The sequence below is a fragment of the Cyprinodon tularosa genome, unplaced genomic scaffold (assembly GCF_016077235.1).
Source record: "Cyprinodon tularosa strain WSP-4 unplaced genomic scaffold, ASM1607723v1 ctg229, whole genome shotgun sequence".
Classification (NCBI taxonomy): Eukaryota; Metazoa; Chordata; class Actinopteri; order Cyprinodontiformes; family Cyprinodontidae; genus Cyprinodon; species Cyprinodon tularosa.
Genome location: NW_024038856.1, coordinates 169,292 through 239,238, shown reverse-complemented (window position 1 = coordinate 239,238; position 69,947 = coordinate 169,292). Strand labels below are relative to the sequence as shown.

Genomic DNA, 69,947 nt, shown 5'->3' with positions numbered 1-69,947 from the left:
TTCCTTCCACTGTTAGATAGATCATACTAAATTCAGTTTATTTATATAGCACTACGTTTTTCAGCGTCAATTCAAACAAATCAGACTGGGGTTAAAAGCTTTTTATTAGGAAACCTAGCTGAAAAAACCTATTCGTCTTGGATGAGCATCAGTGGACAGTCGCTTGAATTGTGTCTCTGATATTACAGCACTCCCTCATACTGAGCATCTATGTTGGTATAGTTGGGAGAAAAACTCACTTTTAACAGGAAGAAACTTGTAGCAGAACCTGAACCAGAACCAGGCTCAGGATGACTGTCCTCTGCTGCAGTTGCATCATATTAATACAAGAAGTGATCATTCTGAGGAAAATCATCCTGATTTCTGAGCTGTGTTAGAGCTCTGCGGGACAAATGGTAAAAATCTGCTCTGCTTCTAAAATGTTTAAAGTCCTGAAAAGCAGCCCTAAATGTACAGAAATGTTGGTAGCACAGCCCACAAACAGTTCTAAGATCCGGCATATATGAGTGAAAACCTGTATATATGGATGAAAACCTGTATCTGTCAAGGCTCAGAACAGTGAACCCAGTATTCGAACATAGACGTAAGAAAAGGTTTAACCACATCAAAAGTAGGGTAGATTCTCATAGAGCGAGGAAGCTGGAGGCAGACGTCCACCGCAATCTCCACTTTAGCAATAGAGATTAACCGGGGGTGCCAGCTTCCTGCTCTCCACCCTCACGGGCGGGTCTTTGGTGGAGAGCCAAACCTTCTGTCTGTACTCAGGTGCCGGAACTCTCCGGCGGTTAGCAGCCTTGGCTTGGCAAACTGAAGCACTGCTGATAGCACTCCTTGCCCTTCTCCAGGCTCGCCTGCACCTAAGAGCAGATAACCGGACGACAGAACTTTAGAATCCTTTCCGTGGATGGTGGCTGAAACAAAAAAACAACATAGAAAGGAGAGAGCCCTGTAGTGCTAGAAGGACCAGAGTTAATGGCATGTTCGATCCAGGAAATTGGGCTGGCTCTCCTAGTGGGATCAGATTCACACAAAATGTGTAACCTGGTTTCAGTCTCCTGATTGGCCCTTTCTGTTTTACCGTCCAACTGGGGGTGGAAACCCAACAACAGGCTGACAGAGATCCCAAACAAAGCGCAGAATTCTTTTCAGGACTTGGACACAAACTGGGCACCTCTGTCGGAGACTATGTCCGCCGGGAGAACATGGAGACAGAACATCTCACAAGCGAGGATTTCCTCCATTTCTTTAGCGCATGGGAGTTAGGGCACTGGAAACAAATGGACCATTTTAGAAAACCTGTCAATGACAGTAAGGATGATGGTGTTGAGAAACAGTTCCAGGTTCGGTAAACACGCAGAATCCAGCAGGAGTCTTGTTGGGAGCTGGAGAAGTTCCACCTTTCTCCAGCAGAGTCCGCCGTGGATCCTTCTGAGTGAACCTCCTGCACAGCTGCAGCCCATCAGATCATCAGAGGATCCACTATATAAGCTGTCTTCAGACCTTGCCTCAACGCCGCAGTGTTTATCCAGTTGGTCAGCGCCTAAGCCTAGTCTCTCTGTGAATCTTTGTGACTTTGAATCCAGCCTGGATTCTAACCCTTGTCTCTGTCTTCCAGGAAACCAGTTTCTCCTCAGTGGAGCTCAGGAAGAGCTAACCTGCCGAGCCGACCCTCCGAGCCAAACCTGAAGAACCTCAGTGAACTCTCATGCAGCTCAGGACTAAGAGCTGGAAAACCCAAGGCCAAGGTCTACTCAGAACTAGATGTAAGACGCTGAAGCAGCTAGCGGACTCTGCTGATAAACTCCTCTCCAGATCCAACAGTGACCCTCTCAAAGTTTCCTACAAGAACCCTCAAGGTACAATCAGTAACAATCAAGAAAGCAAGCTCCAGAATGCAACGCTAACTGAACTGTCTCTCACGCAGACTCCGGTGAACCAGTCTCCCGGCCCGAACCAGAACCAGTCAATCAGTGTGCTTGTGCTTAAATAAACCTTTTGAACTTTTACTCCAGTGTCCGTCTAGTGGTGTTCTGCATATTTGGGTCACCTCTAGTGTACCCATCATGACAGAACACTGCGGCCAAACTCAAGGCCCAGCAGAACATCTCCGTCAACTATTGGAGGAGCGGGAAGCCCAAATCCACAGGCAGGTCCAAACTCTCAGTGAGTTAAACACCCGCATTGAATTTCAAGATCATGTTGTCCAAAACTTCACTAGCCGTTTCAACAACGCTAATGCTGCACCGGCACCTCAACCATTTCCGGGTCCTGTTCTCCCTCCGAGGTCACAGGTAGTGACGTCATCCGAGTTCCGCCCAAGACTACCAGAAAGATTTTCTGGTAATATGAAAGATTGCAAAGGATTTTTGTTTCATTGTCGTTTAATTTTTCTGAACTCCCCTGACAGTTTTCCCACGGATTATAAAAAGATAACATTTATTCTTTCTCAGTTAACTGGAAGAGCCTTGGAGTGGGCTCAGGCGAGATTTGCTTCCGATGAAAGCCTAAATTGCCTTTATTCTGACTTCATTTCTGAATTCTCCCAGGTATTCAATCAAGAAACAGATCAAACTATTGACTCTCGAGCTCTTTTCAGCCTAAAGCAGGGAAATTCTTCTGTGGCTGAATTTTCCATCAACTTCCGGGTTAAAGCAGCAGCTTCCGGATGGAACCAAAACGCTCTGAAAGGGGCTTATTTTATGGCATTAAATGAGCATATTAAGGATAAGCTCGCAACTCTCGACGAACCAGCTACCCTCGAAGAATTGATTCGTTTGTCGATCAAATTGGATAATAGAATCCGCGCTAGAAACGGTTCCAAATCAAGAAGTCAGGGGACACTTTCCCCTGCCTCACATAACGTGACTGTTTGTCCTTCCCCCACAGAACAGTTGCCCATTCTGTCCTCTCATTCTGGTGAAAGAGATGTCGAACCCATGCAGGTGGGACACACCAGGCTCACCCCTGAGGAAAGACAAAGACGTTTTCTGAGTAAACTATGCCTCTACTGTGGTGAGAGTGGACACTTCATCGCTGCCTGCCCAGCTAAATCAAAAGCCAGGGCCCGCCAGAGGATCTGAGGAGTCTGGCGGGCCAAATTAACACTAAGAAATCTCCTCGACTGTTGCTCCCAGCCACATTGTTTTGTGCTAACCAAAGTCTCTCTTTTTCTGCATTCATCGATTCAGGCTGTGAATGAAATTTAATTGATTCGAACCTCGTTCAACCACTTCAGATTGAAACTATTCCTCTGACTCAATCTCTCAGTGTTTCTGCCATTGACGGGAAAAAGCTCCACCAAGTTACCCATCAAACTCAACCCCTCCAGCTACTTCTTTCAGGTAACCACCGAGAGACAATAACATTTTTTGTTTTTCCTTCCGCATGGTCTCCCTTGGTGCTTGGTTTCGAATGGTTGGAGAAGCATAACCCACACATAAATTGGACTGATCGTCACCTGGAATCATGGTCTACTACATGCCATGAGACATGCCTCCGTCCGGCTGCCCCCTCGGTGGGGCCTCCTAGTGGTGGGGGGGAGATGGACTCTCCTGACCTTTCTTCCGTTCCTCCCGAGTACCATGACCTGGCTCCTGTCTTCAGTAAGGTCAGTGCTACGTCCCTACCTCCACATAGACCATATGACTGCGCCATTGAGCTACTACCTGGAGCTCCACTACCTAGCAGCAGGTTGTACAACATCTCCAAACCCGAACGAGAGACCATGGAGAAGTACATAAATGAATCCTTAGCTGCTGGAATAATCCGCCCCTCTTCCTCTCCATTGGGCGCCGGGTTCTTCTTTGTTGGTAAGAAAGACGGTTCCCTGAGACCTTGTATTGATTATCGAGGTTTGAACCAAATCACAATAAAGAATAAGTACCCACTTCCTCTTCTCGCCTCAGCATTCGAACCTGTACAAGGGGCTACAGTTTTCACTAAACTGGACTTAAGGAATGCCTATCATCTTCTTAGGATTCGAGATGGAGATGAATGGAAAACAGCCTTCAAAACTCCCTTGGGTCAATTTGAATATCTAGTGATGCCTTTTGGTTTAACTAACGCCCCAGCCTGTTTCCAAGCCCTCGTGAACGATGTCTTCAGAGACTTCTTAAATGTGTTTGTGTTCGTCTATATAGACGACATACTTATTTACTCAAGGAACCTTTCTGAACATAAAAGACATGTCCGCCTTGTGTTACAGAGACTACTGGAGAACAAGCTGTTCGTTAAAGCAGAGAAGTGCGAATTTCACCAGTCTTCAGTCACCTTTTTGGGGTTTGTGCTCGAGGGCGGCCAGGTAAAACCATCTGAGGACAAGATAAAGGCTGTGTTGGAATGGCCAGTTCCAGAGAACCGAAAACAGTTACAGAGATTTCTGGGCTTTGCAAACTTTTATCGTCGGTTCATCAGGAACTGTAGCCAGACTGCCCTTCCCTTAACTTCTCTGACTTCTGTCAAACGCACTTTTCAGTGGACTCCCGAGGCACAATCTGCATTTGAAAAATTGAAATCTCTATTTTCCAGAGCCCCAGTGTTAATACAGCCTGACCCTGCTAAACAGTTTATCCTCGAGGTGGACGCTTCAGATTCAGGTGTTGGAGCGGTCCTATCCCAGAGACTTGATTCGGATCTAAAGATCCATCCATGCACCTTTTTCTCCCGTAGACTTTCATCCGCAGAGCAGAACTACGATGTGGGAGACCGTGAGCTGTTGGCTATCAAATTGGCGCTGGAGGAATGGAGACATTGGCTGGAGGGAGCTGAGCATCCGGTTCTTGTATGGACAGATCACAAGAACCTGGCTTACATCCAGTCAACCAAGCAAGCCAATCCCCGTCAATCCAGGTGGTCCATCTTTTTCTCACGGTTTAACCTCATAATTTCCTACAGACCCGGATCCAAGAATGTGAAACCAGATTCTCTCTCTCGTCTTTACTCCGTCGATCATCCTGAGACACCTGAACCTATCCTCCCGGCTTCCTGCACTGTGGGAGTGTTAAACTGGGAGATCACTGACCTAATCAACTCCGCCCTGGCTACAGAGCCCGATCCAGGTAACGGTCCAGCTAACCGAACCTATGTGCCTTCTTCTGTCAGGTCCCGTCTCATCCAATGGATGCATGCTTCCAAGTTTTCTGCACATCCGGGGGTCAGTAGAACCGTCGCCCTAATCTCAAGACGCTTCTGGTGGCCAACCCTCCATAGAGATGTCAAGGAGTATGTGTTGGCTTGCTCCACATGTGCCCGAAATAAAGCCTCACATCAGCCTCCCTCTGGCCTGCTACAGCCACTTCCGGTTCCCTCGCGCCCGTGGTCTCATATAGCGATTGACTTCGTCACGGCCTCCCCGTTTCTCGAGGTATATCAACTATCCTCACCATTGTTGACCGTTTTTCGAAGGCTTGCCATCTCATCCCCCTTAGGAAACTTCCCACGGCCTTCCAAACAGCCCAGCTCCTTGTTAAGCACGTCTTCCGCTTACATGGCATCCCCCAGTAGATCCTCTCGGATCGAGGCCCTCAGTTCATATCTCAGGTTTGGAAGGCATTTTGCTCTGCACTCGGTTGTAAACCCTCTCTGACATCTGGTTACCATCCTCAATCCAACGGACAAACAGAGAGGATGAACCAGCAGCTAGAATCAACCCTTCGTTGCCTCACATCCAACAACCCAGTCGACTGGAGCCAATATCTTACATGGATCGAATACGCACACAACTCTCTCAAATCAACTTCTACGGGACAATCTCCATTTCAGGTCAGTCTGGGCTATCAACCTCCACTTTTTCCCGCAGACGAAAGTGAAATCTCGGTCCAGTCTGTCAATCAGCACATCAGACGCTGCCAGAAGATTTGGAGAGAGACCACTACTACCCTCAACCGATCTTCTGAAACAACAAACGCTTTGCAGATTCCAGGAGACGTCCCGCCCCCGAGTACTCTGAAGGCCAGGAGGTATGGCTGTCCACTCGAGACATTCCCCTCAAGGGGATGTCTCGAAAACTTTCGCCTAAATTTATAGGTCCCTACAAGATCTCTCGAGTCATCAGTCCATCTGCCGTCCGTCTCCAACTGCCTCAGTCTTTCCGGATTCACCCAACCTTCCATGTTTCTCAAGTTAAACCTGTCATCTCGAGTTCTCTGTGCCCACCGTCCGACTCCCCACCACCCGCCCTGGAGGTCGATGGTCATCCCGCCTTCACCGTTCGACGCATCGTGGACTCCCGTCGACGAGGTCGCGGCTGGCAGTACCTCGTCGACTGGGAGGGCTACGGACCAGAGGATCGCCAGTGGGTTCCGGGCTCGTACATCCTCGACCCTGCCCTTATCGAGGAGTACGAGCGTTCCTGCCCTTCGACCTCTTCCGGACCGCCAAGGGGCGGTCGTTGAGGGGGGGGTACTGTTGGGAGCTGGAGAAGTTCCACCTTTTTCCAGCAGAGTCCGCCGTGGATCCTTCTGAGTGAACCTCCTGCACAGCTGCAGCCCATCAGATCATCAGAGGATCCACTATATAAGCTGTCTTCAGACCTTGCCTCAACGCCGCAGTGTTTATCCAGTTGGTCAGCGCCTAAGCCTAGTCTCTCTGTGAATCTTTGTGACTTTGAATCCAGCCTGGATTCTAACCCTTGTCTCTGTCTTCCAGGAAACCAGTTTCTCCTCAGTGGAGCTCAGGAAGTGCTAACCTGCCGAGCCGACCCTCCGAGCCAAACCTGAAGAACCTCAGTGAACTCTCATGCAGCTCAGGACTAAGAGCTGGAAAACCCAAGGCCCAGGATCTACTCAGAACTAGATGTAAGACGCTGAAGCAGCTAGCCGACTCTGCTGATAAACTCCTCTCCAGATCCAACAGTGACCCTCTCAAAGTTTCCTACAAGAACCCTCAAGGTACAATCAGTAACAATCAAGAAAGCAAGCTCCAGAATGCATCGCTAACTGAACTGTCTCTCACGCAGACTCCGGTGAACCAGTCTCCAGGCCCGAACCAGAACCAGTCAATCAGTGTGCTTGTGCTTAAATAAACTTGTTGAACTTTTACTCCAGTGTCCGTCTAGTGGTGTTCTGCATATTTGGGTCACCTCTAGTGTACCCATCATGACAAGTCTGAAGACAGGTCAGGCAAACAGATCAGAACGGGAACAGGCAGGCTCAGAAGACTCTCACCAAGGGCTTAAATAATCAGGTACCGATGACTGGAAGAAGGCAGGTTAAATAGAGGCTGGAGCAGGAGAAACAGATGAGCAGTAATGTGAAACTGGGCGGAAGTAGGCATTTGAATGAAATGAGTGATCAAGCTTGTCATCAGTGCCAAAATCATGACAGTATTGCTCATATTTTTATAGTAATACATTTTTGCGTTCATTTTTATTTTCCTATTAATATTTTTATTTATTTAGCTTTACATAACAATTATACAAGAAACAAGTGAATGCCAGCGGTATATGAGGACATTAGACAGGAGAACTCAAATGCAGTACATCATTGCAAAAGGGTTGAAAACAAAAACAAATGAATACATTAAAAACTTTTAAATAGCTCAACAATATATTTGGTTTTAACTGCTTTTTGGTTTTCAAGCACCTTTATTGCAATGTTGTTTTGTTTACATTCTTTTTGCACTCCAAATTAAATTGGGTCTTCAATACAAAGGGAATGTCATTGTTTACCTAACAGCTGATTGGCTGCTGGGTTGAGTGTTTTCTAGGATTCAGATCAATCCTGAAAGCTAGCCTGCCTCAGAGCAGGTTTGCGGTTCATAGTATGTTGCTATGGTGACTAGCCTCACTAAGAACTAATCCAGCTTCATGGTACCAGAAGGTCTAGGGTTAAACCAGAAGTCGTCTCACTAACCCGGTGATCTTGCTTCGTGGTACAGGCCTCGGCTTCGTGGTACAGACCTCTGATCTATATGACACCATCCATGGTGCCAATTAGACAACAGGTGTAAGTTACTGAGGCTTTCAGGTGAAATTGGAATTTGAAGATTATGGCAAATGGGCTGTGTCTTTTTGGCACTTGGAGAACGTTCTGTTGGATCTGAGAAGGATCCACAATTTAATTCTCTGACTGTTTTGGGTTCTGTTTAGATTCAGTTAACTGAGGGTCAGTGAGATATTGCTGACATGGAAAACATGTAAATAACAATAAATCTTCCCCAGTATTATTAAACCCCACACCTCAACTGTTAATTTAATACTGACTTCAGGCCATTATTTTAAAAATTGCAGCTCTACCAAGTCTACCTGAATTGCATTTTTAATTAAAGAACAAACTTTTCTGATGGATCTATCAGAAAACACATGGAGCTGCTAGGAGGCTAACCTGACAGCAGGCGACATCTGTGACTCTGATGATGTCATCCAGAATCTTCCCTCCTCTGAGGTTGAGATATGAGACAGAGGGAGGCGGAGCTCTCTTGGCTGCAGCTCAGGTGGTTCAATTTACAAACAGCACCTGAAAGCACCTCATAGATCCTTCTCATGCAAGATGAGTTACTTGGAACCAATATCAGTGACTTTGATTGACCAATTAATTGATTGGTTTTTGCTGTAAACAAGTGAAATCAGAGTAATGGCAGTTCTGTATTATCTAGTTCAAAGAGCTACAGCTCAGTTAGAACCAGGTTTAAATCAGTCCTGATTTAAACCTGTTTACCGAACCTGGAACTGTTTCTCAACACCATCATCCTTACTGTCGTTGACAGTTTTTCTAAGATGGTCCATTTGTTTCCGCTGCCCGAACTCCCATGTGTTTAAAGGTGGATTAGACTACATTTTCCATTTCATTAATCTCTAAAACGACAGATTTTCCTCTCCAGGATCTGCTTCTGAGACCAAACTGGTTATTAAGGGTCTGGTGGTCGAGAGACCTTGTTTAAGATTCTTTGGTACCCGGCGCTTTAGGAAGAGATCTGTTCTATAGCAGAGTGAGAGCTCTAGCTTGTTAGACCTATCTGTGCAGAAGGAGGTGGATAAAAGCTGCAGCATTACCTGCTGCATCCCAGACTCAAACCTGGACCCACTGCTTAGGTTGTTCTATAAGTAGTTCCAAAGTCCAGTTCTCCTCAGATCCCTGCTAGGACCACCTCAGCAAGCTCCTCAGATCTCCTCCTCCGCTCTGGTTCTGCTTGGAGCTCCAGAACCAGGCGGTTTGAATGATCTGAGATGCCGGTACGGATCCCGGACGACTCAGACTTCTCCTCTTTTAAGGACCAGTGTCTGAGTCCAGATGGATGGAACAGCCGGTACAACAAGGGAGGAGTGACAGTTTGGTGTCGGGAGGAGGACCGCAGCTCGGTCCAGAAGATCAAGGTGAGTCACCTGAAGATCTTCACAATAAAATCTTTAGAAACATTTCACTCTAATCTACAAGTTTATCCAGAAGAATATTTACTTGAAAGAACTTTCCTACTGGTTCTGTTGTGTCTGTCTGTGTGGGGTTTTGCGGAGTAGGTGCAGCAGAACTGGACAAAATCAGTTGGTTCTTCTTGAACTTGAATCCATCTGATGATGATGATGATTTGATTGAACTTGCTGCATATGTATGTTCCTATAGAGCTGGGTTCTACTGGGTTTCCTTTTTTTCAAGATCATCTGCTTACCAGGAAACATCAATGTTGGAGCTAAATTGGAAAAGGAAGCTGGGGATAAAATGAGAGGAATGACATCATCGGTAACTGAGTGACGGATGGAAACACCTCGAACCGGACCTGAAACCTGATCTGGAGCTTCTGGTACCAGGGAAAACCCAGTCCAGTTTCCAGTTGGTTGTTTTTTTTCTGAAGCAGTTAGACTTTTTTTTTTTGCCCGTTTCAGTCAAGCAGACTGTTGTTTCTATTTTCAGCTGATCTTCCAGAACCCCAGTTATGAGGATCTGCTGTGTTTGAACTCAAACATTAAAGCAGTGCTGTTTCCATGGTAACAGGACATGTTTGATATATATGCAGGTATCCCTGCTGTCGATACACTGTGGATAGTGTAATCACTGTCTACATCCAGGGGATCGTTCAGGAAGCCTAAGAGCTTCCTGTCTTACTGCTGGTTCTGGGAAAGTTCATCATCTTCACGGATCTAAGTCACAGCTCTGGACCTGCAGATCCGTCTGCTTCTCCTTGAGCATCTATGTAGTGCAGCTCTATGTGGAGAGGTCAGGACTTCCTTTAATCTGTTTTTCCTGACTGAGAAGATGTTCGATTATAGAGGTCTTGCTACAGAGCTCAAGCTGTTAGATTTCCTGATGGAGAAACTGGTTTCGGAAGTTCATGCTAAGGGAGCATTTAAGATATTTTGTGTTCTTTTTTGTTCTACCTTAATTTATCATTTTATGATAAATTTTTAATTTTTATGTTTAATAGTGATTATAAACCACATCCTAACAGATAATACCACAATTCTTAACACAAGAATTCTTCCTAACCCTCTGTATTGTATAGTTAGAAATTACCTGAGACCTGCTGAACCCGGTGTTGTAAACACCTGAGTAATCTGCAGCAGCTGACTGATGAACGAACAAAGATCCGAAGCTCGGGACATCCTGAATGATTGATGCCGCCGCTGAGCTCTGCTGATTGAGTTACACAGATCTGATGACCGCCGCTCAGCCGAGCCTGACGTTCCTGGAAGATTACAGGCTGGAAAAGTTGACGTCCTGCAGATATCAGCCGCCGCCCATGGTGTCCGGTAGCATGTGAGGAAGAGGAGGCTGAAGGCATGGAGGAGACCATGATGCTTTTAAAGGCCCAGTTATCACTCCCATCTTCATCACCGTAGGGGTATTTAGGTTATCAGTATGCCCTCTGAGATGTTACAGTTTTTAGATGGACCTTGAGTTTAGTTTTATCTTCATTTGACGACATCACCTGCATTATGTCCTTTCTTCCCTCCTCTGGATAAGGACCAGTGTTGCAGTCAATGATCTCCAACAGGGGGCGCTCTTACTATAATTTTTCTTCTTTTTTTTCCATTTCACCCCAAAGCTCTGCATTGGAATGCTTTCAGCCTCCGATTAGTTTTTTCTGATCCTTCTCTGGAAGAAATGTTCAAAAGTTGAGCTCAGGTTAGTTCTGCTGTGAGAGAACTTCCTTGAGGATTCATCCATGGATAGAACTCCATTATTCCATCTGAAATCCTGCTTGGCGTCTGTTCGGTGTCCTCCAATGAGATGCATTAACACTTTACAAAGTGAGAATAGGGCAGGAACAGATTTCTGGATTATAAAGAACATCAAAGTGAGAGATTCAGAGAAGGAGCTTCAGGACATCTAATATGTTTCTATAGAAGGGAGCCACATGCTGCCTACAGTGCAGAGCTTGATCAACATTGACAGCAGGTTACTGTGAGTGCATCTGAGCTTTGTAAATGAAAGGTGTTAAAGTTGTTTAGTATCCCTGGTTTTCATATCAGACAAATTGATTCTCCTTCTGATTGAAACATCTGGATGTAAAAAATCTGAGAGCTACTGTGATCTTTATTTTATTTTTTATCTGGTGCTGAAAGTGAAGCGTCATTATTCAATGATTACCTCTGGTTGCGTCCTCTCCAAGGGGTGGGCTTCCTTCCATTCTGCTCTCTAACAGAGATAAAGACTTGGATCAATATTTCCAATATTGAACGACTCTTTCCAGTCATTCAGGAGCAGTTTGGAGATTATCTGTGGGTTCCTAGCTTTACTGAACACTGGCTCCCAGGGCTGAAGTTAGAACAAGCTGAAAGTTTAAAACATTAAGATTTTTGACCCATGTTCAGGAAACCTTATCTGAATCCGACTGAGAACCTGTGGTTGGCTCCTAATAATGTTTTTTATCTGGAGTTACAGGGACTCACTATCTAGTTTTGGGTGTTTCTGTAGATTCCTTTATTTTTGTTGATGTTTAGTTTCTTCTCTCCCTGACCTTATTAATGCTGAGTGATTCCATCTCTGGACTTCCATCTGAGCCAGATCACCTGACACCATCTGATCTGCTGGCCTGCCTCTGAGCAAGGCAGCGTTTCTGTGTCTCTATGGGAAAGTTGATCTTTAGCCTTCACTTTCCTGCAGAACCGAACCACATCACAATGTTTCAGATGACCCAGCTGCTGGTCACATAACTGGAAAGGGGTGGAGGAGCCACCTGGTGGATGGGAGGAGTAGTCTACAAGAAGTTTGTTTTCCATCTAACTGATGATGGTTCTACTTCTGGATCACTCTGAAGAACTGGAGCTGGTGTTATTCCCCAACAGAAGGTTTGGGACTGTAGATTTCCGGATCTTCATTAAAAGTCATTCTTTTCTGTCTGTGTTCCAGATGAGGATTGTGTGCAAAGACGTGACGGCAGAGACGCTGTACGACGTCCTCCATGACACAAGCTACCGTAAAAAGTGGGACACCAACATGATCGACACATACGACATTGGAAGACTCACGGTCAACACAGATGTGGGATATTACTCCTGTCAGTACCAATGCACCCACTCTATGCTCATCCGAGAGGCCTCAGCAGCCTGTAGGAATCTGTTCATCCTTCCTTCAGATCCAGTAGAGCTTTGATTTAAAGCAATAGGGGGTTCAGTCATAGACCAACTCATATTAGAACCAGTCAGACATAATTACAGTGTGACTTGAAACCGAGGCCAGCCCTGACATTCAAGTAATCCAATTAGAGGAAAGTCTCATCCTGGTTGTTTGTTAAATTAACTTAAAAAAAGGAACAACTGGCTTAAGTAGAGATGCCTTTCAAATTGAGCCAAAGTGGAAGTATGTCAGTGTTCTTCTTAATAAATGTTATCTAAATAGTGGTGGCAGTAAGAAATTAGCTAGGAAGAAAAAGCCAGTTGGTTTCTAACGCCAATTCAGTTAGCATAACTCACTAGCTGATCCGTCCCGGAAGCACGATCTGTAGCATCAGCGCATCCGCAACCAGATATACATCCGGGTCTAATCATATTTGACGGACCATTCTGAGCATGTCCGATGATGACGTTACAAAAGCAGTTTAACAGATATGTAAAAAGCAGCAAAATTATAAAACATTATTTAAAGATGTGTATTAGCATTATTTAATGAGTCAAGGGCAGAAATAAATAATTTTAGTACCATAATTACATGAATTTGGGAACTGTGATGTATGCGGAAATTAGCTGATGGTACTGATCATGCTTCCGGGATGGATTGGGTAGTGACAATAGGGACCTTCTGACGTTCTCAGCCACCGTAAGCTGTAACACGGGGCCCACAATTGTTTGCATTATGACCGAAAGGCACAGCTCACCTCACAGAGTTTAGCAAAAACATATTATTTCTTCATATTACTCTTTATGAAACTTGCTAATGAACTCACCTTTGTATGGTTTGGGGTTTATAACGGGGAGCTACAGTAGTTCTCTGTATTTAGACTTAGACAACATTTATTGTAATTTTTTATACACAGTGTATAAGAATTTTAGTTTTGTACAGCTTTCAGACAGTAAATGAGCAGCAGCTTAGCAGTGAAATGAACATTTTCTTTTCATAAAGTGCAGCGATGATCAAATTTAAACAGTGTGGGAGAAAAATCATGGTGAAATAAGGAAGTTCAGAGCATTTCAAGACAAATATATATGGTACAAAATAATATGGAGTATTTTAGTTTGGTGTTATCAGTGTGATGCACTGTGTGATGCAGTCTGTGACCTGATTTAGAGTTTTTTTTTTTTTACAGTTCAGCAGACTGATGGCAGTAGGGAAAAAGCTGTTACATTACCTGCTGTTCCTGCATTGAATGCTGTGAAGCCTCTTTCCCGAGGGCAGCAGGGAAAACAGCCCATGGTGGGGGTGTGAGGGGTCATCGATGATATTACAGACTCAGAACACGCAGCGCTGGGAAACTTTCTGTTTTTGTAGTTCTTTTCCTGAAGGCTGTAGTCCCAACTTGATCAGCATTATTAATCTGAATGCTCATTGCATAATGATGTTTGTGAACCTGAGCTTGTCTAGATTCTGTTGGGAGCTGGAGGAGTTCCACCTTTCTCCAGCAGAGTCCGCCGTGGATCCTTCTGAGGGAGCCTCCTGCACAGCTGCAGCCCATCAAGATCATCAGAGGATCCACTATATAAGCTGTCTTCAGACCTTGCCTCAACGCCGCAGTGTTGATCCAGTTGGTCAGCGCCTAAGCCTAGATTCTCTGAGAAACCTTTGACTTTGAATCCAGCCTGGATTCTAACGGTTGTCTCTGTCTTCCAGGAAACCAGTGTCTCCTTCGTGAAGCTCAGGAAGAGCTAACCTGCCGAGCCGACCCTCTGAGCCAAACCTGAAGAATCATAGAGAACTTCCATGCAGCTCAGGACAAAGAGCTGGAAACCCCTAAGCCAAGGTCTGTTCATTCTAAGACATGAGACGCTGAAGCAGCAAGCGGACTCTGCTGATGAACTCCTCTCCAGATCCAACAGTGACTCTCCCAAAGCTAACCACAAGAACCCTCAAGGTACAATCAGTTATCTTCAAGAAAATCAAGCTGCAGCTTGCAACGCTAACTGAACTGTCTCTCACGCAGACTCCGGTGAACCAGTGTCCAGGCCCAAGCCAGAACCAGTACATTCTGTGTGTTTATACTCAAATAAACCTTTTGAACTTTTATTCTTGTGTCCGTCAGTGGTGTTCTGCATACTTGGGTCGCTCTTAGAGAACCCATCATGACAGAACACTGCGGCCAAACTCAAGGCCCAGCAGATCACCTCACTCGTCGATTGGAGGAGCAGGATGCCCAAATTCAAGGACAAACCCAAACGCTCCGTGAGTTATACCGCCTGGTTGATACTCATAACCATATGCTACAGAGTTATGCTAATTATTTGAACCGCGCTAATGCTGCACCAGCACCTCAACCATTTCCGGGTGCAGTTCCACCTCCGAGGTCACCAGCAGTGACGTCATCAGAGTTCCGCCCAGGTCTTCCAGAAAGATTTTCTGGTAACATGAAAGATTGCAAAGGATTTTTATTTCAGTGTCGTTTGATTTTTCAGAACTCTCCAGGCAGTTTTTCCACAGATTACAAGAAAATAACCTTCATCCTTTCTCAGCTAACAGGAAGAGCCTTGGAATGGGCTCAGGCAAGATTTGCCACCAACGATAGCCCTAACTGCAATTACTCAGACTTCCTCTCTGAATTTACTCAGGTATTCAACCAAGAGACTGATCAAACTATTGACTCTCGAGCTCTTTTCAATCTTAAACAGGGAAATTCTTCCGTGGCTGAATTCTCCATCAACTTCCGGGTTAAAGCGGCAGCTTCCGGATGGAACCAAAGCGCCCTGAAGGGAGCCTTTTTCATGGCTTTAAATGAACACATTAAGGATGAGCTTGCAACCCTCGACGAACCAGCTACCCTCGAAGATTTAATTCGCCTTACCATTAGATTGGACAATAGAATCCGTGCCAGAAACAGTTCTAAAAAGCAGTGGACACTTTCTCCTGCCTCACATAACATGACTGTTTGTTCTTCCTCTACAGAGCAGCTGCCCATTCAGAGACCTAAGTCCCAGTCTCTACCGCTGCCCATTCAGGCCTCTCATTCGGGTGAAAGATATGTCGAACCCATGCAGGTGGGACACACGAGGCTCACCCCAGAGGAGAGACAAAGACGTTTTCTAAGCAAATTATGCATATACTGTGGTGAGAGTGGACACTTCATCGCTTCCTGCCCGGCTAAATCAAAAGCCTGGGCCCGCCAGAGGATCTGAGGAGTCTGGCGGGCCAAATTAACACTAAGAAATCTCCTCGACTGTTACTTCCTGCCACGTTGTTTTGTGCTAACCAAAGCCTTTCTTTTTCTGCATTCATCGACTCAGGCTGTGAACGGAACTTAATCGATTCTAACCTCGTCCAACAACTCCAAATTGAAACCATTCCTCTGACTCAGCCTCTTAGTGTTTCTGCTATTGACGGAAAGAGACTTCACCAAGTTACCCATCAAACTCAGCCCCTCGAGCTACTTCTGTCAGGTAACCACCGAGAAACAATAACATTTTTTGTTTTTCCTTCTGCATGTTCCCCTCTGGTGCTTGGTTTCGAGTGGTTGGAGAAACATAATCCTCACATTAATTGGACAGAGCGTCACCTGGAATCATGGTCCATCTCATGCCACGAAACATGCCTCCGTTCAGCTGCCCCCTTGGTGGGGTCTCCTAGAGGTGGGGGGGAGATGGACTCTCCTGACCTTTCTTCTGTTCCTTCCGAGTACCATGACCTAGCTCCTGTCTTCAGTAAGGTCAGTGCGACGTCCCTACCTCCACACAGGCCATATGACTGCGCCATTGAACTTTTACCTGGCGCACCACTACCTAGCAGCAGGTTGTATAATATCTCCAAGCCTGAAAGAGAAACCATGGAAAAATACATTAATGAATCATTAGCTGCAGGAATAATCCGCCCTTCTTCCTCTCCTTTGGGCGCCGGATTCTTCTTCGTTGGAAAGAAAGACGGCTCTCTGAGACCATGTATTGATAACCGAGGTTTGAACCAGATCACAATAAAGAACAAATACCCACTTCCTCTACTCGCCTCTGCATTCGAGCCTGTTCAAGGAGCCACAGTTTTCTCTAAATTGGATTTAAGGAACGCATATCATCTTCTTAGGATCCGAGAAGGAGATTAATGGAAAACAGCCTTCAAGACTCCATTGGGCCAATTTGAGTATTTGGTAATGCCTTTTGGTCTAACTAACGCTCCAGCATGCTTCCAGGCCCTCGTAAATGATGTTCTCAGAGACTTTTTAAATGTGTTTGTCTTCGTTTACATTGACGAGATACTCATTTACTCCAAGAACCTCGATGAACATAAGAAACATGTCCGCCTTGTGTTACAGAGACTGCTGGAGAACAAGCTGTTCGTAAAGGCCGAGAAGTGCGAATTTCACCAGTCTTCAGTCACCTTTTTGGGGTTTGTGCTCGAGGGCGGCCAGGTAAAACCATCTGAGGACAAGATAAAGGCAGTTTTAGACTGGCCAGTTCCAGAGAACCGCAAGCAGCTGCAGAGATTTCTAGGCTTTGCTAACTTTTATCGTCGTTTCATCAGGAACTATAGCCAGACCGCCCTTCCATTAACTTCTCTGACTTCTGTCAAACGCATTTTTCAGTGGACTCCTGAGGCGCAGGCTGCTTTTGATAAATTAAAATCTTTATTTTCCAGAGCACCAGTACTTATGCAGCCTGACCCTGCTAAACAGTTTATTCTTGAGGTGGATGCTTCAGATTCTAGAGTTGGAGCAGTCCTTTCCCAGAGACTTGATACGGATCAAAAGATCCACCCTTGTGCATTCTTCTCCCGTAGACTTTCTTCCGCCGAGCAGAATTACGATGTGGGAGACCGAGAGTTGTTGGCCATCAAGCTAGCATTGGAGGAATGGAGACATTGGCTGGAGGGAGCTGAGCATCCGGTTCTTGTTTGGACTGACCACAAGAGCCTAGCCTACATCCAGTCAACCAAGCAAGCCAATCCTCGCCAATCCAGGTGGTCCATTTTCTTCTCACGGTTTAACCTCATCATCTCCTACAGACCCGGATCCAAGAATGTCAAACCCGATTCTCTCTCTCGTCTTTACTCCGTCGATCATCCCGAGACACCTGAACCTGTCCTTCCGGCTTCCTGTACAGTGGGTGTTGTTAACTGGGAGATCACTGACCTGATCAACTCCGCCCTGGCTACTGAACCTGATCCAGGTAACGGTCCAACAAATCGAACCTATGTACCATCTTCCATCAGGTCCCGTCTCATCCAATGGATGCATGCCGCCAAGTTTTCTGCTCATCCAGGGGTCAGCAGAACAATTGCTTTAATCTCAAGACGCTTCTGGTGGCCCACCCTCCATAGAGATGTCAAGGAGTATGTGTTGGCCTGCTCCACATGTGCCCGTAATAAGGCCTCACACCAACCTCCTTCTGGTCTGCTTCAGCCGCTTCCAGTGCCCTCGCGCCCTTGGTCCCATATCGCCATTGACTTTGTCACCGGCCTCCCAGTTTCTCGAGGTATGTCCACCATTTTCACCATTATAGACCGTTTTTCGAAGGCCTGCCATCTTATACCCCTTAGGAAACTTCCCACGGCCTTCCAGACAGCCCAGCTCCTCATCAAACATGTATTCCGGTTATACGGCATTCCCCAAGAGATCCTCTCGGACCGAGGTCCTCAGTTCATTTCCCAGGTTTGGAAGGCTTTCTGTTCTGCTCTCGGCTGTAAACCCTCTCTGACCTCTGGTTACCATCCTCAATCAAACGGACAAACAGAGAGGATGAACCAGCAGCTGGAATCAACCCTTCGTTGTCTCACCTCTACCAATCCCGTGGACTGGAGCCAATTTCTCCCCTGGATAGAATACGCGCACAACTCCCTCAGATCTGCTTCCACTGGTCAATCTCCCTTCCAGGTTAGTCTCCGCTATCAACCACCACTTTTCCCCGCAGAGGAGAGAGAGATTTCGGTCCAGTCAGTTAACCAACACATCCGCCGCTGTCAGAAAATCTGGAGAGAAACCATCGCCACCCTCAACAGATCTTCAGAGACCAACAAACGCTTCGCCGACTCCAGGAGACGTCCCGCCCCCGAGTACACTGAGGGCCAAGAGGTATGGCTGTCCACGCGGGACATTCCCCTTAAGGGGATGTCCCGAAAACTCTCGCCCAGATTCATAGGCCCCTACAAGATCTCCCGAGTCATCAGCCCATCTGCCGTCCGTCTCCAACTGCCTCAGTCTCTCCGGATTCATCCAACCTTCCACGTGTCACAAGTCAAACCTGTCGTCTCTAGTTCCCTGTGCCCACCTTCCGACTCCCCACCACCCGCCCTGGAGGTCGATGGTCATCCAGCCTTCACAGTTCGACGCATCGTGGACTCCCGTCGACGAGGTCGTGGATGGCAGTACCTCGTCGACTGGGAGGGCTACGGACCGGAGGATCGCCAGTGGGTTCCGGGCTCGTACATCCTCAATCCTGCCCTTATCGAGGAGTACGAGCGTTCCTGCCCTTCGACCTCTTCCGGACCGCCAAGGGGCGGTCGTTGAGGGGGGGGTACTGTTGGGAGCTGGAGAAGTTCCACCTTTCTCCAGCAGAGTCCGCCGTGGATCCTTCTGAGGGAGCCTCCTGCACAGCTGCAGCCCATCAAGATCATCAGAGGATCCACTATATAAGCTGTCTTCAGACCTTGCCTCAACGCTGCAGTGTTTATCCAGTTGGTCAGCGCCTAAGCCTAGATTCTCTGAGAAACCTTTGACTTTGAATCCAGCCTGGATTCTAACCGTTGTCTCTGTCTTCCAGGAAACCAGTGTCTCCTTCGTGAAGCTCAGGAAGAGCTAACCTGCCGAGCCGACCCTCTGAGCCAAACCTGAAGAATCATAGAGAACTTCCATGCAGCTCAGGACAAAGAGCTGGAAACCCCTAAGCCAAGGTCTGTTCATTCTAAGACGTGAGACGCTGAAGCAGCAAGCGGACTCTGCTGATGAACTCCTCTCCAGATCCAACAGTGATTTTCCCAAAGCTAACCACAAGAACCCTCAAGGTACAATCAGTTATCTTCAAGAAAATCAAGCTGCAGCTTGCAACGCTAACTGAACTGTCTCTCACGCAGACTCCGGTGAACCAGTGTCCAGGCCCAAGCCAGAACCAGTACATTCTGTGTGTTTATACTCAAATAAACCTTTTGAACTTTTATTCTTGTGTCCGTCAGTGGTGTTCTGCATACTTGGGTCGCTCTTAGAGAACCCATCATGACAGATTCATAAAAGCAGTAGCTCCTATTCTACCCTGAATAGAGTTCTCACTGTTGAAGCTGTCAAATGTGAAGGGGAAAAAGGAACAGGAGAGGGCAGCAACTTTGTGAGGTACTTGGACTGAGCCATTATGTCTCTACGTGTACTCTGTGTGATACGTCCTTATAAACACAGCTTGACGTTTTAAGCTGTATAATGGAGACCTACTGCTGGTCACTACATTTGTATAACTTTGTTGTTTATTCTTTTTCTAAAAGCTATAGTAGCCAGCGGCAGAAAAAGTATCCAACAGTAGTACTTTAGTAAAAGCATTGATAATCTTAATCTTACTTAACTACAAGTAAAAGTTACTTGGTCAAACATCTACTCAAGTTAAAGTATTGAAGTATCACTTTTTAAAATACTTGAGTCTTTAAAATTACATACATTTAAAAGTAAAAAGTAAAATACATTTTTCTAATATCAGTACATTTCTGTCTAATTTTCAAAGAAATAAAAAAAAAACTTGTAACTTTCAGAAACTACGTGATGTATTGATCAAGCATAGAAAATGGCTTAAAAAATAAGGAAAAATATTCTGATTATTATTTCTTATTTAAAAACAAACCAAAAGGAAAACAGGAGTGTCTTAATCCTCCCAATACATTCACTGTGAAATAGAGGTTTGAGGTTTTCATCTATGACCACAAAGAAACCACTTCTCTGATTTAAGAACTCATCCTACTGCACAACTTGGTCACATGGAAACAACTAAATCCTTAATAAAATGTATAAACTACAAATAATATCTGCCCCGAGTTTTTACATTTGTGGAATGTTATGCAAATCTCTAAAACAGTGGTGTCATAATTCAGTCCCAAGGACTGCCATCTTCTTTGTTGAAACTGCAACAGTGGATTACAAAACTAAGTTGAGCCTAAAGGAACAAGTAACTAGCAGCTTCCTCGAAATAGATTGGAGTAGAATGTACAATATTCAATTTTGAAATGTAGTGGAGTGAAAGTTAAAAGTACCACCCCCAAAAAAAATATCAAAGTAAAGTCAAGATAATCAAAAAAGTACTTAAGTACAGTAATCAAGCAAATATACTTTCTTACTTTCCACCACTGGGAGTAGCATCATCTGTGTGCTTTACTTACATGTTACAATGTCTGTAAAGTTGTAGGTTGTCTGTATTCAGCACAGCATTCCCTTCCTACCTGCATAGTATTCTTACTGTTAATATCCTGAAGGGTGAATGGATAGTAGCTAGGAACAGGAGCTAGGAAATACAATTAGATATTTGAAAGCAGCCATTCAGGCTTCTTTTAAATAACTGCTATGCTGCTGCTCCCTGCTGGACAATATATCTGTAGATTACTTTATTCAGCTTCAAGATGTCTGTTTATCAATCTAGTATTTGGTTTGTGACATAAAAGCACCTGATTTTTGTAGAGATGATGCTCAAACTTGAAAAGAAAATGGAGAAAAACAGATTCTGTTTTGATTTATTTTTGCACGATGAAGACGTTTTATTTTCAAAGCTGTGAGTCAGTAAACTGGTCTCAGGTCAACAACACATTTGGGAACAATGTGGCCATCAACTCATCCTGGAGTTCCCACAATCTGGGTCTCCCTTGAGTGTGACAGGCAACCTGAGTTGATGTTGAGTGAGGGCTACAAAGAATACCTGAAGAAAGTAAAGGAGTATCTTAAGGATTAACAGAGGAAAAAACATCCCTCCCTGCCTGTGTGTAGTGTTGGAGAGGAGCATCTCACTTGAAGTGAGGATATTCCCAAGTGTTGGAGGGAGCATCATAAGGATCTCCTTAGTCTAGTTGCTATGTCTGCCATGAGAGAGTCTGAGCTCCTGTTAGATGGTGGGGCCACCACCTTGGTAGAAGTTGATAAACAGTTAGGAGCTCCTTGCTGCCAGGGCTGAATGAGTTCTGTTCAAGATGAACGGGAGAATTTTTAGGTTTTTTCCCTCTTGGAGCTACTGATGTGGTAGATTGTTGGTTTGTCCTTTTTAAGTCATTGAGAGCCTATGAGCGCGTCCTTTGGATTTTGGACGGTGGGGGGGCAGAAGATGACTGAATGTTGAAAACATCAATGTGAGCTGAATGAATCATTTCCTTTTATTTATTTCCCCCCCTGGCATCTCTCTGAAGGGAAATGCCCGACTCCTTTGAAGAACAGAGATTTTGTGACGATGAGGTCTTGGCTTCCTCTTGGCAGCGACTACATGATCATCAACTACTCCGTCAAACATTCGGTCAGTGTCTTCTGCTGCTGCTGCTGTTGATGATGGGTCCACTTACAGAGAGATCAGTTCTTTCAGCCCACTTCCTTTTCTCTGTAGAATTCGGAAACATCTTTAAAACCCTTTTAATACTGCAGATAGATTTCATTTTTTTGATGTTTTTTTAAGTCTGACAGCTGCTGCTGTTGTTGTAGAAATAAAGACGGAAAGTCACCCTTTAAAGGTAAAACTCCCTGTCTGTTCATCTCCATAGCAACATCCTCCTAAGAAAGACTACGTCCGAGCCGTGTCTCTGCTGACGGGCTACCTGATCCAATCCAATAGTGCCACCAGCTCCACCCTCTACTATCTCACTCAGGTGGACCCTCGAGGTGAGACAGCAGATCTTTATTCTATTGAAGTTTAGATTCAGAGCTCTGTCCTCTGAGAGTTAATCCTGCCCCCTGGTCCTCTGCAGGCTCTTTACCAAAATGGGTCGTTAACAGAGTTTCTCAGTTCGTGGCGCCGAAGGTAAAAGTCTGAGTTCCTCCCACAGAGTCTTTATCTGTTCCCTGTCAAACATTGTCTGTCCATCTCTGTCCTTCCAGGCCATGAGGAAAATCTACAAGGCGTCCCTGAAGTACCCGGACTGGAAGCGGAAACACAACCCTACCCTGAAGCCGTGGATGTATCCGGAGCAAAACACGCTGCCCTCCATCAGCCCGGCTGATCTAACGCTGCAGCGAGCCGACTCTTTGGAGAACATAGATGAGAGTGGCGTAAGCGAAGAAAAGGCTCAGAACAGCGAGGACGAGGAGACCTAGACTTTCCTCAGACTCTAACCAGGACTGACCTCTTACTTGCTGGAAATGTTTCCCACCGACAGTGAATGGCTCACAATCCTTCAATTTCTGTCACTGTAATCCTCCTGGACTTCATATTGACCCTGAGATCCTGTGTCCACACAATGACCTCTGACTGTCTAAAACCTGTTCTCAGCCTAACCAAAGGCTGTGCAGGCCGTTCTAACATTGTCTCAACCCTTTTCAGAGACTTTCCTTATATTGTTCACAAATGGCTTTCTTGAAATTGTCAAATGAAGGACCTCTGACTACCCAAATGCTCTTCACACTGTCTGTTCACCATATACAGACTGACTAACGGCGTCCACAGCTTATATAAAGATTGTTTACAGATTTTCCTCTATGGTCTTAAAGGTTCAGTATCATGCTTTTTTAAGCCCTCTATAGGGACCTATAGGCAAATAAACCATTAAATGTTCCATTTGGCCGTATTTATTTGGCATAAAATATTAGTGCTGCTGCTTTGTATAACCATTGGCCGGTCTAAACGGGCCAACGGGGATCAGAACCCCTGCAAAACTGGGCCCCTGGCCCATGTACTGATGACCAAATCAATGTGTTATTATGATATGTGCTGGCACAGCAGCTATCTGATTGGTCTCTTGCACAAATTGTATTATTATAAGTCTTATTATTTGAAAATTACAATTAGCACCATTAGCTTTAGCCGTACTGAGAAAAGATCAGGGCCTCCTTTTGGCTCTCACTCTCTTAATATACAATTTCCCTGGATTTTTTTTTTGCTTTATGCAGTCTTGTTAAAAACACTGGCCTCATCCTAGCCCCCCATTAAAATTGGGTTTAGAACTGTCACTGTGGATAAATCAAGCAAAGTACCACATTGAACATTTTATGATGAGGGAATAGCTTTATAAAATTAAAACCTCAAAAACTTGACTTCGCGTGACATGGCGCCTTTAAGGCTGTTTTCAGATTGACTACAGACTTTCCCATTCCTTTCCTCTTCATGGGTCTGTTTCTGATATTTTAATTTATACATTAATCCCCCCCCCCCAAAAAAAAAAAAAAAAACGTTTCTGGTGCTTCTTCCATCTGTTTTCATTAAGCTTTGTTAAGATTTTATCATTTTCTGAAACTGTAGTTTCATTTCAGAAAGATAAAAACATCAGGATTTTATGTTTTGATTGTCTTTTTCACATTAAATCCTGATTAAATAACGTATAATTTTCTTGTTTCGATTTTTTGCTGAATCTCAGTAGGAATGTCAATGTTTCATATGTCACACTAAACTGAAATCAATTCCTCATTAATTAATATAATAAAACATTTAGAAACCTTTTTACCTTAGATCAAATCCAACTATGGCTAATGTTGAGATGAAAAGGTCAATACGTGTGATCAATAAAGCTTATTATAACTTCTTCAATGTGATTTATTTATGCATAACTTGGTAAGTTTCATCAGATCATTCCATCCCTCCATCATTTCCAAAATCTCAGCAGGTAAAACAACCAAAAGGCTGATGTCTCACCATACAGCACATGTAAAGGACCCTCTTCCCTCATGCAACCTGTTTATAGGCTAAAGAGTTTAATCCAAAGAGCCATGAAATGTGACTAGATTGTGGTTTTATGACTAAATAAAGCAATGGTTGGATTTTGAGATAACTTTAAATATGAAGCCACTAATAAATCTAAAGCCACCCACCTTCTACCAATTGACTTGGCATGTGGCTGTGGTCATATCAGATGAACCTCAGCATTCAGAGTGTTCTGTTTTTCTTCTGATGCCCTGCAGATATGTGAGAAATCTGCCTTAAGAGGAAAGCTATTATCTTGCTTACCAGTCAAGTGCAAAAGCTGGCCCACATGTTTAAATAAAGATTGAATGAATTCGTAAAACCAGCCCCATGTTTCTGCAGAGCTTTAAGAAATCGTCTACAATGATTGTGCGGCTGCAGCGCCCTCTAGTGGACACATGTTGGAGAAGGAGACTTTCTGCAGCAGATTTAGAAAGAAAAGTAAGATGAAGGAAAGAAAGCTGAATGAATATATAAGAACGAATAAACCTATACAAAGATGTCCTTTTTTGCAATACGGCATAACAGTTAGTTATCAGAGAGGTTGTTCCAGAGATAAGTTCTGACCAACAACCATTAAATGTACTCGGGCCCAGAACCATTCTGCATTTGCAGACCATCAACAAGATGAAAGTTTAGTTCTTCTCTAAGTTAAAATACCTTTGTTTCTTTTCTCTATCTTTCTTTCAATACAAACTTCCACAGCCTGAGATATAGCTTCACCAAAACAGCACAATGCCTGACAAATATCTTTGCCACATTATATACTATATATTGTGCAAATAAATTATGACTTTTATCCATGCATATTCAAAAAATGTATAGGAAAGGGGTAATTGATAGAATTATAAGAAATTTTCTTTAAAGTAAAAAGTGTGTGTGGATTTTCATTTCGAATTAATCACAAGTTATTTCTTATATATCTTAATCTTATTATAAAAATAATTAATGTTGAGCTGGCTCCAAATCTACCTTCAAATTTGTTATTCAACTGTTATATATTGGTTTTTGTGTTTTAATTCCAAAAAGTCTATTCTTTTAAAATCCATACAGAAAACCAAAATATAACATGAGACATTTTTTTTCTTATTAATTTTTTTAGCAGCTACCTTCACCCACTGCCGAGTCCAGAAAGCCTTTTTTTCCATATGTCTATGCATGACCAAAACACACATGGATGATGAGATTCAAATCTGAGAGTACAAACTTCCAGAAGGCTGGTGAAGATTCTTAGTCATCAGGTCATAGTCATTCCATAAAAGTTAGAAAACAATCCACTGGACTTTGTTTACCAAGTTTGAAGACGTTTCGCTTCCCATCCAGGAAGCTTTTTCCATTCAAAATGTCCAAATTAACGTTAAGTTCCAAACTTCAAAGAGTTGCCCCACAAAGCCTTGTTTCGGCTTAGAAAGAATTGAACCGAGAAACAGATCCATCCCTTAGTAATGGGGAGTCGTTGAAGTGTTTGTTTGTGTGCAATACCTGATAATGGTCTATGCCTCTGAAAAGGGCAGTCATTTAGGGTCATTGTTGGCCTGGCTGGCCAGGTGAGACGTCCTTGTCCCCTGCATGGTGATGAGGATTGAGATGATAGCGGGAAGGAATCAACTCTATCGCTGCGTTGTAGGTTTTTGAGAGCTGAAAGGTGAGTCCTTTTACACCCCTTTCAAACCACCCGTCTACTTTGTCCAAAACATGAATATTCTGGTCCTCAAAAGAATGTCCTTTGTCGATAAGGTGTAGATGAAACTTCCATAAAAGAACTTCGAAAAGGCACAATTTGCACAAATATAGGTTACGTGAGATGTCACAGGCCCATTATCCACATGGATGACCAACAAATTATGGAATATTTGAGAGGGTAAGTGCTGTCACACATAAAGCTTCTATATGCACCGGATAAAAACATTACGAGGTCCCTATGCCAACAGCAATATAAAGCAGGCATCCTGCTTCCTCTTCCTACCTGCTTCCTTACTGCCAGGACTTAGAACAGAAATTATAATGGCAGAAGCTGACACTGTTCTGCTTTGGCTTAAGACTCCTTCCAACTGGAGTATTTTGGATTGAGCCCATTTAAAACAGAGCTTAGGATTTTCTTGTCTGGAGCTTGAATGTTCTCTTTGTGCAGGGGTTATCTCTAGGTACTCTATTCTCCCTCAGTCCAAAAACTGTTAAATCCACTGGTCTCTTTAAATTGACCTCAGATCAGATGTGTAAATGGAGGTCTGTCCTGTGTGTCTCTAGCTGATTCCTGATTGGGCTAATTGTAGCTCCTGGCTTGGTCATTGGTAAAGAACACCATATTGGAAAATAAACATTTTGGCTGAAACTGGACAGCTTAGCGGCCATCTGAATACTGAATATCAGTAAGGTTCTGTGTGACACATGCCGAGCTATGAGCTACAACTTCTACAATCTATTTGGAAGATTAGCTCTGATGGTGATCTTCTATAGGACCCGCCCATCTTTTACCCAACGATTGGTGAGGTATTAAAATTCAGCAGTTAAGATTAAGTATTAAGGGTTACGTACTCTTCGTCCCATCTGGATGGAATATTCCTTTTTTTCTGCACATTTTACTAATTCATAAGAAAGAAAAAGTTATGAGGTTAAAAAAGTTAAGACAAAGATAGTTAAGAAAATAAAGTGAAAATTTAGGAATACAACAAATGATATTTAAGAATAGGTTCAAGTTTGATTGGTTCTGTTCTATGCCTGTATTTTATTGAGATTATAAGAACCAACATTAAATTTAGCTATTGGAGCTGAAGACAAACCACAGGGTGATGTTGTTGGACACCTGTTCAACCTCCTGGAATGTGAGGTTCAGTGTAAGTGATGATGAGGAGGAGCTCTCTCTGCCCTGATGAGGAACACTTGATGCAAGTGTTTCCTCCGTCAGCCGCTGAGGAATGCAGCTTATTGTCTCAGTCGCTTCCTATTTCCTCTCTGCTCAGCCAGGAGGAAACTCCACCACCATCCAGCTCCTCAACACAGAGGACAGGACGCAGCGTCCAGTAGGACTTCCTCTGGACCAATCAGCTCAGGGATGGCTGGAAGAAACATTCATTTGCTGGTGATGAAGTTTAAGGGCGGTTCTGTTGGTCGCCAAAATCTATCAACACCAGCTCTGGTTAACAGATTAAACCTAGTCCAAACCAGTTTAGACCCAGGTTAAGATATGAAGACACTTTGTTACACCCTGAGAAATGACTCAAGCCAGTTAAATACTCATCTAAACCAAGTTTAGACCCAGTTTAAAACAAGAAGCTGTCCTGCAGGGACACCAGGGATGCTGCCTTTAGAATTCCTCCTGGATTGTGTTTGTTTAATCCGCAAACATAGAGCAATCAGATTTAGATTTCTGATTCTAGAAACATAAACCATTGGGATGTTCTTTAAAGCTCTTGTTTATTTTTAACAAACTGATAAAAGTAGAAAATAACCTGCAAGATGAAGAAGCCTGTCTGGGGTCAGAATGGTTTGTCTCCAAACTATAACAACCATAAATGGAATAATGAAATATAAATGTTTTACCTACTCCTTGGAACATCAGACACAAACGTTGTAGTTGTAGCTAAAACCTAAATTATATCTATAAATGGTTATACATAGGATTTAAAAATAATGTTTTATGCTCCTGTTTTACTGTATATGTTATGATTGGCCACAAAAAAAGTAGTCATAAAGGGATCTAAACCTTAAAAATGTATATAATTGTCTTTATGAGTTTTTTTTGTATAAATTAATAATTCAGTTTTTTTTCTGTTGTTCAGTGGGTTTCTTTCTCTTGATGCATTTTGAAAAATTATGATTTTAGGTCTTTTATTTTCTGGTAATTTTCTCAACCGGAAGTAGGACACAGTTTCGCTCCAGGTAGTTTTTTATTTTGAAAGCTACCGGAAGCTACACCCGGCCTAAATCACGGTGTAGGTTCTCTCCAGTCACAGCGGGGATTCTCCTCCCAGAGTTTCCAGTTCGAGATAGCGAGACTCAGGGTTTAACTGCCAGATTTACCGGGACAACAAATTCAAACATTAAAGCGGAACCAAACCAAGAAGAGGAGCCGGATTGAACCGGATCCCAGAACAGACCGGATCAAAGGTGAGAAAGTTCTGAACCAGTTTAGTGATACTGGGAGAGGTCTGGAGACCTGCAGCGGCAGGAGGCTGCAGATTAAACCGGTTTCTGTCCTGCAGCCCATGGTCCTGTTTGGGCCTGATGGACACATGGAGGAAGACAATATCATCCAGTGTCTGTTGTTCCTTACTGGGTGAAGGAACAGAGAAACGAAGAATAGAGTAAATATATTAAACGCAGCCTGAAAAAGGTAGACTGGTTCTGATAGACCTGTCACAAACTTGGAATGACCTGTAACGACCCGGTAACTGGAGAACCAGGACAAGTGAACACCTTCAGCTGCTCTAAGGGAGAGATGGAGCAGGAGGACAGATAACCCACTGCAGAGCAGTTTTCAAAGAATTAAATTTTATTTGGATTAGCCTGTGTTTGTTGTCAGTACATCGCCTCTGGTGGTGGAAGAGGGATGATGATGATGATGATGATGATGAAGTGTATGTTTGAAGAAGATTAAACCGGTGATCTGATGGTTCATGTACTGTCTGGGTTTCTTGCTTCCACTTGTTTATTACAGTTTCTGATAAGGTTCTGAAAAGGATTCAGGTCTGAACAAACCAAGACCCACCTCTTCACAATCTGAGCATAAGCTTTAAATGCTGCATTTAGATTAAAGGAGGTGCTGCTGGTCTGTGGGTCATTGGATCCAGGCTTTTGTTTGTTAGGTCAGGGAACCAGCAGAAGCTTCCTAAAAGAGGTCCAAAAACTGCAGGAAGGATTCAGCCCTCTGAGTGACTCAAGATGAATACTTTTTGAATGTTGCAATTGACGATTCTGAAAGCAGTAATTGATAATTTTGAACACAGCAGATGATGGTTTTGAACGCAGCAGATGATGGTCCTGAATGCGGCAGATGATGGTCCTGAACGCAGCAGATGATGGCTTAGAACGCAGCAGTCAATGGTCCTGAACGCAGCAGATGATGGTTTTGAACGTAGCAGTTGATGGTTTTGAACACAGCTGTTGATGGTCCTGAACGTAGCAGTTGATTGTGCTGATTGTAGCAGTTGATGGTTTTGAACGCAGCAGTTGATGGTTTTGAACGCATCAGTCGCAGCAGTTGATGGTTCTGAACGCAGCAGTTGATGATTTTGAACGCAGCAGTTGATGATTTTGAACGCAGCAGTTGATGGTCCTGAACGCAGCAGTTGATGATTTTGAACTCAGCAGTTGATGGTCCTGAACGCAGCAGATGATGGTTTTGAATGCATCAGTTGATGGTCCTGAATGCAGCAGTTGATGGTTTTGAACGCAGCAGTTGAATGTCCTGAACGTAGCAGTTGATGGTCCTGAACGTAGCAGTTGATGTTTTTGAAAGCAGTAGTTGATGGTTTTGAACGCAGCAATTGATGGTTTTGAAAGCAGCAATTGATGGTTTTGAACGCAGCAGTTGATGGTTCTAAAAGCTACAGTTGATGTGTTTTGAAAACAGCAGTTGATGGTTTTGAACATAGCAGTTGATGGTTTTGAACGTAGCACTTGATGGTTTTGAACGCAATAGTTGATGATTTTGAACGCAGCACTTGATGGTTTTGAACACAGCAGTTGATGGTTTTGAACACAGCAGTTGATGGTCCTGAACGCAGCAGATGATGGTTTTGAACGTAGCAGTTGATGGTTTTGAACACAGCAGTTGATGGTCCTGAACGTAGCAGTTGATTGTGCTGATTGTAGCAGTTGATGGTTTTGAACGCAGTAGTTGATGATTTTGAACGCAGTAGTTGATGATTTTGAACGCAGTAGTTGATGATTTTGAACGCAGCACTTGATGATTTTGAACGCAGCACTTGATGGTTTTGAACACAGCACTTGGTGATTTTGAACGCAGCAGTTGATTTTCCTGAACGCAGCAGTTTATGGTCCTGAACGCAACAGTTGATGGTCCTGAATGCAGCAGTTGATGGTTTTGAACACAGCAGTTGATGGTCCTGAACGTAGCAGTTGATTGTGCTGATTGTAGCAGTGGATTGTGCTGATTGTAGCAGTTGATGGTTTTGAACGCAGCAGTTGATGGTTTTGAACACATCAGTCGCAGCAGTTGATGGTTCTGAACGCAGCAGTTGATGGTCCTGAACGCAGCAGTTGATGATTTTGAACGCAGCAGTTGATGGTCCTGAATGCAGCAGATGATGGTTTTGAATGCATCAGTTGATGGTCCTGAATGCAGCAGTTGATGGTTTTGAACGCAGCAGTTGAATGTCCTGAACGTAGCAGTTGATGGTCCTGAATGTAGCAGATGATGGTTTTGAATGCATCAGTTGATGGTCCTGAATGCAGCACGTGATTGACCTGAACGCAGCAGTTGATGGTTTTAAATGCAGTAGTTGATGGTTTTGAACGCAGCAATTGATGGTTTTGAACGCAGCAGTTGATGGTTCTAAAAGCTACAGTTGATGGTTTTGAAAACAGCAGTTGATAGTTTTGAACGTAGCAGTTGATGGTTTTGAACGTAGCAGTTGATGGTTTTGAACGTAGCAGTTGATTGTTTTGAACGCAGTAGTTGATGATTTTGAACGCAGCACTTGATGGTTTTGAACACAGCACTTGATGATTTGAACGCAGCACTTGATGGTTTTGAACACAGCAGTTGATGATTTTGAACGCAGCACTTGATGGTTTTGAAAGCTGCAGGTGATAATTTTGAAAGCAGCAGGTGATGGTCCTAAACGCATTAGTTGATGGTTTTGAACGCAGCAGTTGATGGTTTTGAAAGCTGCAGTTGATGATTTTGAAAGCAGCATTTGATGGTTCTTAAAGCTGCAGCCCATGGTTCTGACAGACAGGCAGCCTGCTCTGTCCCAGCCCTCCCAGTGAGCATCAGCGTGTGGCTCCAGTCACAGTCAGGAACAATCACCTCTCTGTTCCCCATGGAACAATCTGGTTGTTGTGCTCTGCTTCCCTCTCTGTCCTTTCCTCCACGCTGAATTTCTAGATCGCTCTTCAGACCAGTTCAGGGCTCCAGATATCCAAGTGTACATCCAGCATTGTTGTAGTCAAGACCACAGCAACCGGGACCAAGCGGTACCAAGAAGAGGTAGAAACCAAGACAAGATCAAGACCATATCAGGTCTTGGTTTTTGTTGTCTTGACTACAACTATAGCAGCCAGGAACTGGAATTTGTTTGTTTGCATTCAACTAGCTGAAGACCTAGAACCTCAATTTTAAGGAAAGCTGCTTTACCACCAGTTGTCTGGTTTTTAAGACTTTCAAATAGGGTTTGATTTGATGCAAACATAAACCTGAGGTGAAGAGAAAAAAACCCAGACAAACTCTCAATCGTTTATTGTCTCAATGATTTGATCATTCTTGTATAGAAATGTTGCAGTGGTTCACTGATTGCATTTTTTGTTTGTGATGCCATCCCAGTCAGAGTAACATCTAAGTGGGCGGGGTCATAAGAACACCTAAACATCCCCCAAAGATGGAGTCAAAGTAACAACCTTTCTGAAACCAGACATCATATTTTGGGTCAGACAACAGTCAGGACTTGTTGAGGAATCTCTGTGAATCTCCATGCTGATAAAGCAGTAGTTCTGATCCTGATTAAATCAGTCAGATCAGATCAGGGACTCTGCAGGTTTCAGTGTGAGGGTGGATGAAGACGTCTCCGTGGTGACAGTGTGGAGGACGTCCTGACGGGCTCTGTTTCCTCTGCGGCAGCTGTATCCTGTGTTTTGTTCTGCTGCTGATTTACAGCGCTGATCTTAACAACGGCTCTCAGATAAGGGAGGAGTTGGAGAGAACAGAAGGAATGAACGGAATGCCTCTCCTTTATTCTGAGACCTGGACACAAGCTACGGTTCCTGTCACTGAGAGCCAACAAGATAAAGCTCTGTAGCCATCTTCATCTCCTGGAGCAGGGAACATGGGCTGGAAGGTTTCATCATGGATATTCTGTCCCTCATTCTGTCCTAATTCCTCTGGTATTGGACTGCAGAGCTGCTGCTGTGTTCAATTACATATGAAAACAAAGATAACTTTATTAAGAACATTGTTATATCCACGTCTGTAAGTCACTTTAGATAAAAACATTTACCAAATGGTATCAACACAAATATAAATAAATAAACAGAATTGAAATCAGTTAAAAAATGTATAAACATGGTTCTGTTTGAAAAAGTATTCCACCCTAAACCCAGTAAGTGGTTTGTTCCTCTCTTTGCAGCAGTAAATCATAACTGGTATAAAGTATTTAACAACGCTGTGGAGGAACTTTGATTGATTTATTCACAGCTGCTACATCTAAAGCATGTTTACGTCCAGACTTTGACTAGGCCGCCACAAAACGAGGCGTAGCGAGGTGATATAGAGACTGTCACTCCTCCACCACTGTGTTTGACTCAATGTCATCTTGTCAGGCAGAATATTTTCCTCAAAATATTAGGGATCATCGGTTGGTATTTGCTTAACGCTCTAAAGGTAGAAATTCGCCTTCATGACAACATGTTTTGGCTGTACATCCTCCCTTTTTATATAAAGCTTTGTAATAATAACAGTAATGACCTCTGACCTTAGGAAAACAGCTGTTCTGAGGATAATGGCTCCCAGATGCTGTTCTACTTGGGGCAGCCCAGGTTGGAGTGGTTATTTATCTAATTTTTTCCAATGTAAAGAATCGGTTTGTTGAATCGTAACATCTAGGATCTCCTGATTGATGATCCACATAGCATCTTACAACATTGCAGAGTATAATACTACAGATGCATCAGAAGAGGTTATTGTGATTAACAGGCAGTTTCTAGTTGGTGATTGAATTCAGGACTTGAAAGTCCTACGTAGAAGTCGTTCAAAAATCTGGCTCAGGACGGCATCATCAACAGTAATATCCAAACCCCGATAGATAAGTATTTCTGGGTTCAGATAGCCACAACCCAGGTGGAACGAACAAAGCTTGGTTATGTGGAATTTTGGAAACATCGAGACAGAAAAGCTGCAGCTTTCCTTCATTGCATATTTGATTTTCTATCTAGGAGCTGCTCAAAATGAAAGGTGGAGAGATTGGATGAAAGAGAAGGTCTGAGAAGGTCAGTTTCAGGAACGCTCTCCTCTGTAAACAGCTTCTAAGTCGACAGTAATGGTACCAGAAAAGAACAACATGTGGAGAAACTGAACTGACTGAGTTAATGCCTTATCCTGATGGTTTATCAATAGCTAGTAAGGAGGTGAGGTAAATGTTCTAGAAAGAGTCCTGTTGCATCATCATTTAACCAGTAGGACCAGCTTCCTCCCTGGATTCTGAGCAGGACTGTCCGGACCTAGATAAGCTGCTCAAAAAAATGCTCCAATGAGGCTAATGAATGTCAGCTTCGCCTTTCTTCAGGATCTCTGAACATGTTCTAGAAACTGCTAGGAATGACATTAGGGAGACTAAAGAAAATGCCTTTATTTTGTAGCCTATAATGAAGAATCATTATTGCTTTATGTAACCGTGATTACATTTTGCTAAAGGCAGTGGCCAAAAATGTACATGTAATACGCAGACATAAATTAAAAACACTGAAGAGACTTCTCAAAGGGTTTAAAACAGTGAACACAAGAGGCAAAGATAAAGTGACTTGTCCTGCTATCTTGGATATATTTGTTTGTATTTAAGGCCCTTATTCTGTATTTCAGGCCTTTTCTCTAAATTCTGTCTCTGGCTCTCAATATGAATGTTGGACCCTAAGCCTTTAAGTCTTATTTAATTTAGGTCTTTATTTTCGGTCCTTGGTGCTAACTTTGACCTTACCCAGTATTTTGTTGCCATCAGCTCTGAGTTTCAGCCATCTGTTAGTCCCTCAGTTTGTTGTTTAGGCCCCTGGTCTGTATTTGAGGCTAAGTTTGGCCGTTACTCTGTATTTTGGGCTCTTAGACTGTATTTTGGACTCTTGGTGTGTATGTCAGGCCCTCATTCCTGATCCGATCCCTCCCAGTAGTCCCTCTCCAAGCTGCGTGTGTAAACTGGAAGTCGGATGGGAGTGCCATATCCTCCTGCTGTGTTTCCTCGCCTCACTCTTTATCTGCGGCTCTCACCGACTTCCTGCCGAGGTTCTTGAACGTTCCTGCTGACCGGTCACTTTCTCTCCTCCTGCATTAAACCCTCAGGACGGACTCGGCCAGACACTCAGAGTAGAGGTTCTGTTTTCCTGCTTGGACTGAGGAAGGGGTTGACTCAGCTTGTCCGGTGAGCATCTCTGACTAACAGAGAATGAAGCTGCAGCAGACTTCCTCTGCTCCTCTTTTAGACCAGACTTCCTGTCCTCCATGGATCTCAGGGGTTCTTGTTTGGTTCTGCAGGCCCAGACAGGTCAGATGTTGTGGCCCAGTGAGATTCAGAGGAAGCATTCAGGTTCTAAACAAATTCCTTACAGTAGATTTTGTTGTCCCTTCGGCGATAAATCCCATCTCTTGAATGTTCTGTGTGCTTCTTGTGTGCACCTGTGTAGGTGAGTTCATGCGGAACCCGCAGGTGTAGAACCTACCTAAAACACTGCAGCTCTGCCAAGGTTCTGGCTGATCCGGGATAAGAGCAGGAGTCTTTTTTTGTATGCAGCAGCTGCAGTCTGGAGGAAAAGGTTGAGGGGAGGAAGCTGCTGTGACTCACTTCCTCCTTGGCCTTTATTCTTCCCGCTGGACACTGCCGACCTCTGTGGTGGATATTTTGGTTCTCATTGTTCTGACGTCTGTTCACTTTCGTTCTGTAACTCCTCTCCCGCTGTTCTAGAACTTCAGAGTTCTTCTCTTTACTACTGAGAAGCTTCCATGGTTCAGCTGGAATGAGACGCAGGAAGAACAGGAGGTTCTGATGGAGAGAGACCGTCAGCCTTAGGATCGAGGGCTTTTTTTGAGGCATGGAGAAGGCATCATCTGCAGGTCAGACTCATACGAGAGGATGATTTTTATGAAGGAAGAACAGTGATGTGAGATGTCAGGTCTGCTAACAGGGAACATCTGCTAGTGGCGTAGAACAAAACTCATGATAGACTGAGAGGTTCTTCTCTTTATTTGTGGGACTATAGAATTAACTGGTTCAGCGTTTCATTCCTTATCCCAATAAGTCTCTCAGCTGGATCTGCAGCTAAAGTTGGTTCTCCAGAGTACTGAATTGGTGTTGAATAATCCTTTAAAACTTCTGGCTAATAGAGATTTTAAAAAGTGATGGATAATTTTTATTCCATTTCATAGTTCTGCATGACTCTGTGAAGGTCTTTCGTATTCTAGGGAGAAGGGCTTCACCAATTTGGCTCTTACAAATATTTATAAAATAACGGCACACAGCCAACACTGATGGACCAGGATAAACAAGGATTTATTGTGACTAATGTCCTTATGTCAGCTTTCAGTTATGTTGTAAGACCCCACAGCTATGTTGGGAATTATTCTACAATGTTCACAATGTAAATATACTACATTATGGGAAAATGAGCCTGGAGCACCCACACACACACACACACACACACACACACACACACACACACACACACACACACACACACACACACACACACACACACACACACACACACACACACACACACACACACACACACACACTTAGCCAAATTTGTGTTTTTAATAGTTGCTAAGGAGCTTTCTCTGACCTATAGTGCAAAAAAAAAATGTTGAGGACCAGAAAACTTTCCTAATTTTACAATAATTCTCTCTTAACTGGTAAAATATGAAAAATGTTTTCTCCCTCGGCTTCAAATACACACATATACACACAGGCCTACAGGATGCAGGGAGTGCCACAGCTGAGGATGTTGCTTTGAGCTGAAGGGTGGGGAGCTTACAAAGGAAAAGCTGTATCTGTGTGTTTGGGCGGGGGGTGGGGGGGCATTTCAACTCAGCCACTCCTGGATGAACGGACATGGAATGTTCTGCTGAAGGTCCTCTGACTTCCTTTTGGGTGGGACATGTCTTACCTCACTAAGGTTACTGGTGTTTGGAAACTCCAGGTACCTCAAACCGTTCAAACCTGCAGACTGTACTCAGGGAACAAGCTTCCCAAATGCCTCTGTAGTTTATTTGTTGCACCAGTTTACATCAAATGTCATCAAAGTGCACACAGTGGATTAATAAAAATGTACATATAGACTGATTAAAAAGTTGTACATCCAAGGAAACCCAGCAAATTGCATCAAGTCATTGACTTGCATAATTCACTCACTCAGTATGTGCATGTACAGTAGCTAGACTTGTATTGTTCAGGTTGCAGCAATCCCACCTACTCAGCATACATGTAGAGTTAAGCAGATGACCTCTGAGGAAGTTTTTATGTCAGGAGGTTGAAAGAGAGTGCATACAGTTAATCACAGTAAAAGATGAGTTAATAACTATGTATAAGAGAGAGACAGGACTAAACTCTGAAGAACATGATCAACTATAGGATCTATTATATGAAGTAAGTAAATTAAACTGAGCTGATGTTTTCCAGGACAGTCTCACAGTTTAAAAGATTCAGCCCAGATGGAGCTACTATAAATGTAAAAGCAGAGAGAACATAAAATCAAAGGTTGAAGCAACAAATTATGCAATATTGGAGGACAGAAGTAGAATGTAGAAAGAAACACAGTGTTTATGTCTTCCAGCACCCCAGGCCTATAACAGTATAACTACAGAGATAGTTCAGTGTCATTTAACCATTGTAACTATAAGATTTATTTTTAAAAAAAGCAAAGTTGTAGGCATAGCTTTAAATGTCGACAGGGTGCTTCTATGTTCTCATATCTTTACCATTGTTAATACTGATGTTACACGATTAATCACTGTTGTTACTTCACGTTAGTTCGAAATCAGCTATGGGCAGTAGATCTTCTATAGAAAACAGAACTATTAGTTCCATTTGTTGACACAGAGCCTGATGTTAGGGATTGAGATTCCTCAGATCACGTTCTCCTTTCCATGTCTGTCTCCTGCAGATGACTGTCTGCCATTTGGCCCAGCTGTAGGTCCGTGATGGCCGCAGAGCTTCCTTCAGGTGGAGGAGATGAAGCCCGATTCAGACGCCACGTTGGTCGTCATGGCCTCCCTGGATGGAAGTACAGCGGTTGAGACGTTTCTGGCAGCCATTCATCTGGAGAGGTGAGATCAACATCTACAGCATCATGTAATTAGTCATGTAACCTTATGCTTTGGTATGAACTCTATGCAGGTACCTACACACCTTCCGCCAAGCCGGCCTCCTATTGGCCAGAGACTTCTCCCACCTGGACCATGACGCCTTGGTCAGTTTGGGCGTAACAGCCACAGGACACAGGAAGAGAATCCTGCGATTGGTCAACCACATCCAGAGGAGACAAGGTCAACGAGCCAGTCAGATGGCAGATCTTCCATCTGACTTCTCAGAGGGAGGAAACAACACTGCATCACTTCAGCAGTCAGGTGGACCTGGAAACAGCCCCAACACTGAATGTAGGTTGATGAACCCAGACAGAGCAGCTATGAAACCAGTTCCTAAACCAAGGACTGTGTTCAACCGCCGCAGGACGGCGCCTGTTCAATTCAGTCCTCCAGCAGACTCTGCAGGATCATCACCTAGGAGGATGTCACAGGAGTCCATATGCTTCACTGTGCTGGAGGATCTGACTACAGAGGCCTTGCCTGGTAAGGGTCAGATCATTGAGGCCACATCCAAACCTGCTAGCAGTCCCACTTCAGAAGCAGCTCCCACATCTTCAGAAAGCAGGAGACCCAGCCAAGTTGGCAGAACTAGGCCCAGTCGCAGTCTTTCTCTTTCCGATGCTGTTGGGTCAGTACCTCCTGTTCCCCCAAGGCTGAACCGCAGCACTGGTGCCTCTGTGACATCGCCCTCCTCCTCCTCTACAGAGAGGAGACTGTTATCCTCTATTCCAGGTCGCCCTGGAAGTCTGGAAGGAATCAGACTCTCTGGATCCTCAGTTTCTCCCAGAGGGGGTAGCATGGAGATGGTCTCTAATGAGATTTACTGGGGCACCTCTCCGAGCTCTGCTGCCATCAGTGGAGGAAGGAGTTACAGTTGTCAACAGGCAGGTCCCCCGACACCGCCCAGAAACCTGGATCGGAACCAGAACAAGAACTCTGGGGGGAACCTGGACCGGAACAGGTAGGTCTGCATGATTCAGGGTTTAAAATATAGGGTACTGAGTGTAAAAATAGCAACATTTCTGTTACCAAGCATACTGTCCTCACATTCATTCACTGTCGTAAATATGCTACATATTGGTATTAAATCCACGACTAAATTATATTGATATTTATGTGTTAAATATATATCTACATCATATATCTAAATGTAAATCTTTAATCCAAATATGCCTTTAATCATAGATCTAAATCTTAAATCTAAATCTAGATATATATCTTATATCTAAAAACTAGAACACACATACAGAAAATTATTTATATAGTTAAATAAACAGAAATGGGCCAAGTGCTGAGGCTTGGGGTACACCGGTTTCAATATTAAAAAATAATGATCTTTCATCGCTTACAATAAATCTAATCCAGTTTACCCTGATAAGGTGAAAAAGAAGGAATCATTGAGACTACAGTGGATGAAATTAAACTGTAAATTTTAAATTGGTTTAATCCAGGGTAGCTTAGTAATCAATTGGCTACAACCTTCTGCAGAACTTTGAAGTAGGTAAAAATAAAGTAATTTGTGATCTTTCATTCTGTGTCCATTGACCTACTAAATATTTAAAGTACAGAAAAACTCTGGCTTGATCTAAATATTGTTAAAATATCCCCTGATCATTGTCTAATTGAAATTATGAATGAATAACATTTGAAATATTTTCAGTATTTTGTCATAACATGTAGTATTTAATGAGTTTTTCAAAGGAATTCACTCCCATTATTTTATTTAATTTTTTTAACATATTTTGGTACCATCTTACCGAAATTTAGATTTTTAAATTGTACATTAGGCAGAGTCAATAAGAAATCTATATTTAAGAAAAACTATAAAAAAGACCAGGAAAGAAAAAAAATATCATTTTGCTAATGCATCCCTTGCTATGAAACCACTAAAATATTTGATGCACATCCAACCCTCAAGACTCCCATAAATAATGAAAAGAAAGCGTGACCCCAGGTTCACATTGACTAAATACCTTGTAATCTGGAGGATCTGCTTTACTTTTGTATCTGATTTTCTGTCTGGTTCTCATCTTTAGAAATGTATGTAATTCTTTTGCTTTATCCTTACAAAATAGACTTGATCTATATCTCTGGCAGACAATGAAGGAGGGTTCTCTGTCATGCTGAAGCGCTGCGTAGCTGCACTGCACTGACTAAACTGGCTTTTTTTGTGATGGAGAACAAAACACAAAGATAAATGAGACTGTGTTAACTAACATGATCTGTTAGTATTAACACACCTTTTTTTCAAAGCAAGAGGAATCATTTGATAAAGATCAAGGATCTCGCCATACAAGTCAGGGACAAAATTGGGGTCATAAAACAACTCTATGATGTTGTCCATCTAACCCATCATTTTTAGATGGAATGCACATGGTAAGAGAGGGGCACCCTGTAAAATTTACAGATTGGGCATGAAAGGCATAAAAAGACAAGTCTAGTCATTAAGGAATAATCAATGGATCATTATCTAAACCTAAAATTTATTTGTTTTTAGTTATTTAATGAATTTAGCGTTAATTAGTTAAAAAATTATAATTTTCGTTTCGATCATTGCGTCTGGGACTGGCCATTTTTGCCGGTAAAAGTGAAAAAAACGTGATTTTTCACCTTTCCAATTCATGATCCTCCAAGGATGGGTTCGTTGTTGGATTGCCAACTTGAAGAGGGAGGGTATGAGAAAAAACACGTAATATGTAGCCAACATTTCAAAGAACAATGTTTTGAAGATAGCTAGGGCTGTTGTAAACGAATATTTTAGTAATCGAGTAATCTATCGATTATTCTTACGATTAATCGAGTAATCGGATAAAAAAAATGTATAAAATAAACTATTGGCAAATCTGCAATAACACCAGTTAGTCCAGATCAGTCCAATATCTCCTTTTTGAGCATCCCTAACAGTTAATTGTTTGTAGTTTAGAAAGTTTACTTGTAACAGCAGTTTGCTTTAACCTGAAGAAAAGTTATAAGATATTAAATTATATTCAAATAATAAAGTGGCAGGCTCATAAATATGCTTATAAAAATGTCTAAATGTAAAGGTTTGAGTTTGTACAGAGTTCTGCAGCCTTAACTAGTCATGATAAAATGCAAAAATTTTGCTATTTTTATTAAAACGATGCTATTATTTATTCTTGATTGCTTAGGTATAAACAAATATAGAATTACTACAAAAAATGTTAATCAAAAATTTCTAATTCATACATAACAGTAGCGAGAAGAAAAGACTGTAACTTTTCAGGATGGAAAGACACCAATAAATAAATGCTTTTCAGCTTATGCCTGTAATCTGTTGCTGCATATTTTTATTAACAAACTTACATTAAGTCCTGCATAATTTCTCTCAGTTCCACCCTCACATACAATTTACACTACACCCGGTTAAGTAACCGCTATGATTAGATGTAACGTTAGCAAAATAATGTGCCTCAATTTACATCTATAACATGGCAGATTATCACACAACGTAGTTAGCAAAGAGAACATAAACGTTACCTGTTGGCAACCGTGTACGAGTTGGATGCATGTAGCGGGTGTTTTCTCTTCAGATGCTGCAACATTGATGTCGTGCTTTTATGGTACGCCAATTCTGCTTTGCAGTGGATGCATTGCGCTGTGTTGTCCTTTCTGTTTAGCCTAAAATGTTCCCAAACTTTGGACATTTTTTGTCGCTTTCGGGGTTCTCCTTCTGAGCTTTCTCCGGTTCCCTCCATAGCTACAAACTTAGCACAAGCGCTCCAGGCGCTAACGGAAGTGGTAGGGTTGTGCAACACAGAAACCCTCCGGCTAGACCAGTGTGCTGCGTATTTAACAGCATTGCTTATTACAATACAATAAATTTAGCGAAGCTTCGAGGCAGATACATTTCCTCGAGGATTTTTTGTAATCGAGTTACTCGAGTTACTCGATGAATCGTTTCAGCCCTAAAGATAGCATAATAGGGCGTTCTGACAAACAACAGATACAGCTTTGGGACTTGATCAACAGCCAATACCGCACCGTGACGTCACAAACCAGTAGGTGGCAGTAGTGTTCTTTGGCAAACATGGATGTCTCTGGTAAAGCACATTGAAATGAAATTACTCTTAATTTAGAACACAACAGTATGTAATAATTTCTTATTTAAATCTTATTTAAATCATATTCAGAAGTTTAAATTCTGAATATGACCGGACTTCTCCTTTCACAACAGTTAGCACAGAGACTAAAGGTAACCCTCAACAAGCTACAGAGACTGGAGGATTTGCTGATACAACCACAATAAGCCATACGCAAAAGCCTCAAGCGTGGCAAAATAAAAAACTTTACTTGGTACATGGAAAAAAAACAAATTTTTAAATTCCCCAAATATATCGGGGAAAATGCTCTGAACAGAATCAAGGAAGAAGCTATGTTTGCTGCAAATTCAACACATCCCATCACCTCCATGGTGGTGGTAACATCATGCTATAAAGTAGGGATGTAGGAAAAAATTACTTTGGGGATATATCATGATTTTCATCTGACTGATATAATATCGATCTTTCAATTCCTAGTATGGATTTTTTTTAAAGCAACCCATTTTACCTAAAACAAAGAGGAAACAGGGGTCCTCTGCACTGCCACTCTGGCAGATAGCACTGTAGAGCAATTTTAACAACATATCTGTAGGTGAGGCAGTCACAGTGGAAGACGAGGACTAGAACCCCAAACAACATTGGATACCATAATAACTAAATTATCAACATCTTCTGATGAACATATACATCACTTGCTTTTTTATACATTTAATTTTGATAGCTGGGGAAAATATCACAATATATAATGATGCTGCAATATTGTGATATGGTATTGTGACCCAATATTGTGACATGTATCATATCGCAACACTCATGCCATTACTCACCCCTAGGTGCGAGAATGTCTGTGCGATTTAAAACTGAGACAGGTTTTTTTTCACTTTGGCAAAGACTAAGTGGACCGCTAGAGAAACAGTCCAGTGGTTTCTGGTGAACCCTTTATCCCCCTTGGAATGGCCTAGCCTAGACCTAAACAATTGCCTTGCAGGAATTGACAGAGATCCCTGTAACAGGATGAAGTGAACACAAAGAGACTGATCCAGAGAGACCTGCAGCTGAAACTGCTACTGAAGGTGGCATTATAAAGTACTGAGTTTAACACACAGGAAAGTTATAGGCTTGTTCTGTAAGTAATATGGTGCAAACTCTCAAATTGGCCATTTCACTCGCATCACCCTATGATGCAAAGTCCAATTTTTTAAATTATAAATAATGTTTTTTAAACAACTGAATAGTACATAGTTACTTGATTTTGGCATAGAATTGAAATATATGTCTGGGAAACTCATAGTACTGCCCCTTTAATAATAATAAAAAAAAAAACAGAAGTAAAAAGTCTGCCTTTAGAGGATAAAGTGTGGATGACATATATTGGAGATTGCAGGATGTTGGTAAAAAACCAATCCACAGGTAAGAAAAGTTCCTTTAATCGAGATGTTCTTACCGTTAACTTGCTGGTTGTAAACAAGATATGAAAAGCTTTTGTAGTTACTAAACTGTGCTTTGTTTTGGAATCTTTGCGGATGGATTACTAAACTGTGCCCCTGGTGTGGCAAATTAACAAATGTGTAACATCAAGGATTGTTATGAGGAATGATGCAAAAACACGCACAATTATTGTTTTACTTTCCACCCACCTCGATTAAATAAATGACTTTGGCAAATTTTATAAAAAGCCCTCTGATAATCATTAAAATACAATGGTTCAAATAGTCTTTTACTTATAAAAGCAGTGGTGTGAGTATGATGTGCATGCCGTTGGCAAACATTGTTGGGGAAGGTGTGGCAGCATGCTATACAAATTTACTACAATTAACAGCTCTTGTTACCACCTAGCTGGCTTTCAGGGTGAGTTTAAGGCCCTATCTTTTTCACTTACCACTTGTTGCTGTTCGGCCCTTGGTACACACTATAGCCTTTTCTCATTTCATTAGTTACATCCTACCTTTTTATTCTACCCTCTTTGCCTGTATGGCAGCGCCAGCAGCAGTCCATTGGCATGGCAAGTATTGCAAGGCCTATTACAGCTTTAACAGCTTCGGGCGGTTATTGGTTACCATGTTTGACTTTGTGTGGATGTAGCCTAAGGAAAGTTGGATGGCTGTTTTCTCCTTGCAGTAATGTGGAGAATAATTATCTTATTCAAATCTTTTTTTAATTTCAACAAGTGTGGAAACCTTAGACACTCTTGAAGGATCTGTAAGTTAGGGCTGAAACAATTAATTGGATTAATTGTGATTAATCAATTATTGAAATAATTTAGTAATCGATTAATTGTTAACTGCCGTACAGATACTGTAAAATATGCCTTTAGCTGACAGAGCAACCCACTTAGAGCAGTAATTATTTCAAAATTGTAAAAAAAAAGTATATATAAATATTTTGCATTTAAGGTGAAAAATTGTTTTCGTCTGTCAGTATGCTCTATCCAGAACTCTTCAAGTGGAAAAGGTTTGGTTTCACCTGGTTTGATTTTGTAAAAAATCTTCTTTAAGGAACCTTTGGCCATTTGATTATTAATTGATTAATCGAAAAAATAATTGACAGATTAATCGATTTGCAAAATAATTATTTAGTTGCAGCCCTACTATAAATAACTTAAAATAACCCCTGATAGACTTGTACATACTTTTGACCTGTCACAAATATTATAGTTATCTGGAATCTTTAACTAAATTTCTATATTCATTGCTGGTTTGATATTTTAAAATCTATGTTTTGCAACATAAAGTCAAATAACAAAAGCATTAAATGAGTACAACAAGGCAAATATTGTAGGGATTGTAGTAGTAATACTAATAATAGTATTATTAATTATTTATTGGTCTGTTTCCAACCTCTGAAGTGGGTCTTGTTGACTGTTGATGTCTGGGTTTTCAGCGGCAGCACTTTGAGTAACAACTCTTCAGGATCAGCCAGAGGTGAGTCCAGACTTGATTTTAATATGGAACATTCTGTTCTTTGGTTGGGTCTTTCTGATTAAAATCACTCTGAGAAGATTGAAACTAAACAGTAAAGGTCAGATTTTAAAGTGATTTCCTTTACTAGTAAATCTAGCCTGCTATGGTTCTGACTGATCCATCAGAATGTTAATTAAATCCTTTCTTTCTGGTTTCCAGCCTCCACAGATGACCCAGAAGAGGAGATTAGTCCATATTGCGAGGCTGTCTTCCAGACCAGAAGATCCCCAACTGCCTCTGAGGTGAGACCCAACAAACACTGACCTTTTTGCATCATACTGGACAGAAATGGTCTGACTGACCCATTTGCTCTGCAGAGCGATCAAAGCCGATCAGATGGCAGAGAAACCAGAATAGAGGAAGGGAGACCAACCGAGGATCATGGGTAAATAGCACAACTTTCAGGAGGATGAACTGAACATAAAGTAGATTGTGTTAACAGAAGCAGCTTCTGTTAGACTACTTTTTGTGGTTTACCAGAACACTGATGTTTGGGATTTAATATCAGCCAATTAAAGTCAATCAGATATAAATTCTGCAGATTTAAAAAAACTTCTAAATCATCGGCTTGGATTTCTATTCTAGATTACCAGGAAACTGAGAACCATAAACATTCAAATGGGCTGAGCATAGAGCCCTGAGGTTCTCCACTCAGAAGATTTAGATTTTTACTCAAATCTACTTCATGCAGTTCTAATATTCCAGTTTACTTGGGTTCTTCCTAAATGTACCTTCTAAATTTAAAATATGAAACTGCAGATGGATGGATGGACACCCAGAATCTCTCTGCCTTTATAAAGACTTTTCTTTCTTTCTCCAGGTGTCATAAGTTTTCCTGGACAAAGCGTCTGTCGCAGGCATTTCACTCAGGAGATTCTCAGGGTTACAGCACTGTCGGCGAAGCTCCGCCCTCTCTTCGCTGGTCTTCTCTGCCCCCCCACACTTTTCCCCCTGAGGCTGACGATGACCTGACCATCTCCCCCTACGCCAGCTACACATCGTTAACTGAAAGAGCCCCGCCCATTATTAGTGGCTGGCTGGACAAGTTGTCACCACAGGGGTGCGTTTCATTTTTTTTTTTAAGGGCATGTTGGATTCAGTTTTTCTGCCAAATAAGGGTCTGGGAGTTACTGCATACAGCAGAAGGCCTTTTATTTACATATCTGGATGAAGCAGCAGGGGTGTTCGACTGTCAGTTTGATTAATAAAGCAGGTTAAGTTAGAGATGTGTCCAATATTGGTACTTTTTACACTGATTTAACACCTACTGTACAGTATATCAAACATTAGAGGAACTATGTCTAAACCTGATAGGGTGATTATTTTATAGCAGGTTAAACAAGGGGGAGCTTGTTTTACTGTAAAAGTGTGTTTGATCTGCACTGCAGAGTAAACTGGGCTTTGTTTGATCAGTTTAAACTGGCAGTGCGTTTGATTTCCTCACCTGGCTTTACAGCTTTTTCTCTGTCTTCAGGGCCCGCAGGCCAGCGGTGGCTGTTGTGCTGCGTCTCCTCCTCTTTGCTCCTCCCTGTGTCTCCTCCTGCCTATGGAGCTGGCTCTTCTTCATCCTTTCTTCCTCCTCTTCTTCCTCCTCCACTCGGTGTGTTTGTCCTTTCCTCTTCACGCTCTTTTCCTAACTTCAGGCTTTGAAGGAAGACATGTTGGAATGGATGAGAGCAGGCACTGGAACGTCAGGTTTAGATCATGTCTTTAATCCGTGTTTTTATTATTTAGGAATTACGTTTTCCAGAAGCGCTTTGTGAAGTTTGACGGGAAGAACCTGATGTACTTCGGCAGTGAAAAGGTTAGAAGACCTCTATGTTTCTGTTCTACAGCTTCAGGCCAACAGCTTCAGATTTCCTTTTGCACTGCCTTGGGTATTAAACACTTGACCTGCCATCTATGTGTTCCCTCAGGATGTCTACCCTAAAGGAGTAATCCCATTGGCTGCCATCCAGATGGCCCGCCCAGCCAAAGACAACAAGTTTGAGATAGTGACGAGTCACAGGATATTTGTGTTTCGGACCGATAATGAGGGTGAACATAAGCAAAAATTCCTCTTTAAGGATGTTCTCCCCCCGGTTTGCAGAAGATAAAACATATTTAGGCCAGGAACTTTTTTTAAATACTCAGGTCATCACACACTTAATTTTCCTAAAAGCAAAGACTATAAAATAATTGCTACACCATTTGATCTGAAGTAGAATGTCACAAAAGATGCTATCTATTACTAAACTGATTAACTATTCTTGCCTCTTAGGTGAGGGAAGAAACTTTACAATCTGTGAATCAAAACAGCAAGGTTTCACCACAGCTTCATCTCTTTTACTATGAGGTTGTTGAACTTGAATTAATCCCATTATCCTTTTCCACCACCCAGGACAGCTCTGAGTGCTGCTTCTTTCCCACTCCTCTCTCTCTTTCTTCTATGTGCAATACATACCATTTTCATCTAAATTTAGATTATGACTTGTGCAACTCCCAGTATTTTTTTGGGTATTGGTTTTTCATTCATCTGTTTTATACTTATTAATGGTTAGTTTGTATTGCAAAATTTGCAAAGTTTGTTCAAATTCTTAAAATGCACAATAGTTTTGTGCTTTGAGAATAAACCAGAAGTTTCCTGCTGACTCCTTTCTGCTGCTTTTCACCTCCTCCCAGCACCAGTGCTGCTCATTATACTGACTCTGCTTTCTCTTCGACCCACTCTTTGAAAAGCCACCTAGAATTACCCAACAAATCCAATTGAATAATTTGCTCTTTACATGCTCAGGCAATATTTATATAACAAAAAAATGTGTTCTTAACTGTGACTTTATTTGACCTGATGAAATAAAGGTAAATAAAAAAAAACATAAGGATTCCATTTATTTTTAGGTATTGAGGTTTTTAAAATATACATAGTCTGAATTCTTGGACTTTGTAGCATTAAAGTGATTTTCTTTTCAGAGTGTTCTTTAATCACATTCTAAAATGTGATTCTACAAAGGATAATGTTAGGGATGATGGAATTGGATTTATTAAGTCAGTGCTCTCCTTATTTGTTAACTTCTTTGTTAAGCTAGATGTGCTGAATATGCTATACTAGAATTTTCACTCATTACCACTAGTGTTTATTTCTAATCCTCTTCTCTACAACATTAATTTACCGCACCTTGCATCTATTTTCTCTATTATTTTTACCTTTTTCCTATCTAGACCTCCTTTCCTCTTGATCGTCTCCCTCACTCCTTTTTACAAGCTATGTAGAGTACGCAGGGCCTCAGTCTGTTGTCAGAGACAGAAAGGAGGGGGCGATGGGATGTGTCTACTGTTGTATGTGGTAGCCTCAGAGACCCAAGTGAAATTCCAAAATGTTATTGACCGTTTGAAAAATAAAACAAGCCACCTGAACAGAGCCATTGGTCTCATACAATCTAGAATCAGAGATCTCCCAGTTCTCTGTTGGCCAGTGGTGGCTGAATAAATGTGATGCTCAAACGCCCTTTTGCTTCACAAAGCTGAGGCATGCTTATCTATCTCTGTTGTAGTAAATAATGAAGTTTAAGGAGAATTTTAGATTTCGGAAAAAAGTAGAAAAGACTCCAATCTCATAGGTCCAAACAGTTAGACAAACTTACTCAGGTATGACATCACTTTGCTGGATCTGAAAGAACATCCTGATCAAAATAATAATAGGAAACCTGAACTTCCTCTCTGGCATGGTGGATGAAGATTTCTGACAAATGCTTTTAGCCCAAAACTTTTTTGACCATTTAGAGCAGAGCTTGGAAATATGAGGGAAAGCTTTTGATGTGAACTGATCAGTTTTATTCAGGAGAATTGGATTAGCCATGTGTTTCTGATGCTGCCGTTTCCGCGGTGATGACTGCTTCTTTGCTGTGTGGCAGTGCTGAGGCGGCGCTGGGTTGCCACTCTACAGGAACACGTCAGAGATCATCAGGTGTTTGGTCGGCGCCGCTTTGGACCCGGATCTCACTGCCAGAAACATGGTGTCCTAGAGCTCAAAGGAACAAAATCCAAAGTTTATGCTGCCATTAACACAGACCAAATCTGGCTCTACAAGAGCGAGCAGGTGAGTGCTCTGACAGGAAGGGGGAATTAAAGCAAACAGGAGGGAAGTGTTATAAGCTCACCAATCTCCTGAGTTCAGAGTTCTGCAGATAAAATTCATGTTCATTAATAATCTAATAATTTGAGACGGAAACGGTTGAAGAGGTTTATGTGGCTCTGCAGCTGCTATTGATGTTTTAGATCAGGACCAATAATTCATCTGTAATCAGGAGGTTCAGGTCATGAGATTCAGTTTAGTGTGGCTCTGTGGGCCTGTCAGTACCAAACAGCAGTACCAGAGGAAGTCGGTTCTGATCCTGTCTCTCTGGCTGCAGTGCTTCCGAAACGGAATTGGTATCACTGTGATCGAAGCCCGCGGTGCAACGATCCGAGACGGAAAGCACAGGAGCTTTGACCTCATCACTCCCTACAAAACCTTTAGGTTGGTGATCTCCCCTCAGCTCTGCAGAGATTATGGAGAAATTCTGATGGTCACAACAGAATCTCTGTCTTTTTTTCCTCAGCTTCACGGCTGAGTCAGACCGGGAGAAGCGGGACTGGATGGAGGCTTTGCAGGAGGTGATTGCAGAGACTCTATCCGATTATGAGGTAGCTGAGAAGATCTGGTCAAATCGATCAAACAGGATGTGTGCTGACTGTAAGGCCCTGAACCCGGACTGGGCCTCCATCAATCTCTGCGTGGTCATCTGTAAGAACTGTGCAGGTAGGACAAGTAAGGGTCAGTTTATGGCCTGCAGCAGAACGTTTTTCAGATCATCTTGGTTGTGTAGTCAAACAGAATAAATGTCTGTGTCTGTCTTTATACTACTCTAAAGGCCTCATGGGTGAGATCAAATCTTAGCAATATCAAAGAGAGACTGGGGAACCTGTAGAACATCTGATGGAGCTGCTGAGTTTACAGGATTTTGAATATTTAAAGGTTCCTGCTGTTAGAAGCTGCAGAGAATCAAATCCCTGATTACATCAGGGCTTTATTACCGGAGTTTCTGATCCGACTCCAACGGACTTAGGCCGACCAAACAGCCATTACCACATGAAACTGCTCTGAAATCAGCAGCATGGGTTCAAATTAATTATTGAAACATGCTGGATAACGACTGGCGAGGGGATAGCAACCACAGCTGGGCTCTGACCCAAAACAATGGTGTTACAACATGAGATGTTTTTACTCTTAAGGTTGGTTTGTCCTCAACAGCAAAGGTGAACCTTGACAGACATGTGCAGGCATGAACCCCTGCAGGTGTAACTGTCGCTCTGAATGTAGGTTTAGCTGCTCTCAGACACAGGAAGTAAAGTTCATGAAGCCTCAGTCAGGAGAACATCCTTTAAACCCAGTGTGATCTTTGTGTGTTTTACACCTAGTACCTGCTGCAGGTATTGAACTCTGATTTTCATTTCAAACAACGCTCTGTGTCTCTGTATGTGCAGGGCAGCACAGAGGTTTGGGGACAATGGTTTCTAAAGTCCAAAGTCTCAAACTTGACACCAGTGTTTGGAGCAATGAGATTGTTCAGGTAAGAATGAATCCATCCCTCACTCCATCCATCCCAACTGAGTTCTAACATCTGGTAGTTTTAAATCTGTCTATGATCCATTATTACAGTGTACAGCTGAAACCAGATTATCGGGTTGCTCTGACGGTTCTGAGCATTTCTGACTCAGAATAAAGTCTAACTTTGTGTTTATTCATTTGTCAGCTGTTCATCATGCTGGGTAACGACCGGGCCAACGACTTCTGGGCGGCCCACCTCTCTGTGTCTGAGGAGTTAGACTGTGACGCTACACCGGAGCAGAGAAGGGAGTTCATCAGCCAGAAGTACAGAGAGGGTCGGTTCCGTCTGGCCCACCCAGCATTCAACAGTCAGGAGGAGCTCCTTAAGGTCCGATCTATGGGATTATGATATGACACCGGTTTCCTTTACTTACACTCACAAGAAATGCATTGTTTAACCTTTAAAAACTGAATGGTCTTCTGACCACAACTGCCGTTTGTCCAACCTCAGTAAACACCTCACACAACCTCTGGGAGCAGAATCAAACCATTGGTCCTTCCTTTGTCCCACAGGTCCTCTGCTCCTCCGTCTCTGAACAGACTCTCCTGAAAACTGTCACTCAGATTTTCTCAGAGGCCGCTCGGCTCGCCGCCGACTCGGACCATCGTCAGCAGCAGCATTGCCTGGAGCACCTGAGCCCATCAGGTGAGGACCCTCCTGGTACCGTGAGTTCAGTTTGGTCTCTGAAGCTGCAGAGGAAAACCAGCTGATGGTTTTGCAGGTCATCTGATTTGATCTCAGACAGAATCAGAAGCTGTGTTTCGGACTGTCACTGTAAAATAAAGCACCAGCAGATTTCTGAGGATTCTCAAATTATTCCAAAATCAATTAAAAATTCTGACCTAATCTTTTTATCTTCAGTCTTCCAAGCTTCACTGGCTGCAAAAGAAGCCAGAGCTTCTACTTGCTTTTATCACCTGTGCTGTGATGTCAGAGCTGCAAGGCACGCTGGGGACTGTGACAATGTATGCTGGGAGCTGTAGTTACATTTTGTTAGTGGTGTAATACACCTCTGTACAACAGCCTACAAACCCAGCAACTTTCTACTCCAAAACGGACTTGTGTTTATTCATAAAACAGCCAGGGTTATTGAGGAAAAGTCTTGGTTCTTGGATTGGAATAAAACCCATTTTCTAGACCAAAGCTTTTGATGCAAAAGTAAGGAACAAACATTGCTTATAAATGTATGTGGCATCTCAATACTTTGAACTAGGGGGATTTGTTTCACATAGCAGAAAGTTTAGAAACCACTATTGTCCACAATTAGCATTCAAGGTGATGAAAAACTTGCATATGGAGACACTGCTGACCCTGACTCCTCATAAGGTTCTCCTGGGAAACTCTAGGCAGACTCCAGGTCAGCAGTTAGTAGCAGGAAGTTTTAGTTCACTAATTGTGATTGACAGCTAATGAAGGAAAATCTCCTGATGTTTTGTCTCAGTTCTGTGTTTTGTTTAATTCTGGTTCTGGTCGTCTTGCAGACCCCAGCGTTTATGATGAGATCATGCAGCCCATCCTTCACTCTGGTTTCCTCTACAAGGCCTCTTCACTCAGCAAAGGAACACTGTCCAGGAAAACCCGGGAAGGTGGGATAGGTTCTTCAGAACAAATTGAAATAAACTACTGGGCCAGTCTGGATCATGTCCAATATGACATGAGGGAAGCAAGTTTGTCTAATAAAGGAAGCTTAGTCTGAACCCGAATCAATCCTATTGTTCCTTCAGACTTCCAGAAGTTCTGGTGCTCCGTTGATCAGTCTCTGGTTCTGTATGAGTCAGAACACTCGGCGGACCCCTGCCTGCAGATCAATGTCAAGGACATTGTGTGCCTGGGGGTCAGTCGACCTGACGCAGCAAGCAACAACAACGGATTCATTGACAGGTTGGTGTTTAGCTGCATGGCGCCACCTTCAGGTGTCCGTCTGAATCTAAAGGTTCTGTTCTGTATGTTCTGCAGGTTCCGCTACACCTTTGAGGTATATGTGGCATCAGAGAAGCTGTTCCTGTTTGGGTTGGAGACAGCCGATGCGCTGCACAGCTGGACTAAAGCCATTGGACAGGTCCTAGTCTCTAGGTTCTGGTTCTGTACCAGGACAAACACTGAGCTTATTTTTCTGATGTTGATCTTCCAATCTTTTTTTTAATGGAATTATATTGTAGTATTTCATTATTAGCTTTTTATATGTTAAATATGAATTATATTATATATGAATTATTAATAATGAATTTAAATCTGTACAAACAATCAGGAAAGAAGGATTTAAAAATAAAAATGGGTCATATTAAAAAAAAAAATGATCGTATCTGCTCTGAACAGATGACAGAATTGACCTTTCTAAACCTGCTGTTCTACTGTGGTCTGGCAGGCTGCCACGCCGCTCAGCTGTCATTGCCTGCTGACCCGGGAGTTTGAGCGGGTTGGGCTCCTGCGGTACCGAGCCATGTTGGATCCTCAACAGTGGAAAGAAGCCTACTTCGTCCTGCAGAAGTCGAACCTTTTCATCTGCCCCCGGAACGACGGAGCGGCTGAGGACATCATCAACCTAAACCGGCTGCAGGAACTCAGTCAGTCTACTAGTCAGGGGCCTGGTTCTGATCCGTCACGCTGAGGTTCTGAGTGGTTTCTGTGAGGCTGTGTATTTTTTGTGCTGCAGGTATCACTTCAGAGAATGAGAATCACGAGAAGAAAGAGATTCTGGTTCTGGTGGAGAAGGGAAGGTGAGGCATGATGAGTCCCAGCTCTACCGTAGTGTTTGTTTGGTTTTGGTTCTGGTTGCCTTTAACTTTATGATTGGGCTTTCCTCGTGTTTAGGACTCTCCACCTGCAGGGTGTGGGGCGCACAGACTTTCCTTTGTGGTACTCGGACATCCAGCGAGCAGCCGGCGGAAAAGGGAATGCTCTGCGGGAGCAGCAGATGAGCCGGAGCGACATTCCCATCATTGTGGACAGCTGCATCGCCTTCACCACGCAGTATGGTGAGGAACTCCCAGAGAGTTATGCTCCATCTGAACAGCTCAGAGTCAGAGACCGAAGGACCTTTGAGCCCATAGTTCTGGTCCACTGCAGGTCTGGGCCATGAGGGGATCTACAGGAAGAATGGAGCCAAGTCCAGGATCCGGCTGCTGATGGACGAGTTCCGGAAAGACGCTAGGAATGTTAAACTGCGGATCGGTGACCATTTCATTGAGGATGTTACTGACGTGCTGAAGAGGTTCTTCAGAGAAATCGATGACCCGATTTTCATGGCTGAGCTACACCCAGTGTGGCAAGAGGCTGCAAGTGAGTCCAGTTCTGAAAACAGCCCTGCCCTTAGGTTTCTGCTCTAACTAGAGCTATGTTTTCAGAATTTCTGCAGAATTTAGTTTTGTAGATTCTGGTTCTGTTTTGAAGAACTTTGCTCAAGATTATGGTACATAGCAGGACCATACCTGAGCTGCATAATGTTCTGTATTGGACCAGCAGATCTTACGATTTCCCAGCTCTTTCCAACTGTTTCTCTGCTCTGGGTTGAATGGACAATTCTTCAATCACTCAGAAATGAATGACATTAACCCCGAATGTGCACAGCATCTGTCTACACTGTGCTGCAAACTTCTCCTTTTCACTGTGTCCAGTTCTTCTCTGCTCCTCTGCAGTACAAAGCCCAGAGGAGCTCCAGGAAACATATATAGAGCCAGTGTTAAACACCCAATTCAAAACAAGATAACTTAAGCTGATTTGAAAACTGTTGAAACCACTTCACTTTTCATTTTTTGACTTCCAGATATTTCAGTAGTTATATCTATTGTGTGCTATTGGTAATATACTGACCTATAAACTAAAAAATAACAAGATTTTGTGAGATCTTAAGAGGAAAAAGAAAAATGTACAGGGATTGTTAAAAAGGTAAAATTCCCTGTAAACAACTCGTCCTCTCCATCAACCTTGCTCCAGTCAAGTTTATTTCCTATCTAACCTCATGGTATGGTCTGGAACGACTATAGTGCAATGTGTAGCTAGTGTTCACATCCTGGTTCCTGAGCCATTCATAGTTCCCGAGGTTGCATAAACCGAGCCCTATATTTGGTATCTTGTTCTGGCAAAAGAGCAGCACCCTGTAAAATACAGAAGCAGACCAGAAATAGCCTCAACAATACCTTCAAAAGCATTCATACAAATTCTTACTTTGGCTGGATAGTCTTTATCCGTCATCTTATATTTAGCTGTGCTGCTACATCCTCATCTCTTGTAATTTAGCAGCCTGCATGATCCTGCATGACCCTTCCCAAAGGGTACGTCATCTGTTTTCTGTATGGTTCCGATTTGAAACGCTAGATGTTTTTTTACGTATTGCACCCTTGAGGAAACATAGCTTTGTGTCTTTGGTGATTCGACTTAAAAGTATGGATGCGGTTTCTGCTAATTGACTGAATAAAATTTTGCCACTGTGCCGTCTGCTCACTGCCGCCATGTTCCACTGCCATACCAAGGGATCCAAATGCTCTCATTGCTTATAACTGGTAATTGTGGACGTTGAATTTGAGCAGAACCAGCTAAAGTGGGAAATTGGGGTTATGATCGGGATACAAGAGATGTTCATCTTTCCACATTCTTGTTTTTAAAGTGTTCCTGGAGATCATGTTCAATGCTCTTGTTCTCATTTCAGAAATCCCTCAGAAGCGTTCCAGGTTGGACCGTTACAAAGAGATCATCCGGAGTCTTCCTCGGGTAAACCGGACCACTCTGGCTGCCCTAATCAGTCACCTTTATAGGTGTGTGTTCTCATCAGCTGCAGAGCCAGGAAGCAGTTGCCGGTTCTGACCTGTCTCCTCTCTGTCAGGGTCCAGAAGTGTGCTGACCTGAACCAGATGTGCACCAAGAACCTCTCCTTGCTGTTTGCTCCCAGCTTGTTTCAGACCGATGGGAAGGGTGAGCACGAGGTGAAGATCGTTGAGGATTTGATCGATAACTACCTGTACGTCTTTGAGGTGGGTGGACTCTCAAGATCATCTGGAGGTTCTGCTGGAGGAACCTGTGGACTTTGCTCACCTGTTGCACCGTTTCAGATTGACGAGGATCATCAGACTCAGATTGAGCTGGAAATCAGCCTCATCACCAGCTGGAAGGATACACAGGTCTCTGCCCCCCCCCCCCCCCCCCCCCAAAGATTGAAACTTCACAGCAAATCTCACCTTCTTTGTTCTTGATATGTTTATGTCCAACTGAAAATAATTGTAGACGTCAGCCTCCTGGTTATTGATGAACTGACCAGGGATCAGTTTGTGTGTGCAGCTCTCTCAGGCCGGTGACCTCATCATTGAAGTCTACCTGGAGATGAAGATCCCAGACTGCTGTATCACTCTGAAAGTAGGTCAGTTTTCATCTATCCAACATCTGCTGAGCTCTGAGGTTTTATATTGTGACCTCTGACCCCCCAGGTGTCCCCCACCATGTGTGCCGAGGAGTTGACCAACCAGGTTCTGTACATGAGGAATGTCCCGGCTGGAGAGAAGGACGTCTGGATGACGTTCGAGGCCATCGAGGACGGCCAGCTGGGTGAGAGCGAGCACCTGTTCTCCTGGTTCTATCCCAGTTTTCCTGGTTCTGTCCATTGTGCTGGGTGAACACTGGGGTTCTTGCTTCTGATCTGTGTGTTTTGGTCCTCTCAGAACGTCCGTTACATCCCAAAGAGAAGGTTCTGGAGCAGGCGCTGCAGTGGTGCAAGATGGCTGACCCCAGCTCTGCCTTCCTGGTGGTGAAGAAGGTTCCTAAAGGAGAGGGCATCAATATCCTCACCTGTAGGTACCACACCTGGATCCACACACACATGAAGGGTTCTGATCCATTTAGCAGGGACATGCTGCGGTCCTGGAACCTCTTAGCACAGAACCTAGAGATGGGTACATCAACAAGTTTAAGTTTATGTTCTGTGCAGAACATCTGGAGAACATTTCTTCTGTTTCAAACCATCAGCCTTTGTTGTAAAAGAGGCAGGCCTGTTTTCTGATCCATCTAAGTAGAAATTTGTTCTCCTTCTAAGATAAAATGTTAAAAAGTTGCATGACGAAAGGCTAAGTCCAGGCCACAGTAGAGCCACTATCAGAGGCTTAGCTTCAGTAAAGTGGAAGTGTTTCGTGGGTCCCAGACTGGTTCTTCTGGGGGTGGAAGGACAAGAAACTCATCTCGATTGACTGCTGCCCTGCATCTGTCCCCATCTATGTCCATTTGTTCCTCAGCTTATAAGAGTGAGATCATGAAGGTTGGGCTGCTGCGGTGCCGTGAAGAACCTCCCAAGCTCCTTCAGGGAAACCGGTTCCAGGAGAGAACGTTCCAGATCCGAGACCATAAACTGCTGCTGCTCAAAGACAAAAGGGTGAGCAGAACTCAACCAAGAATCAGTAAAGCTGTGTGTGATCCGGTGTGACTGGACCGCCTGTGTTTCTGTTCAGAGCATCAAACCTGAGAAGGAGTGGGCCCTGAAGACCATGAAGATCTACATCGGGATCCGCAGGAAGCTGAAAGCTCCAAGCAGGTGAAGCACCAACGTTTCTGATGGAGACACAAAGCAGCTGGGCTTTGGTCAGAGTTCTATTTCACCTGGACCTTTAGTCCTGCTTCTTTAACATCCAATTCAAAGGTTTTAGTTCTTTTCACCTTAGACCTTCTTGGGACGTTAAGTAGTAGGTCTGAGTCCACTAGAACCAGATCTGCTTACATTTCTAGGTTCTGCAGAACATAAAACTTTATTCTATTGGATCAGAAACTGATAAGTTTTTTAGATGCAGACACTAATCTGAGACCAGAGGTCTGATCTAGGATTGGATAAATTCTGCCTTTATACCTGGGTCTGACCTAGTAACTGGCATCTGTAGATGGATCAGAAGGTCTGCAGCTCCTCTATGATATCTGTGTCTCTGCAGGTGGGGCTTCACCGTGATATCAGATAAACACCAGCTGTGAGTATTACCTAAGGACCAATTTTTATGATCATACTGGGTCAAAACACACCCAGTTTGATCATTGAAGTTAGTGATCATTTTGACCAATCGGCAGCCTGCTCCTCCCCTCAGGTTCCTGTGCTGCAGCAGTGAGGCCGAGTTGTGGGACTGGGTCACCAGCTTCCTCAGAGCTCAGGTGAGTCCACCGTCTGCAAACTGATCCTGGATCAGGGCAGCTCAATCTAGAGTTCTGTACTGTTTTCAGAATGATGATCCAGATCCTCCCGTGCTGCGGCGCCATTCCTCCTCCGACATCTCCAAGCAGAAGTTTGGTACCATGCCACTGGTTCCCATCAGAGGAAATGAGAGAAACAGCAGCATGCTGTCAGCCAATCAGACCCTGGTAAGAAACTCTAGAAGTTGGTCAGACACCAGAACATCGGATTGCTTGTTGTCTTGAAATCTTTCTCTGGGTTTTAGATGTTTTACTGAGTTTCTTCTTCTTTTCCTGCAGAGAAAATTACATGATAGGAGGACGCTGTCCATGTACTTTGTGAGTAGTTGGTCCCTTTACTGATTTAAACTGCTTCTTCTTGGTGGTTCAGTGGTTAGACAGCAGTGATTGGGAGTACTGCAGAGGCCCGATTCCAAACCCGGACTCTCCCACTGGGTCCCGGAGCCAGACCTTAATCCCAGGATGCTCACCGGCGCTGAAGGGTGATGGGTTATGGAAATCATGCAGAATCTATTTGTTCAAAAGAGCAGCTCAGAAAAAATAAGAGGAATTGGTTCAGACTGATCTATTACCGTAGTTTGCAACATCACATCCATGTCCTGATGTTTTACTCTGTGGAAATGTTTTTATTTCAACTAAATAAAACTTTGTGAGGTCTGACAAAGGTAAGGAAATAAAAACTTTGGAGTCCTTTAAGTTGAAAAATAAAACCAAAAAAAAAAAAAAAAAAATCAACACATTTTTAATTTTTGTTTTATTGATATTCTTTTTTTATTGATTCCTAGGATAAAAATTCGGACTTTTTTAAATAGTTAAATATTTTAAATGATAACAGATTAATTAAAACAGTTTGAGAAATGTGTGTTTATGAAAAACAGATAAAGAAAAAAAAAACTAAATGGTTAATGGTTAGGATTTCTGAAACTTTATTTAAAATCTGTGGACCTTCCAAAACCAGCTGCTACTTCAGTACTGTAAACCTGGGTTCTCTGTCTGTCTCCAGCCAATGAAGGTCCAGCAAGACTTGTTTGAGGAGCGTGCAGAGTCTCCAGACCTTCCTGAGCCACTCTATGAGGAGGTGGGGGACTTTGGACTGCAGGTTCTGAAATCCCTGGAGACCAGCTTCAGGTCCAGCAGCATCGCAGAGACCCAGGAGGTCCCGGACCAGCCTCCACTCAGACTGGTCCTATCAGAGAGCGGCCATCTGGACCACATTATCATCCCAGAGGAGGTCCAAAAAGCACCAGGTTCTGATGAAACGCTGGAGCAGAGCAGCAATGGAGGAGGAACAAACTGCAGTACTACTAATCAGCCAGCAGGAGGAAGAATGCAGCCACTGCCAGGAGGCTGCACACCTTCACAGGAGCTGCTCCTGCAGGAGCTGTCCTCCGCCTTCAACAAGAACACTGATGAGGAGGAGCGGGAGGAAGAGGAGCAGAAGGAGGAGAAGCTGTATGATGTCTGAAGGAGCAGCACCAGCAGGTGGGAGAACTTTGAAACGGGAAGATCAGAACCTTTAGGAAGCTCAGCTACAAGTTCTTATCAGAGGACGAAGCCAGTAAGCCTGATGAGGGTTCAGCTCAGGTGGACCAATCAGAACCAGGCAGGTTCCTTCAGAACTGTGGACAAGTGATACTGTAGCTGCGGAGGTAATGACGTCATAACCATCAGGTGACAGGAAGGTCAGCTCAGATGGGAATGTTTGGGACACACATGGATTTTTTTTCTTTATTTACGGGTTCTGTTTAGATTTTGTGGACTGGATGGGTTCTGATAGAACTGATGAGTGCAGTGAGGTTGCTTCTCTGGACCAAAATTAAAATCTTCAATAAAACATCCTGAGAACTTTGCAGTCCGAGCCTAAAACTGAAAGGGTCTGATCGGTTTATCAGAGGACCAGATTGACAGGAGAAACATGCCCTGATGTTGGGGAGGGGGGAGAAGAAGAAGAAAATTGTGCAGAACCGAGCATGAATGAAGCTGTGAACAATAAAGATCTCGTCTTGACTGGTTCCGTCTCATTTTTATTAAACACTCTTTCAGCTTTCAGTCACATGGAGCTCCTGGTCCATGACATGAATAATCAAAGAAAGCGTCTGCATCTGTTACCATGGTAACCAAGAATAAAATATTCAGAAACAAACTTTGGAGATCATTGGTGAGGCTCCATCAACATTGGTTACCATCGTTACCAACAGGTGATGGGATACAGGACCAGTTAGTGGGGTTAGCATCCATTACCATGGTAACCGAGAAAGGTGAAGCGTTGAGCCCATCCCAGAGGTCAAAGCTTTAGTAAACTGGACAGGTATTGCTTGGCTTGCTACTTCTTCTTCATAACCTGCAATCTCCGAGCAGCCGACAGTCCATCTATCAGTCCTGAGACTTTCAACGGCTTGTAGGCAGCAGATTTATGGAGTCGCTCTCCTTTCAGAGTCACAACGTGAGGAAGCAGTGGAGGCGTCCTCAGCCCAAAACCTGCAGCCGCTGGTCCGTGAATTCTCAGCTGAACCTGTTCACCTGCTACTGCCGTCACAGCAACCCACCCTGTGCACAGAAAGGTGGATTCAGTCAGGAAAATTCATTAACCCTTGGGGTCGCAGGGGCAGCAGGCCTACCTGCTGAGGACAGAGTGATGTCAGCAGCAGCCTCCAGGTAACCAAGACCCTCCAAACTGAAGTCCTGAGGAACCAAAGTGGGAAACTGTTTCATCCTCTCCGACCCTCCTACAGGCACCTGAACACAGCACAAAGAGCAATTCCAGAGCCTGTACGCAGCGGTCCGACTGATGCGGCGAAGAGTCAGACTGCAGTAATATTACTTACCCCTAGCAGAGCATGGCCTGCATGTCGCTCATAGATGCTGTCAGCTTTTTCCAAACCAGTGACGTGAACTGGGACACGACTGGAGGCCAAGACTGTAAACCAGCAGGACTTGCCCCCCTGCAGACAAAACCTTCTGTCAGTTCGTCCATCAATCAATCAATCAATCCATCCCTCCATCCATTCTGATCATCCATCCATCCATCTCACCTGCAGGAAGTCAACCCGTGCCAGAGCTCCAACAAACAGACTCATTCCAGGCTTCAGCACAAATGTCCGAGGGACAATGGCCTGGGTCGGAACCACCAACCGGACCTCCTGCTCGTGCAGCAGGTGGAGGATCTGAAAAAAGTCCAGGGTTGGGTTGAAGAGAGGAAAAGTGTCGAACCAGGTTTATAGGACTCTAGTGTCCTATAAACCTGACACCTCAGCTGGTGTCTGTGGGTTTCCCACTGAGGGACTCCAGCTTTTCCAATAACGGAGAATGAGTCAATTAGAAGGTTAGAGAACTAGATGATTATCAAAAGTCTCAAAGCCAATTAAGGAACATTATAATTAAGTAATTAGAACATTTTACATACTAAACAAAAAAGTCATTATTTTAGAAAAGTTAAAATTAAGACATCTTTAAGATTTACATAAGTTTTGACAATTGGTGTGGTAGCGATGGCATAACGGTGAGAGAGCAGAACATGTGCAGCCTGGAGAACTTGCAAATGTTGTCGGTTCAAACCTCAGACATCAGTCAGGCTCATTGAGCAGGACCCAAACCCAAAACACTCATTGCTGTCTACTGGATGGCTTAAAAGCAGAGGACGCATCCTGAGTAAGGAATTGTTATAATCTTAAAAACAAGAATTTTCTCACACATTTGTACCCAACTCTTTTTCTAAAGTATATTTTGATATTTTAAGATTTTAAACAGTTGGGATTAAAAAATAAATAAAAACCTGTACAGGGTTATTAATAATGATGATGAGTGATGATGATCAGCAGTGTGATGAAGGCCATCAGTGGGATAATAATGGTTAAATTGATATAGATGATCTTACGTCGCGCTCCTTGATGATTCCAGGGGTGTCATACAGCCAGTGGGCATCTTTCAGCTCGTTGGGGCTCAGCCCCTCATGTGACCTTTCAGCCCCTGGGGGAGGAATCAGAACATGCAGACTGTGCTGAGAACCTAATAAAAAAAAACAAAAACAAACCTAACGGGTCCAAACTGGATCCCTTAAAATGATCCCACCTTCTCTCCTTGTGTCTTCGTCATTGTTATCTCCAAACGCCAAACTGTCTGGATCAAACTGGATCTGATTGCTTCTGGATCTTTCAGACCGGAACGTTTGCCCGACCCGACCTGTACAGGCGAGTATGTGATTAGGAACTTAGCTGATGTCACCCCCCCCCGGTCCACCCCTACACCTTACCCACTAAGTATCCTCGCCGGCCGAGCTGTTGCAGCCTCCTCAGCTCGTCGGCTGGCAGCTCCTCCTCTGTCTGCTGCAGCGCCTCCTTCAGGCGCTTCTGACGCCGGAACATCCGGTACGGAGTCGGGTTTATGATGGGGAACTTTAGCAGGTTCAGAGTTGTGCCTTAACGCGCCACAGCCACAACACAAACGTTGAAGAATTAGAGACATTTCAAGGAAAACTAAACTGCACATTATTATACTGTGAGTTGGGTCCGATCCTGGTTTTAGCTGTGTGTTACTAACCGGGCCACGGAGAGATTGTAGCCTTGTTCAGGACTTCAGCAGCTCTGGACTTGCAATAATCCGACTCAAGCAGTGCGTTGAACAGCGTGGATTTCCCTGCGTTGGCGCTGCCCACCAGATACACGTCTCCTTTGTACTTCCAGGAGCGCTGCAGGTTTGAAATCAGCGCCTCTATCCCATAGCCAGTCTTGGCACTGATTAGGTGGAGGTCAGTGACCTGCGATCCAAACCCGGCATCCTGGCAGTACTGTGCCAGACGCCGCTTGATGCGCTGCAAGTAGTTGGGTGAATCCCCAGGCAGCAAGTCCAGCTTGTTCCCCAGGACCACCACGTGTTTGTTGGTTCCCACCAGGTCAGGCAGGTCTGGCACTATGGAGTCCGGCAGGTCCAAGAGGTCTGCAATGAGCAGCACCAGGGCCTTACGGTTCCAGATTTGTCGCACCACGTCCCGGTACTGCTCCCGGGTCATCTGCAAGTTCAGGGCCTTGTGGTGGTGAGTGATAAGGTGGCAACGCTGGCAAGTGGCTCCGCTCAGTTTCCCTTCCTCCAGCAGAACCTTGAACTTCTCACTGGGCAGGTACCCGGGGACGTCTGCAGCGGTGCAGTGCAGCAAGGCGCCGCATCCCGAGCAGCTGGTGTCACTGACCGCAGCATCTGCATCTGGAGTCCCAAAGATTCGGTGCTCTCCTTTAGGCCCCGCCCTCTTCTTCTTCTTGGACTTGATGATGCTCTCATCTAGTGGGAAGTTCACATCCTGGAACTCTATAAAGGAGTCCAGCCCCGCCTCCTGTAGGGCTTCACCTTTTAGCTGCTGTTTCAGGAAGTGTTTCTGAAGACTAATATGAGGGCTAGAAACCAGTCCTGGAGCCGACCCGGCAGAAGATCCGCAGGCTGTTCTAGGAATAGACTTTGGATCTGAAGCTGAGGAGAGACCTTGCTGATGGACCTTCTCCACCTCATAAGGTTCATCCTCCTGACCTGGATGAGAAGACAAACATTCAGGATGATCCAACAGAAATAGAACCAGCTCCATTGGTCCAACAAAGACCCAGCAGCAGAACATTATGATGGGACACATTTTAAAAATGTCAACAACCAGCTGTTAAGAGGCTTTTTTTTGTTTTTTAACAGTATCATTTTCGTAGTGATCCGAATATGATACTGGTCCAGACACAAATGTCTGTGGAATCTAAATTTAAAGTGATACAAAATATTTCAACATTACAAAGTGAAAGAAGTGGATCTCTGCAGCTCCTCCAGAGCTACCGCTGTCCTCTAGGCATCTCCTCCCCTTGTCAGTCTAGTCGCCCATTCTCTCCATGTTCTGGTAATGAATGGATTAGAACTCAGAGATGTCCAAAGGATATTTTTTTTTAGAACCAAACCCAGCTTTAAACCGAACCACAGCGTCCTCCCAGCCCCATCTGCTCTATCCCTTGGTCTTTGTGATGGTGGTTGTTCTCTACAAAACCCCCCAAGGTCAAAACCAGACAAAATTGACTCTATTGTGAAAAGAGTTGAATTCTATCAGTTATTCATGTGGGGAAGAAATGAGGATTGTGAACAATTTATGAAGTTCGTTGAAACTGGATTTTATGAACCAAAAAACAGATTTTCTCAGACTTGAAGCAGAATAGAAGAACTTCAAACGTTGGGTATCGACTCAAATCCCCTGAAGAACTGATCCCTGAGCGTTTCAGATGTATGACAACCTTTGGTGAGTCCAGATTGTTTTAGTGAAGAGGAACCGATGGTTGGTCCAAATGAAGCAGGGAAATCCAAACAAAATAACATCTCTTTCAAATAAAGATGCTGCTATTTTGAAACATGTTTTTATTTTGAAAGCAGCCACTTTCCCTTTCCTGTTTTAGCAGCTGTTTGTCATCTTAATGACAACAACTCAGCCGGTTCTAAATAGAGTTTATGAGCCCTGTGATGTTTTAAAGAGGATCCGAACTCACCGCGCTCTGCAGTTAGATGTAGAACTGAGAATGATCAGCTCACATCATTTCACCTGGAAACATATTGGCTGATTGAAATCACACTTATGGCAGGCAATTTGACATTTATTAACTTGACTAAATATGCAATTCAGATATCATAAATGCATTTCTTTTAACTCAAAATGAACATTTCAGATAAATAACATTCTTCCTATCTATAACTAACTCTATTATAGAGATCTGAAATTAGAGTGCAGCCTTGTCAGAATTAATTTCTAGATTGGAAGAATGTTACTTTAGATATCTAGAAGTAAAAGCCCAATACATATGAATGGGAAAAGCAATATCATTAGTACAAAAAAGAATTAGATTTAAGACATTTGAATTTTTTATTTTAGATAGGAAGAATTTTATTTTAGATATTTGAATCTGTTTATTTTGACTAGGAAGAAATATTTGATACATCTGGATTATATATTCAGTCAGGTTAATAAATGTCAAAATGGCCACTTAAAATTTGTAAAGATTTCTAAGTATTTGAAAGTTTATTCTTACTAGAACAATTATATTTTTTGGCATCCTGGAATTATAATTTAGGATATCTATATGTAGGGTTAAGACTAGTGGGAATGTAGTTGTGACCAGGAATAATCTTATTTTAAAGATCAACAAATGGAACAATAGAGAGAGAGGACAGTGCTTCTATTAGATGTCATAACGGCCTGCCATACCACACCGGTTATGACCCAAATCCTCGGTTCAGGTCTAGAAGGTTCAGGCAAACAGAGCAAGAGGTTCTGTAGCTGCTCACCGTTACAGTCCAAGAACACGAACTGCTCCTCCAGGTTCGGGTCCACGGTGCAGCTCTGGGCTCCGGACGTCCTGTCGGTGCGTACTGAGGTGCCGCGCGACGAGCGCTCGCCTGCTGCCGTGGAGCTGATGTTCCTCCACAGCTGGCGGCGGAAGAAAACCTGCAGCGTCCTCAGCATCCTGACCCACCGTGTCCGAACCCACGAGGATATCTGCGCTCTCTGTGGTCCTGCTTCGCTTCCTCGGTGGATGTGACGTCACAAATGTTTATATTCCGGTAAACGCTTAAGTTTTTCTATTATACAAAACAAAAAGGAAAATACCATAAAAACAAAGGAATATACCCTAATATTTATTTAAATTAAGTAATTGAAATTTGTTTCTAGTTGCAAATTATTTTTCTTTATCGAGCAGCAAAGAGTGGTGGAGAGCGCAGCAGGAAGACCTCTCACTCCGTAGGAGATCGGAGATCCAAAACCTAACCGGGATTCTTTTCCCCACTCGGTTGTTCTTCTTTAATATTCTACCTCAGTTTTTGAGTCTGTTTATTTTATTGTATTAGGGCTTTTCTGCCACATGTTTTCCTGACATTAATGCGGATTATTGGTCTAGCGGAGCCATTTCAGGCTGTGTTTGGGTTTTTGTTTACTTATCAGGGACAGTGGTCAGATTTCACCGTTTCTCAGAGTGAGACCTCTTGTTTTTCGGACGATCTGCACTTTTTGTTGCAGGTCGGGATTTTCCTGGTGTTCTCAGAGGATCTCCACTTTCTGGACGTCAAAATGTTGAAGCTGATCGGTTCTTTTCGGCCTGCAGCAGCAGCCCTTCTAAGAACTGCTTCTGCTGCACAGGTGAGTCCACCTGCAACCGAACACCAGACCCAGAGCTCAGACCAGGCCCAGACTGAACAGAACTGAAAGAAACGAGACAAAATCACCACTTTTCTTCTGCAATTCAGGAACACATTTACACACGTTATTATCTTTCTGCCTTAATAGATATGGTTCTGGATGTTCGGTTCGGTTGTTTCATGTCAGTAATAGTTGATTGGAGGTAAAGGTCAGAAACTACAGTGTATGATTAACCTGCAGCAGGGGGAAGGTGGGAGGGGGAGTCCTGAACGCCTCATGGCCTTCAGCTGTTCTTTAAACAGAGGAGGTGGTGCTGGGGGCGGGGGTGGGGGGCAAGCAGTTGTAAAGCATTTCAATCCCACTTGTCTGTCCACCCCCACGCAGGCTGGCTCATGGTGCAGCGTCACGTCTCAGAGCAGCAGTGGCCTTCCTAGTCCAGCAGGGGGCAGCAGATGACAAAAACTATTTAGTGCGATTAACGGACCAGATCGCGAGCTCTATGTTTCCTTTGTCGTTTTCAGAATTTCAGAAACAAAATTTTGTTGAAATGTTAAATAATTAACACAAATATTTTCTCCACAATAAGGAATAATAGATATAAATTCAATAGCAAAATAAATCTTTTTTTATTTTAAGTATTGGTGTGAAAGAAATACTCGTTCTGGGACCCACCTGATGGATGATATGACATGATGGTTATTCACTGTGTAATGAATGAGGACAATAGATAATAGTGAAACAGTGAGGCATAGATGTGACACACACACACACACACACACACACACACACACACACACACACACACACACACACACACACACACACACACACACACACACACACACACACACACACACACGACAGCCAAAAAAAAAAAAAGATTGGGCCTAAAACAAGACTAAAGCCAACTAATTGGATTTTACCCATTATCTTTTTGCTTTATTTGTTTTTTATTTCTGTGTTGATTGTTTTCTTTAAAGTGTGAGACCATTCTTTTATTTTCTGATTCTCATCCCTTTGCTGGAGTCGGCTGGAGCAGATGATGAGGACCTATAGGTCCTCATGCTATGGGTACAGTCACCTGGAGACATACTGGCTGATTGAAACCAAATGTATGGCAGGCCATTTTGACATTTATTAGCTTAGCTGAATATGTAATTCAGATGTCTCAAATGCATTTCTTCTTAGTCCAAATGAACATTTCAGATATCTAAAATAGCATTCTTCCTAACTAAGAAAAACTCTATTATGGATATCTGAAATTAGGGTTAATCCTTGACAGAATTCATTTCTAGATAGGAAGAATGTTATTTTAGATATCCAGAAGTAAAAGCCCAATGGGAAACATGATATTATTAGAACTAGAAAGAATTACATTTAAGATATCTGAAATTTATATACAGCTGCTGAGTAATATGGTGCCGCTAGACCAATGAGCCAGACTGTGCCAGCTGAGTGGGATGGAGTTTTGTTTAATACTTAAAGAGTAAGCGGTGATCATTGTAGAGCGGGTACAAGCTGAACAGCTGGTCAGTCCACCAGAATCGAGTTATACGTTTTTGTTGAAAAATGGTGGACTGGGTGGAGCCCGCAGACTAGCTGTGCATCACAGGATATACCACAAGGCCACACGTCTCCTGTTTTTCCATCAGAGTAAGACGTCTGTCCTCTTTCTCTCTCTCTCTTCAGCCTAGTGCCAGGCTCTCCACTGGACCCCAGCAAGAACAGAGAACCTTCTATGAGTTTCGTACCTACAGCATCCGGCCAGACCAGAACGCTGCTTTCCACAAACTGACCAATGAGAAGATCCATCTGCGCACTGCTCACTCTGAGCTGATTGGCTACTGGAGTGTGGAGTACGGCGGCCTCAACCAAGTCTTCCATATATGGAAATATGGTGAGGAGGCGTCCTTCCTGTCTTTGTTCATGTCTGGCTACATTTCTTTATTCCACATTAAAATACATTTCTGAACAAAGCCCTGGATCTAATTAAGAACAGGGTGGCTTGGTCTAACGTGACATTCCAAGGGTTTGGGTTTATTGTTGGTGAATAACAAAATAAAAGCCTCAGCTTCTCCTCATGGTGGCGGTCTGTATGACTGTATCTCCCCTTCTCTCCCCGCAGACAGTTACGCTCAGCGGGCAGGTGTGCGGGCAGCCCTGGCTCAGGACCCCTCCTGGATCTCAGAGTACATCTCAAAGGCCTTACCCATGTTAACATCACAGGATAACGAGGTGACATACATGGTACCATGGAGCCGTCTAAAGAACCCACCGCAGGAGGGTGGTAAGCTCCTTCACCTTACTAGGGGGGGGTGGTTAACATTATAATGTGACGCTAATGTCCGGTTCTTGTTTTTTCAACTGGACCCATTTCAGCCGACTGACCCAGTCATTCTAGTTCAGCTTTATTTCCTCGGCTGTTTATTTGGGACTACTGTTCCAAACTCTTTTTATCTTCAAATGTTTATCCAGAATTTCCCGTTCCTTTTCGTAACTTCCTTATAAAGGTCGCCTGAACCATATGCTGCCAAACACCCTCTCCCCCACCACCACCACCATGCTCCCACCTGCAAACGTCACCTTCATCCTCGCTTTTTCTTCAGCAAATGCTATATCCATGTCTTCATGGAGCTCAGCGAACTCTGCTTGGTTCATGATGTTCCCTAAATCCCTGACAGATTTCACTATTTTTTCTTTTTTTTTTTTGCTGTCTGTGGTTTTCTATCCTTTCCTTTCCTTTTCTCAATATGTTAAATACTTTTCCTCTACATCGATCCACTGATCTGGAGAGAAATTAATGTCTGTAAAATATGATTGCAGAGGGAATTGTTGATGTTCTCAATACTTCCTGATGTGGGGGTTGTATTGATTCAAAGAGCTTTTCTTGCAAGGAATCTTTAGTTCTAATGGGGTTTCAAAAAAGGTTAAAGAAAAACAAACCACCGGACTTTGTGTCCATGTTTGAAGACGTTTTGCTCCCCATCCAGGAAGCTTTTTCTATTCAAAATGTCAGGAATAGTCAGAGTTTGAGGTTTTATACAGTAGCCCATCAGAGCCTTGTTTGTGTTTAGAAAACATTCAAATTGACACGGACGAACGGGTCCAACCCTTTGGAACGGGGGGTCGTTTGGCTTCTTTTGTTCTTTTGGATGACTGAGAATCTTCACCAGCATAACAGGTCATATTCATTCCAAGTAGCCCCATTTCTCTAATGTGGTTCTAACAGGGCTCTTATGTTTCAGGTGTCTATGAGTTGGTGACGTTCCAGATGCGTCCAGGGGGTCCTGCAGTTTGGGGCAGCGCCTTCCAGGCTTCAATGACCTCACATGATGCTCCGGGGTACGGGACGTTGCTGGGAGCATTCCACAGCGAGTTTGGGCTGCTGAACAGAGGTAGGGGGGCCGCAGTTTAACATTTATGAAATAATCTTGTAATAGTTCAGGAGCTTCAAAAAGACGACTGACGTTCTGTCATTTATTTTTAAGCAAACTGTATCTAACTTGCTGTGCAGCATCCTGTAGATGGCGCTATAGGTTAATGAATTCAGGAAAGCGGGGCTAATTATCAAGTCAGACTAAAACTGGATTAAGTAGATGTAAGGATGTAGAGCTGTGAATCTCAGAATGCTGCTGTGTGTCTAACCAGTTCTTATTTCTCAGTGCACGCCCTCTGGTGGTTTGAAAGTGCTGATCATCGAGCTGAAATTCGTCACAAAGCTCACACTGATGCCAGGGTGGTTGCAGCAGGTAAGACTTGTCCCCCAGTCTGTGACATCACCCATTTTGGGAATGTTCAGTGGTTGGTCAGAGCTAATCCATTGTCCGATTCCTGTTGTGTCTCCCAGTCAGGAACAGCGTCGTCCATCTGGATTCTCAGAGAAACCAGCTCCTGTTTCCATGCTCTTTCTCTCCCATGAAGTAACCTCATGCTGTTTCCAAAACAACAGCTCCAATCATCTTGAGTGTGAGGCACCTGTTACTGAGCTCCGCATTCTTCCCTAGACGGGCCAATCAAAGCTCACCAGCATGAGCTCTACCACTGAGCTGTGATCTTCAGCTGCTGCATGGACAACCTGACCTCACTGTGACCTTAAAGATATGCTGAGTTTCTGATCAAACCCGAACTGAAAAATAAAGACGAGTGCTGGAAACGTATTCTTTAATAAAACTTTTCTTTACTGGTACCGTCTGATGTTTCTATAACACAGGATCTGTGGTTTCAGATACCCCAGCATGTATAAAAGTCAACAATATGTCTGTGGAGAGATATCTCTTAACATATGAGATATCAAAAACCCTGAAGCTGTAGAAGATGTCTGGTCATTTTTATAAAACATTAAGTAGGATCAATATTAAGTGTACATAGTATGTTGAAAAAAAATGAACATCTTGATTTATATAGCCATCTGCATGCTCACCATAATGCCA

General features: G+C 43.3%; 4 protein-coding genes across 11 annotated transcripts; 3 read left to right on the top strand and 1 right to left on the bottom strand.

The window, feature by feature from the left end:
- The first annotated feature begins 8,994 nt into the window (after positions 1-8,994).
- Positions 8,995-23,062, top strand: stard15 (StAR-related lipid transfer (START) domain containing 15). The gene is made up of 6 exons (XM_038286637.1): positions 8,995-9,310; positions 12,282-12,429; positions 21,861-21,964; positions 22,206-22,323; positions 22,410-22,462; positions 22,540-23,062. Exons 1-6 carry the CDS (start codon positions 9,164-9,166, stop codon positions 22,753-22,755), a joined length of 786 nt encoding a protein of 261 aa, XP_038142565.1. The 5' UTR covers positions 8,995-9,163; the 3' UTR covers positions 22,756-23,062.
- Positions 23,063-28,381: 5,319 nt separating this feature from the next.
- On the top strand, positions 28,382-59,384 carry arap3 (ArfGAP with RhoGAP domain, ankyrin repeat and PH domain 3). Of its 8 annotated transcripts, none has more exons than XM_038286686.1 (36): positions 28,386-28,441; positions 35,179-35,327; positions 37,376-37,538; positions 37,609-38,538; positions 44,519-44,559; positions 44,758-44,840; positions 44,916-44,983; positions 45,419-45,658; positions 46,333-46,402; positions 46,515-46,635; positions 48,489-48,673; positions 48,987-49,093; positions 49,176-49,375; positions 50,101-50,186; positions 50,370-50,552; positions 50,738-50,870; positions 51,707-51,811; positions 51,950-52,106; positions 52,182-52,284; positions 52,591-52,789; positions 52,879-52,942; positions 53,037-53,200; positions 53,292-53,504; positions 54,871-54,976; positions 55,045-55,192; positions 55,271-55,339; positions 55,497-55,571; positions 55,643-55,760; positions 55,874-56,002; positions 56,441-56,577; positions 56,654-56,736; positions 57,125-57,160; positions 57,275-57,338; positions 57,408-57,545; positions 57,657-57,695; positions 58,381-59,384. In XM_038286686.1, exons 3-36 carry the CDS (start codon positions 37,444-37,446, stop codon positions 58,840-58,842), a joined length of 5,151 nt encoding a protein of 1,716 aa, XP_038142614.1. In that variant the 5' UTR covers positions 28,386-28,441; positions 35,179-35,327; positions 37,376-37,443; the 3' UTR covers positions 58,843-59,384. The 8 variants fall into 8 exon arrangements, with proteins under 8 accessions (XP_038142616.1, XP_038142614.1, XP_038142621.1 ...); XM_038286687.1 differs by lacking the exon at positions 28,386-28,441 and adding an exon at positions 34,531-34,638; XM_038286688.1 differs by lacking the exon at positions 35,179-35,327 and having other exon boundaries at positions 28,382-28,441.
- On the bottom strand, positions 59,374-64,934 carry noa1 (nitric oxide associated 1). Its single transcript, XM_038286694.1, has 9 exons — positions 64,668-64,934; positions 61,914-62,891; positions 61,627-61,791; positions 61,446-61,556; positions 61,252-61,343; positions 60,410-60,541; positions 60,203-60,319; positions 59,996-60,113; positions 59,374-59,924 (listed from the first exon to the last, which is right to left on the bottom strand). Exons 1-9 carry the CDS (start codon positions 64,843-64,845, stop codon positions 59,701-59,703), a joined length of 2,115 nt encoding a protein of 704 aa, XP_038142622.1. The 5' UTR covers positions 64,846-64,934; the 3' UTR covers positions 59,374-59,700.
- A 426-nt stretch (positions 64,935-65,360) lies between these two features.
- Positions 65,361-69,703, top strand: nipsnap3a (nipsnap homolog 3A (C. elegans)). The gene is made up of 6 exons (XM_038286695.1): positions 65,361-65,517; positions 67,207-67,414; positions 67,643-67,804; positions 68,763-68,912; positions 69,180-69,266; positions 69,365-69,703. The coding sequence occupies exons 1-6, from the start codon at positions 65,449-65,451 to the stop codon at positions 69,439-69,441; spliced, it is 753 nt and encodes a 250-aa protein (XP_038142623.1). The 5' UTR covers positions 65,361-65,448; the 3' UTR covers positions 69,442-69,703.
- Positions 69,704-69,947: the final 244 nt, after the last annotated feature.

What these genes read in the sequence shown, in the direction of transcription:
- arap3 (XM_038286688.1), top strand. Translation starts at nt 37,444, where the DNA reads ATGAAGCCCGATTCAGACGCCACGTTGGTCGTCATGGCCTCCCTGGAT. An exon ending in GGGAACCTGGACCGGAACAG is followed by an intron (nt 38,539 to 44,518) that starts GTAGGTCTGCAT and finishes CTGGGTTTTCAG; the next exon opens with CGGCAGCACTTTGAGTAACA. An exon ending in CCAGCTTCCTCAGAGCTCAG is followed by an intron (nt 57,339 to 57,407) that starts GTGAGTCCACCG and finishes TACTGTTTTCAG; the next exon opens with AATGATGATCCAGATCCTCC.
- nipsnap3a (XM_038286695.1), top strand. Translation starts at nt 65,449, where the DNA reads ATGTTGAAGCTGATCGGTTCTTTTCGGCCTGCAGCAGCAGCCCTTCTA. An exon ending in GAACTGCTTCTGCTGCACAG is followed by an intron (nt 65,518 to 67,206) that starts GTGAGTCCACCT and finishes CTCTCTCTTCAG; the next exon opens with CCTAGTGCCAGGCTCTCCAC. An exon ending in GTTTGGGCTGCTGAACAGAG is followed by an intron (nt 68,913 to 69,179) that starts GTAGGGGGGCCG and finishes CTTATTTCTCAG; the next exon opens with TGCACGCCCTCTGGTGGTTT.
- noa1 (XM_038286694.1), bottom strand. Translation starts at nt 64,845, where the DNA reads ATGCTGAGGACGCTGCAGGTTTTCTTCCGCCGCCAGCTGTGGAGGAAC. An exon ending in CGTGTTCTTGGACTGTAACG is followed by an intron (nt 62,892 to 64,667) that starts GTGAGCAGCTAC and finishes CTTCTCATCCAG; the next exon opens with GTCAGGAGGATGAACCTTAT. An exon ending in CACGGGTTGACTTCCTGCAG is followed by an intron (nt 60,320 to 60,409) that starts GTGAGATGGATG and finishes TTTTGTCTGCAG; the next exon opens with GGGGGCAAGTCCTGCTGGTT.
- stard15 (XM_038286637.1), top strand. Translation starts at nt 9,164, where the DNA reads ATGCCGGTACGGATCCCGGACGACTCAGACTTCTCCTCTTTTAAGGAC. An exon ending in ACTACTCCGTCAAACATTCG is followed by an intron (nt 21,965 to 22,205) that starts GTCAGTGTCTTC and finishes TCATCTCCATAG; the next exon opens with CAACATCCTCCTAAGAAAGA. An exon ending in CACTCAGGTGGACCCTCGAG is followed by an intron (nt 22,324 to 22,409) that starts GTGAGACAGCAG and finishes GGTCCTCTGCAG; the next exon opens with GCTCTTTACCAAAATGGGTC.